This window comes from Jaculus jaculus, chromosome 5, assembly GCF_020740685.1.
Source record: "Jaculus jaculus isolate mJacJac1 chromosome 5, mJacJac1.mat.Y.cur, whole genome shotgun sequence".
NCBI classification, from domain to species: Eukaryota; Metazoa; Chordata; class Mammalia; order Rodentia; family Dipodidae; genus Jaculus; species Jaculus jaculus.
The window spans coordinates 98,842,028-98,914,116 of record NC_059106.1 but is presented as its reverse complement, the minus strand read 5'-3'; the positions used below and the strand labels follow the sequence as shown (position 1 = coordinate 98,914,116).

The 72,089-nt window shown below is 40.2% G+C and overlaps 1 protein-coding gene across 1 annotated transcript; it reads right to left on the bottom strand.

The window, feature by feature from the left end:
• Window positions 1-14,084: 14,084 nt before the first annotated feature.
• On the bottom strand, window positions 14,085-64,235 carry Ube2u (ubiquitin conjugating enzyme E2 U). The gene is made up of 10 exons (XM_045149155.1): window positions 64,170-64,235; window positions 62,149-62,230; window positions 54,697-54,789; window positions 52,002-52,099; window positions 42,094-42,214; window positions 39,313-39,342; window positions 26,911-27,000; window positions 26,511-26,556; window positions 19,383-19,471; window positions 14,085-14,170 (listed from the first exon to the last, which is right to left on the bottom strand). Exons 1-10 carry the CDS (start codon window positions 64,233-64,235, stop codon window positions 14,085-14,087), a joined length of 801 nt encoding a protein of 266 aa, XP_045005090.1.
• Between the last annotated feature and the right edge of the window lie 7,854 nt (window positions 64,236-72,089).

Sequence of the window (72,089 nt, the reverse complement as noted above, 5' to 3'; positions counted from 1 at the left end):
ATTTTGCTCACATCACTGAATTAGCACAAGTGTGAGAGTTCAGTTTATAAGCATTTTGTTTTGGCTGCTTTTTTACATTTTGAAACTTAGTCTTAAATTTTCAAATTGCATATAGCGTAATAAGCTGGAAAGTAGAAGCAATGTAACTTTAAAGCTTCAATCCCTATGACATTGATTTCCTGAATTTATTGTCACTCAGGAAATGCTGAAGCAAACTTGAAAGAAGGTCACAAAATGAAGTGTTATATTCCAACCTATTTGAACTGAAAAGTTAAATGTATTATGACAAATAATATTTTAGTTCTAAAACAATTTAAATAAAACAAGTTGAACCCAATTTACCTGGAGATAGGTGGATAGAAGTCATTCTTTGGATGTAATGATTGACTGCATGGGGCTTTCTTCTTTCTCTAGCAAGCCGAAAATTGGCAGCCACAAACCTGAAAACAGAAGAAATTATCTAAATTCCCAAATTTTGGGAAGCATATATGATGTTTAAGGAAAATAAACAACAAATGAAAGAAACAGAAAAGGATGTGCACACTGGCTTTAGACCACGGTGCCATTCCGAGTATTAAGAACAGTGAAATGATCTCACTATGTGCTTTCTGAACACATAATATAGAAGCAACTTACACTGTAAGATTAGTATTGTAAATACTATCCACTTAACAGTAATAAAAATGTGCTGTATAGCAAATTGTAGATTTCCCAATGCTACCATGACAGAATATCACAAACTTGACTTAAAATAAAGATCCCCTTATCTATAGCAAGTCTACTCCAGTGGATATCTGAAATCCCTGATAGTCCCAAGCCCTATCTGTAATGGACAGTGTTTTTCCTGCACATACGCATAAACTTGCCTTTCTGACATAACTTGGCACTTCTTACTGTGGCCATGACTTCTGCGGTATGAGGCGCAATGCCAGGGCAGGCTTCTCTGTCACCCTCCTCACAGGTTCACAGACTAAAGACTGGACCTCAGCAATCCCAGGACACACAACTTTATTCTTACAAGGAAGCAGTCTGTGGCTTCTGTGACATGACCCAGTCGCCTCATCACCACCCTTGTGTTTTGGGCCTATTATTAAGTAAAATAAGGGTTTACTGAGGTACAGTCACAGGGGCTCTGCCAACCAGAGCTGGACACTGGGCTAAGGGACAACCCACTTCCTGGGAGGTAGGAACAGGGACTGTGTCAGAACTCATCCCACTGCACAGAAAACTATGCATCTGAAAACATATGAATTGTTTCTAGAATTTACCATGTACTATGCTTGAAAACTCTAAGAGACAACTGAAACAGTAATCTTCTTAGTGTTCTAAAAGCTGGAAGTCTCGAATCAAAGTTGCAGGAGGGTCATGTTTTCTCTTCAGGTACCTGGCAGAAGCCCTCAGAATTCTTTCGTGTCTCTTCCCAGCTTTTACTGGCTCCCAGAAATCCTTGGTGTTCCTTGACTCGTGGTGGTCCTGACTTCATTTTAACCTGTGCCTCCATTCTGTCACATGACTTCCCTGTGTATCTCCGTGAGTCTTTTCTCTCACCCCACCCTTGCTCTCTCTGGTGTGTGTGTACCGCTATGTAGTCCACTGAAGCCTCAACTCCCAGTCCTCCTGCCTCAGCCACCTCAGGGCTGGGATTACAGGTGTGAATGACCTGCCCAGTTCTCTTAGAAAAGCAAAGCCATAGACTTGGGGCATTCCTCAATTCCATATAGCCTCATCTTAACTAATTACATCTGCAAAGATCATTTTTGAAACAAGTTTTGTAACTTAGTGGCAGGAAGGCCATGAATTGGGTGAGCTCTATTCAACCCACCCTCTGAGGGAGATATCTATCATAAAGGTTCATAACTTCTGGAAAAAATACCCATCAAGCTGGAGCGATGAAGGTGATTCAAGTTACTGGAGCATCTGTTTCAATATGGTAGTGAAAACATTCAGTGAAATTTCACTTGGAGATGACTGCCTCTTGGAGCAGAACCATGACAAGAAAACTTCTGATGAAAAAGTTATTTTGATGAAAACCAAGTGGCATGGGAATGTTTTTGTTCCACAGTACATTTATGCAATATTACCAAAAAGTTTGTTCAGTCAGGAGTTTTTTTTCCTGGTTTTTCGAGGTAAGGTCTCACTGTAGCTCAGGCTTACCTGGAATTTTCTCTGTATTCCAGGGTGGCCTTGAACTCACAGCGATCCTCCTACCTCTGCCTCCTGATTGCTGGGATTAAAGGCCTGGATTTTGGTCAGGACTTTCTGAATGTCTATGTCCTGATTTAAACCCTACTTGGTCATGAGAATAAAATCATTTAAAAATAATTTTTAGGGCTGGAGAGATGGCTTAGCGGTTAAGCGCTTGCCTGTGAAGCCTAAGGACCCCGGTTCGAGGCTCGGTTCCCCAGGTCCCACGTTAGCCAGATGCACAAGAGGGCACACGCGTCTGGAGTTCGTTTGCAGAGGCTGGAAGCCCTGGCGCGCCCATTCTCTCTCTCCCTCTACCTGTCTTTCTCTCTGTGTCTGTCACTCTCAAATAAATAAATAAAAAATTTAAAAAAAATAATTTTTAGAAGTCAGAATTTAAGGGCTGAGTAGATGCCTTTAACAGTTAAAGGTGCTTACTTGCCAGCCTACATTCAATTCCCCAACCACCCAGCATGTGGCATTTGCAATGGCAAGAGATCCTGGTGTACCTCTCCCAGCACAAATAATTTTAAAAGTCAATGCTTAAAATTTATGTCATAGTTGGATTTAATTTGCTGAAGTTTTGCATCTCTGTATGTGTAGAGTGTTGGCTTCCACTTTTCCTATACTGTTTTTGCTTTGCAATTAATACCTATCTTATAATGGATTTGAAAGGTTTTCTTTTATTCCACTCTCTGAAAGATCTTGTGATTATGATTTCCACAAATATGTGGGAAAACGCCTATGTAAATATTTTCCTTATGAATAATCTACCAGATATGAAATCATTCAGACCATCCAGTTGTTTTTCTTTCATTTTTTTTCCTGCTGCCTGAGACCAAAGCCTGGGCCTCACGCGTGCTGGCTAAGTGCTACGCCAGGAGCTGCACCTCCTCTCCATCTGTTTATCTGACCTGGTGGACTCTTGCAAGAAAGTTGTTCTCTGTGTGAACATCCAGTTTTCCCAGCACCTTTTATTAAAGAGACTATCTTTTTTCAATGTGTGCTTCTAATATCTATGTCAAAAGTTAGGTGTTTGTAATTGTGTGTGTTTCTTTGTGGGGGCTCCATTTGATTCTATTGATCTTTGTGCTTTGGTGCCAGTACCAGGCTGTTATTGCTATGGCTCTGTAGTATAACTTGAAATCAGGTGAGGTGATACCTCCAGCATTATTTATTATCATTATTTTATTATTATTATTGTTTGATCAGGCTTGCATTGGCTACACATGATCTTTTGTGCTTTCATACAAATTTCAAGACAGTTTTTCTAGTTCTGTGAAGAATATCATTACATTTTGATGGGGATTATGGTGAGTCTGTAGATTTCTTTTGACAGTGCAGCCATTTTCACAATGTTAATTCTGCTTCTCCATGAACACAGGTGGTATCCCATCATCTAGTGTCTTCAGTTTCTCTATTCAGGCTTGTAAAGTGTTCATTGTAGAGGTCTTTCGCCTCTTTAGGTATTTATTCCTTGGAATTATATATTTTAAAATATTTTATTAATTTATTTGAGAGAGAAAGATAAAATGTGGTATGTCAGGGCCTTTTTGCCACTGCATACTCCGGATGCATGCACCACTTTGTGCACCCAGCTGTACATGAGTACTGAGGAATGGGCCCTGGCTGCAGGCTTTGAAAGTAAGCACCTTAAACTGCCGAGTCATCTTCCCAGCCTATAATAATATTTTTAAATTTATTGTGAAAGATATTTCCCATGATTTCTTTCTCAGCAAATTCATTATTGGTACATAGAAATGCTATTGATCTTGTATCATATAACTTTGCTGAAAGTGTCAGTTCCAAGAGTTTTCTGGTGGAGTCTTTAGGGTCTTTGAAGTATAGGATCATGGCTGCAAATAGGGAACCTTTGCCTTCTCCTTCTCCTACTTGTATCCCTTTTATTTATTTTTCTTATGTGTTACTCTAACTAAAGCTTCAAAAACTGTACTTAACAGGAGTAGTGAAAGTAGGCACTCTTGCCTACGTTTTGATTTTGGATGTGATGCTTTCAATATTTCCATTTTAGAATAATGTTGGTCATGGATTTGTTGTACACAGCCTTTAACAAGTTGATATGTGTTTCCTTTATTCATGGTTTCTTCAGGGTTTTCAGGTGTTATTTTTTTTAAATCATGAATGGACACTGAGCTTCATCAAAGGCCTTTTCTGTATCCACTGGGATGACCATGCAATTGTTTTCCTTAAGTCATGTGTGTGCTGCGTTATATTTATTGATTTGTGCACACTGAACCAACCTTGCATCCGGGATGAAACTGATTTGGTCATGATGCATGACCTTCTTAGTGTGTTCTTGACTTCAATTTGTAAGTATTTTATTGAGAATTTTTTTCACCTATCTTCATTTGACTTATGGGTGTATATGTCTTTTTGTTGCATCCATATCTGGTGTTGGTGTCAGGCTAGTGGGTTCAGTAGCATTCCTTCTGTTTCCACTTTGTGGAACAGTATGAGAAATGTTGGTATTACTTCTTTAAAGGTCTGGTAGAATATGGCCATGATTCCATCAAATTCTGGGTTTTTCTTTGTGGGGAGAGTGTTTATTACTCCTTCAATCTCTTAGGTTGTTTGTATATTCTTGATTTAATTTTGGTAGGTCATATATATCTAGAAATTTATCCAATTTGTCTTGATTGTCCAGTCTTAACAATGTAAAATTTCAACTTAATCCCTAATGAGCCTCTGGATTAAACCTGTTGCAATATTCCCCCTTTCAACTCTAATTTTGTTACTTTGGGTTCTCTCTCTCTCTCTCTCTCTCTCTTTCTCTCTCTCTTTAGTTAATTAGATTAGGGGTTTGTGAATATTGTATTTTCTTCAAATAACTGGCTTTTCTTTAGTTTCTATTTCATTCATCTTTGCTCTGATCTTTATTATTTCTTGCTGTTTACTGATTTTGGCTTGGCTTATTCTTGTTTTTCTAAGACCTTAGTGTGTACCATTAGTTTACTTGGGAATCACTCTGATGTTTAAAATATAAGCACCCATGGCTGCAAACTGTCCTCTGAGCACTGCCTTAGCTCGATTCCCAAGTTTCTAGTGACTTGTCCTTTCATTTTCCTTTGATTTTAGGAAGGGTTGAAATCCTCCCTGATTTTTCCAGTGGTCTACCAGTCATTCAAAAGTTTGATCTCCAACTGTTTGTGTAGTTTCTGTAGTTTTTCTTGCTTTTGTTATCTACTTTTATTCCACTATGATCTGATAATGTACAATAATTTATTTGGGTTCTTTCATATTTGCTAAGATTAACTTTGTGAACAATATGTAATCTATTTTGTAGAAGATTCTATGACCTGCTTTTTTAGGATGTATATTTTGTTTGCATTAAATGGATTCTTCTGCAAATATCTTTTAAATCCGTTGGTTTACACATTTTCTCTCTATTGATAAGCCTTTGTCTTCAAAAACTGCTATAATTATAACTTCTCTTTTTATTTGACCATCTAGCTTTACATAGCAAAACATAAGTTATATGTTGGACATAGTGGTATATGCCTATAATGCCAGTATTTGTGAGGCAGGGGAAGGAGAATCAGGAGTTCAAGGTCAGATTGGCTACATCAGACCCTATCTCTTAAAAAAAATAAATAAATAAAGGCAGTTCACTGAGAAATCAAACAGAAGCTGAGCTAGAAGCCTCCTCCCTGTTAACTGGCTGTCAGAATTCTGGAAAGACCTATGCAGCCTTTTGGGGGAGAAAAGTCATCAGGGGTATTAACAAGCAATGGAAGCTGCAAGCTTTATAACTGGACAGCCAGGCCAAATACACCAACTGATGCAATGGTAGCATGTCTGTTATGGGGGAAACCAACTGCTCTTTGACTGGACTTGAAGCCTGCTCCATAGGAGGGAATTCCTGCCTATGGCTGGGGAGGTTATAAGTCCTAGGGAGGAAACTATGACTGTTACCTGGCAAAATGGATATGCTATGCCCACCAAACTACCCTCTAAATACTTATGTTTATGCTCACATATTAATGCTGCTATCACTTTTGATTGGAGAAGATTATTTTTTCAGATGGTGGTGACTCAGTGGCACTAAATCAGACATCTCTATTACACCGTCCAAGGCTCTGGGATCATTGTGGAAGAGATGGTGAAATATTAAAAGAGCCAAAGGAAGGGAAAGAGTGCTTTATAGTATCATCTTCAAGTCACAAAGTGGCCACGGTATTCATGGACTCACAGTGGCTGATGCTACATATACATGACCTGCATAATAGGAGAGAAAATAATGACATCAAAATAGAAGAGAGACTAGTTGAAAAGAAGAGATTCAGTGGAGGGGGGATTTGGAAGGAGGAAAAGGAACAATTGTGGGAAGGGAATATATTGTCTAAATTGATGGGAGGTGTCACTAAAAAGTTTACAAAAGTTAATATCACTAAAAAAGTGCAAATTAAATGACTATGAAGGAAATTCCATAATTATTAAGTTAAAGAGTAAGATCAATGCAGTAATGGTTATTCATTTTTATATTCGTACATAATTTTGGTGGCACTGTAAATTGCAATAAGTTCTTCATGTGAATAGCCAGGGTCATATTTTTTCCTCCCAACTCGTGGTAACTTGTTTTAGTAAAATGTCTTCCTTCCTAGCTCTGTCTGCCGGTAAAGTGTAGTTTCATATCCTCAGCAGGGGAGGTGGAAATATATCCCTCCTTCCTCTCAGCATGTCCTAAGCCAATCCCTGCACCATACTTCTCTAGCCATAGGAGGGAGATAGAGAAGACAAGAGACAGCCTTTAGAATTGTGTGAGCAGTATAAAAGAAGCAATTTTCTTAGTTAAAAAAAAGAGAGTCCCACACTCATTTCCGACTCATACCAAAACTCCTCCTTTTTGGAGCAAGGAAGAAGGGAAGCCACCTGACTATGATATTGATAAGAGGTTCCACCAAGTGCTCGCCACAAGCAGAATGCCATAGTAAAGTTCTGGGCTATACCTGAGAGAGAAATTGGCAAAAATCAATTCTATCCCTAAGAGTGACCAGCAAAGGACAGTGAATGCTTTAAAAGAAGCTGAAAAATCCAGTAGGAGAAAGGCTGGTAGTTCTCTGCAACAGAAAGGGTGATTCTATAAATCAGAAGTAGCCTGATTTGTGCGGTTTCCAAGAAAATCCCACAGTCCTATTCTGCCACAGCATTCTTTCAGTCCTCTCCCCACCTCCAAACAGCCCCCAGTCTCCAACGTCCAGCATGGCACCCGGCAGATCTAGGTTTGAATTTTAGCTGTTGATAAGAAAATAACTTTAGAAAGTTTTAGCTTTAAAAAAAAAATCTTTTCTGTATATTTTGCATATTTACAAAGTAGGGATAATTTCTCGTTTTCTGACCAGCTTTGCAGACAGATGGAAGGATCTGGAATGGTGGACTACCAAAGGTGTGAGCGGTAAACTAGAAGGAAGGAAGAGCAGAGCTATGGGAACTCTTTTTGACACATCAGTCCCCTGACTCTAAAAGTGTCCAAGGAGAAGCTATGGACTTTCTTGGAAAATATTATTTTTATTTATCATGACCCCTCATTTGTTTTTTTTCCGAGGGAGGGTCTCACTCACAGTGCAGACTAACCTTGCAGTCACTCTGCAGTTCCAGGCTGGTCTATAAGTCTCAGTGATCCTCCTACCTTTACCCCTCAAGTGCTTGGATTAAAGGTGTGCACCACCACACCCTGCTTTTATCATGCCCTTTTTGAAAATTATTTTTGTGATCCTGGAGATCAAATCTTAGACCCAACAATGCTAGACAAGTGCTCTACTACTTGATTTTTTGAGATAGAGTTTCATGTAGTTTGGGCTGGTTTTGAACTTGCTATGTGGCTGACACTAGTCTTGAATTCCTGATATTCTTGCCTCTATCTCCTGATTACAGGCATGTACTATCATGCCCAGCAGAAAACATTGTTTACAAGGGACTCTCCACTTGTTCTCCTTATTGATATTTTCCCCCTTGTATTTAAAATCTGGGTAATGTCCACTCTGATGTTAATTCTCTCTTTAAACACAAGATGGCACTCATGGTCTAATCTTTGGGGAATACAAAAATAACAATGTTTAATTAAATTCAATCAGTCTGAAAGGATAGAACAAGCATACATGAAAATAATGTGCTCAGTATAAATGCTTTCCATTTAGTTGGAGAAATGGGAGTCATTTCTGTTTTTATGTTTTATTCAAAATGTATTTGAAAAGGGGAAAGTGTGGGAGTGGGGAGGGAGGGAATTACCATGAGATGTTTTTTATAATCATGGAAAATGTTAATAAAAATTTAAAAAACAACAACAACAACAAAAATGTATTTGAACTCAGTCAGGTAAGGAAACTTGGAAATAACACAAACTACATCCTTAAGACATGGGACAACTGAGTATTTGTAAATATATGTAAGTTTTATATTGCTATCAAGAGAGCACAGTTTTTTCACATAGGGGAAAGTAACATTATTTAATAATAAAATTTTTGATGCATACACAGAAATACCTTTTAGACTTGATTTGTGATTGTACTTGTACAAGAAATATGTTTATGCTTACCTGAAATTTTTAATTTTTAAATAAGTATGTACAATTAGGAAAGTCAGAAATACTTGTCTTAATTTTCAGATGAGAGTTGGGTTTATCAATAGCCTCAGGTAAATTGGTTAAACTCTGTGCTTCACTTTTTCTTATTGGTAAATTAGTGATAATAAATTTTCTGAAGGGAAGTCTCAGGGGACCATTGTCTTGATGCTGTGTCACAGGGCAAGCCAAGTGATAAGACATGGCACTCATTAGCAGTAGCTTTGTAGGATGCTGACAGCTGGTTGGCTTTGTATGTGATGTGTACAGCCAGCCTATCAACTCCAGATTATGATTCGGAATGGAAGAAATGCCTGGTATATGAGTGGTGTTTCGCATGTCACTTCCTGTGCCCTCTACACCTTTCCATTTCTGTCACTGTGACAACATGGTTGAGATATCAAGCTATAATGAAGAATGATTTATTTTTGGAAAATAGTTCAGAGGTCTCTAGCCATAGGGCCTGTTGGGGCAAAGCTACTCACTTCATGGAAGCCAGAAAGCCAAGGGGAGGAGGGGGAGGGATCTCAATGTTCCCTTCTAAAGCATGCTCCAACGACCTTACCTGCTAAAGGTTCCACCACCTCCCAATTGCAACACAGACCAAGCTTTTAAATATGGACTTTTGCAGGGCATTAAAAGATATTTCAGACCATAATAGACCGTTGCATACGCACTACAGCAATGTTCTTTTTTTTTTCCTTTTAGTTTTTTAAGCATTTTATTTTATTTGAGAGAGAAAGAGTGGGATAGAGAGAGAAAGAGAAAGAGAATGGGCATGCCAGGGCCTCCAGCCACTGCAAACTAACTCCAGACGCATGTGCCACCTTGTGCATCTGGTCCTGAGGACTCGAACCTGGGTCATTTGGCTTTACCAGCAAGCACATTAACTGCCAAGCCATCTCTCCAGCCCAGCAATATTCTTTTAACACTATGTTGAATGTAAAACTTCACAGGAATTACTGCTAGTAAGTAACTTCTTGGCTGCCCTAGACCACTACTACAAATTTTTCTGTTGCCACTTGTAATCACAGTTATTTATTTATTTGTTTGTTTGTTTGAGAGACAGAGGGAGAATGAGGCAGATATATAAAGAGAATAGGCCACCAGGGCCTCCAGCCACTGCAAACAAACTCCAGACACATAAGCCACCTTGTGCATCTGGCTTGTGTGGGTCCTGGGGAGTTGAACCTGGGTCTTTTGGCTTTGCAGGCAAGTGCTTTAACCACTAAGCCACCTCTCCAGTTCCTCATCACAGTTTTGTATGTACACAAGCAAGAATACTACCAAAGAACAGCTTTCATTGTTTTCTGATTTTAGGTTTTCATTATTCTCTAGAGAAAATAGGAACAAAGTACTGATTAGATTCGAGATTTATATTCTTTCCTGTCTTAGTAATAAAGCAGTTATGAATATTCAAAAGATAAAGCAGTAGAAAAAGGTTTTATAAATGAATACCAAATCAAATGATTGATTGATGAATATTTATGAGCTGATTATGATGACAATGGATTTCTATTAATAGTAACTAAAACATGTGTAAAATTCAGGAATTTGCATAAAATATTCATGACAGTCATTATATTTCCAGTTTTCAATCTCTGTTTCTGACTGTACCTAAGAGCTTCCAAAATAGAAACACAGTCTCTACATTAGAATGGACCTTAATAGACATTTACAGCTGAAATTTCATTTTTTATAAAATTAATTTGCATTTAATCCTAGTATTAAATGAGAATACAAGATAAGAATGCAGTTTGGAGGCTGGAGGGATGGTTCAGTGGTTAAGGCACTTGCCTGAAAAGCCTAATGACTTGGGTTCAATTCCCCAGTGCCCACATAAAGCCAGATGCACAAAGTGGCACATGGGTCTGAAGTTCGTTTGCAGTAGCTAGAGGTGTTGGCATGCCTATTCTCTCGGTCTGTCTCTCTTCTCCCTGTCATCTCTCTGCCTGCAAATAGATATAGTTTTTAATGAATGCAGTTTTCAATAAATATTGGTTGAGTTCTTGCCATATGCTATTGTACCCTGCTAAGTATAGAGAATGCAGGGTTATTTCGGGCCCTGCCTGGTCAGTCTCGCGGATGGATGGGCTTCCATAGATTGGTGCTGAAAGAGTTGGGGGCAGTGCACTACAGGACAGATGATGGTGCAGGGGCCGCGCATCTGAGCACGTCAGGAACCATTTCACGTGGTGACCTCGAGCTGTATCTTCGTGCCATTGTTATGAGTGCTGTTGCCAGGCAAAATTGAGATGGACGTAGAGTTGAGAAGGAAAAGCCACAGGCATAATGGCAGCAAGATAAGTGTCGCCAAGCCGGCACTGCTTTTATGTGTTTTTATGTTACTGTCTGAAATTATTTCATCCTGTGAAAAGTTGGGGTGGGGATGAACTTTCATGTTTCTCACACCTCAGGAACTAACATTCACTGATGTTCAGTTGCCAATACCATATGGCTTTAAATATTTGGTGTCATTCAAGAGACTCACTGTGAAACTTCTTCAAGGAATGGACTGTTATCCCCAGTTATCATTCATTTTGCTGTGCTTACAATTGAACCCATGACCTTACACATGCTAGCTTCACACTCTATCCACACCCATAACCTGGTTCTTTTTTAGACAGGAAGTAGTGCAAAGAAAATGTCTGCAAATGTTTATTAAAAAGAGTTCCCAGGTGTGGTGGCACATGCTTGTAATCCAGAATGCAAGTGGCTGAGGCAGGAGGATTGCAGGTTTGAGTCCAGACGGGGCTACAAAGTTCACTCAAAGCCAGCCTGGGTTATGCAGCAAGACAAGTCTCATAAAGCCACAGGCCACAGACTTAGCTCAGTGATTGAGTGCTTGTCTAGTATGTGCAAGGTCTCCAACAGCAATGCAACCCCTCTGTGATGGCTGAACTGCCAACTTGACTAGAATCACCAAAGAGACACACTTCAAAGAGGTTTAACTGAGGAAGGAAGACCCCCCTAGAGTACACTCTAGGGTCAGAGACTGAATAAAAAGGAAAAAAAGGAGAAATGCAGCTGAGCGCTGACATTCATCTCTTTCTGCCTCCTCACTACAGATACAATGTGACCTTCTCACTACAGATACAATGTGAGCTCCTCATTACAGATACAATGTGACCTCCTCATTACAGATACAATGTGAGCTCCTCACTACAGATACAATGTGAGCTCCTCACTACAGATACAATGTGAGCTCCTCATTACAGATACAATGTGATCTCTTGCTCCTGCCACACGTCTTCCCCACGATAATTGGTGGTATCCCCTTAAACCATGAGCTAAAGAAAACCCTTTAGTCCTCCTTAAGTTGTTCTTATGAGCCATTTTGTTACAAGAAAAGTAACTAATACACCTCCAACAACAAAATTCCTGAGTAGTGTGCAAAGGCACTCACGGCATACACATATAATTACTCACTTGCAAAGATCCTCAGATATTAATACACTTCCAACAAAAAAACCCAGTAGTGTGCAAAGGCACGCATGGCATACACATACAGGTGCTCACTTGCAAAGATCCTCAGATGTTTGCTGCTTCAGTCTCTGAAATGACCAATTTGTCGTATCATGTATTTTGATGAACAGTAACAATTTTGGATAATTCCCTTAAAAGAAGTTGAACTTTGCCATTCTTTGGATTTTTACTATACTTCTATACATTTTCAGACTTAAATATTTGTGCCACAACAAAAGGTATATAAATATAATATCATTAAAAAACTTTAAAGTGGGGTTTTTGACTAATCAGTTCCACAATTTACAAGAAGCAAATATCCTTTGAAATATATTCTCATCAGCCACCAGATGGCACAAGGTGTGAGAGTTTGAGTCTGACAGGGTCACCATGCACATGATAACTTGACCTGTAACTTCAAAATAATGTATTTGGAAAAGTGTTCCACCACTCTGACAGCTTAGAGTGATTTTAGCCATATGTAGAAGTGGGTGAATAAGTTGAAACTGACGTGGCCCTACTTTTTCTAAACCTTTGGGTTCTGTAGGGTGTTGGCATTATACAAGGAATTGACTATCAAAGAAACAAAACAAAGCAGTTCTGTAAAAGGAAATAAAAGAGGAAGTCATGTCAGAGCAAAATTAATCTTATATTCTAAGTTGGTTTTCAACTCTTAAAAAAAAAAAAAACACCCTGAAACATGCCTTCAAGAAAAAAATTGTTTGTGCTCCTTCAAATTCTGCTTGATGAAACCTTTGTTTCCTATAATTTATCTTGGACATAAAACAGCAATACAAAACCTTTTCTTTGTTTTGGCCATAAGAAAAGTTGCAGATTTTTTAAAAAGTGGGCAGGGAAGTCTATTTTAAGGACACGAATTTATATGCCAATTCAGAATGAAACATGTTATTCCATTATTTCCATCTGAAAAGAGGTAGCATTCATTGCTGACAGGGAAATAAAAGGATAAAAAATGAAGTAAGTACAAAATACAAGATCTTGGACTGCCCTGAATAAAGCACATAAGTTCATATGCTTTCTCTTATACCTGGAACCGAGAACATACATATACACACGTGATATAAAATGGAAGGGGAGCTATTGGAGAAGAGAAAGTAGGAGAGAGCGGCGGAAGGGGCCAGGAAGGGTAAGGAGTGAATATGGTGCAAGTAGATGGTGCACTTGATTGAGAAAGCCATCATGAAACCCACCACTTTGTCCAGTGAATATACCCTAATAATAATAAAAGAAATTAGACATTATGGAGAAAGATAAAAACTTATGTGACATATAAACTTTAAAAGAGCTACACTAGGGGCTGGAGAGCTGGTTTAGTGGTTAAGTGCTTGCCTATGAAGCCTAAGGACCCCAGTTCGAGGCTCGGTTCCCCAGGACCCACGTTAGCCAGACGCACAAGGGGGCGCATGCGTCTGGAGTTCATTTGCAGTGGCTGGAGGCCCTGGCGTGTCCATTCTCTCTCTCTAATATATATCTGCTTCTTTCTCTCTCTGTCTGTCACTTTTAAACAAATAAATAAAAATAAACAACAAAATTTTTTTTAAAAAGCTACACTATATCTAAGCCATATTTTGGTAAGGACAGTGGAGACAGGTCTAACAGAAGGGTCCTTTACTGTGGCTCATGTCCTGTCTCCATGTTTGGCAGATAATGTATAGCAAAAGATGTTTCCTACCTGGGTCCCTATGAAAGGAAGAACTGCTTTCTGATTATGCTCATGCCTAGAACGAGGTACAAGTTAGTGTTTCCTAGTCCCTTCTAATGACTCAGTAGGCAGCAGGAAGTGGAATAACAGACGTTGCAGTCAGAGAGCCAGGGCAGTCAAGGGACTTGATATTTCTTACTTTATCTTCCACTCTTTAAGATTCTGTAGTTCGTGTTTCTTCAATTTATAATACTTCCCCATGAAATGTGGATCTTCAAGAACTGAAATTAGATTAAATTAGATTGAGAAAGGATCTCTCTGTACATGCTCTAATAATAGTGTAAAGCTAAAAATAAGTCACTTTTCATTAAGTCAACATGCAGCAAAAGCACACACATATAGTTCATGTTACAATGCTCAGAACCTTCCAGTTTTTTTTTCTTTTTTATTAGAACTTGGAAATGTTAAATCTTGTTTGAAATAAGTAGATTGTGACTTGGAAATTGTTTTCATTATAGTGACATTTGTTTACATATCACTTATGTCATTAAATAAAATTAACGAGAGATCATGGTTTTGGATTGAAGTCCTGCACTTGGCCTCAACAGATCAAACACAATGGAACTACTCATGGTAAGTACTGGCAACAAACAGAAATTTAAGCAAGCAGGAAAATCCGCAAGCCAACCATCGCACCCAACCCGAGGGGCCCAGCCTACATGGACAGCATGGTAAAGAAGTCTCTGCCTAAACCCTCCTAAGAGAACCAACCTGCAGCAACGAGCGTAGTCACGTCCGTGCGCCAGTGTTCGCGCTCTGTCCCAGCTGTCCACCACCCCGAAGAAGCGCTCCTCAGGTGAGATGCGATGGCACTCATGCCTCAACAAAAGCCAACTCCACTTTTAAATTTGTTGACATTTTACAATAGTAGGAAAGTAATAAAATAATTCTTATAAAAACCGTAGATGTCACAGTTTAACAAGTTTCTAATTTAGTACTTCAAGTAAAAATTAAATCTCGGGGTTCTATGTAGCATGGTTTCTACTTTTGTTTGTTTCCCTGGTTACTTTGCTTTGTTTTCAGGGCCCTGCCACTTGCCCACACCCCCATGACATGTCTGATGCTTGTCTTTTCCAAAGCAAGAAGCACAGGCTGCCGAGCCTCACCTGGAAGGACCCTTCGCCCTGACAGAAGCGCCGAGCGGTGCGCTGCTGTTGAGAGAGAGCTTCCTCACCAGCTGGCGAGAAGGAGCAGCCGCCTCGCGCTGTGAGCCCTGCAGGTTGTCCTGGCCCCAGCTGTACCCCAGTAGCTTCATTCTCCCCCCAGAGCCAAGCCCTCGGATACTGGACGGGGGCTCTCAAGAAAGCCTTGGCTCTTTCAACCTCTTCTTAGAACCTGACTTTCTAGGATAACCTTCTTCATCCTCCTGGTGGTGAACTTTGTTAATGTCTAGGTATAGGGATTTAGCTCTGTGGTAGAACTCATGTTTGTCAACCCTTGGTGCTCCATCCCCGTACCTCCAAAACCAAAATCTTGGGTCAGTGCACATGGCAAAGATGGAAGGGGAATCACTGCTTCCTCATACACTACCTCCTATCAATTCAGTTCATGTCCGCCTTCGTCGTTTGTGGAAACCACATTATTAGTTTGTGGTTAGTTGAAAGCTTTCTGCCTTCAATCAATCAAATTCATGGAAAATTGACCAATAACAACTATGCCTAAATTTCACCAAAAATATTCTTTTTTGTTCTTTCTTTTTAAGGTAGGGTTTCACCCTAGCCAAGGCTGACCTGGAATTTACTTGGATCATCCTACCTCAGCCTCTGAGCTGGGATTAAAGGCATGAGCCATCACACCTGTCCTTGAAATATTCTTAAGCCAAATCACATGCCCACATTTACTTTTGTATGTCTTTCTGCTACTTAAACCACTTGTGATGCTTTCTCTAGTCTTGCTCTTATCTGGAGGTTCCTTCTCATCAATGGTTAATTTTTCTTTCAACTTGAGATTTGCATCTGACAGAAAATAACCCTTTTTAAAAATCAAATAGTCCTTTTCTTCTGTTAGATAACATGAATTTTTAGTGGCAACTATCCTGTACGGTCTTAAGTTTTTCTTGCCTCAGATACATGCCAGCTATACATATCTATAATCTTAGAGGCCTTACTCATACCCTTTGTTTTGATATTTGAGTATTTCTCCTCCCTTCAATGAACAAATCTGAGCTCTGGAAATTACTATAGCAAACATAGTGGGACTCTTACCATATGCTGTGAATATGTATGGAAGGTATGCCCAGTGAAATTTGGCTACCAACTAAGTCTTCTCATTGAGTCTTCAATTTGCTTAGAAAAATTTAAAATGTAATCTTTTGTGAATGTTATAATTTATATCTTCCATTATGTTTAAAAAACTGCCTTTAGCTGGGCGTGGTGGCGCACGCCTTTAATCCCAGCACTCGGGAGGCAGAGGTAGGAGGATCGCCAAGAGTTCGAGGCCACCCTGAGACTACATAGTGAATTCCAGGTCAGCCTGAGCCAGAGTGAGACCCTACCTCGAAACCCCCCCCCAAAAAAAACTGCTTTTAATACATTTTATGTTTGAATTCATATTGCAGGAAGTCTCTACCTTGTATATTACCCAATCCTAAGTGACACAGTCATCTTTCTCAGTAGTTCCATTGGCCATCTGTCAGTTTCCTTACCAGTTCAGGGGTGAAAATGCCACCATTCTTTCTATAGAACTTTTATTTTAACATTCTTCATATTTTATTTCTGAGTTTTTTCACTCAGCTATCTCCTATCACTTGCTTGTAAAACCCTCAAAAATCTTACCACAATACATATCTTTTTGTCTCTAAGACATAGTCAGTCGTCCTGATATAGATGTTTAGTGAATGAAGCTGATTGGAGGAGGTGGGGGAATGAGGGCAAGGACGATGCAAAGAGGCAGAGAAGGTGTAGCAGTGAAATTCAGCCTAAGCTGTACAAGTTGAAAGTCATTCTTCATTGCCCTCCTTTACTTACTGACAGTTCTATAATGTGTGGTAGAAAAGCACCCTCCCTAATTAGCTTCCATAATATAATTTTCTTTCTCTGTTGTTTTTCTGGAGGATCATAGGATATTGCTTTCATGTTGGACTTGTTTGGGGGCACAAGAGACTGCATCTAGGACCTTGTGCATTGCTCCCTGAGTTTTTTCATGATACATCTCCTGTCCTACCTCTGCAGCAGTTGACATGAGACTCCTCATCTCCTCTGCTGGGACTGCCAAATTCCAGAATACAGTGGCACCAACCTACCTCAGCATGTTTTACTTCCATATGTCATCTCATGTAAACACAGACCAACTTAAAGTAGGCTAGAATGCTTTTTCCCATCAATAGGAATAAAAGATGAAGTTAAAAAAGGTAAGTGACTTGTCAAAAGTAGCACAGGGCGAAGGAGCTGTGTGGTGGTTTGAATTAGGTGTCCCCCATAAACTAATGTGTTCTGAATGCCTAGACCCCAGCTGGTAGCAATTTGGGAAGTAGAACCTTACGGGAGGAGGTGTGCTGCTGGGGGCAGGCTTAGGAGCTTGGCTCACTCCCTGCTGCTGTTTTCCATCTGTGGTGGCAGAGGTGATGTCCAGCCTCTGCTCACACCATGCTCGCCTCAGCCATAATGGAGCTTTACTTCAGAGACTGTGAGCCGGAATAAAAAATGTTCTTCCCACCAGCTGCTTTTGGCCTGGCGCTTTGCCCCAGCAAGGACAAGGTAACTACAAAAAGCTGCTGATTTCTCACATCATGTTCTCTCTTCCCTCCTGTGGCTACACATTGTGGTCACCAAGGGAGCTTTCAGAGCCAACACGTCTCGTCCTGCTCCCTGAGGCCCTGATAGAGCTAGTCTGGGATGTGCCCTTTATGTGGGGACTTTTACAAGCTCCTGGATGGCTCCAGTGAATGTGACAAGCTGACAAGCACTGCACTGGAGGCGGACGCACTGCCTCTTACATCTAAGTGTTTTGGGAGACACTTGTCCTCATTGCAGCAGAATGGAAATCTCCTGGGGTGAGAGCAAGCACCCCGGCACTGCAGCTGCTTGGTTTGTCCTAATGACAGCAAAGGAATGCCCTACAATAGCACAATGGCCTGGGCTCCTTCCTCTGACATAAACCTTTCCACATGGGGTTATATTCTCCCACTGGGAAGCAGTTCCTACAACCATGTGCATGGGTTTGCTGTCTGCCAAGCTTTTTATTTCACATTTTATAGTGATAGGTAGAGAACAGTGGGTTCATTGATGTATTTCTCCACATGACTTCTTATGGTTACAAATGAAAATGACACTTACTGATAAATATATTGCCACACTCAACATTTGAATGTAATTTCTCACTATGCTGAGATAATGTTACCATATTGTAAAGACAGAGAAGTACATGTGAAGGGAGTCAAAGGACGTGGCCCCAATCTCTGAGCCACAGTCTTCTAATTAAGCATCGACACCTGCACAATATGTACGCACTGCACGCTAGTCCTGCTGTAAGAGCTTCACCCCTATGGGGTATGTGCTGCGATTATTCCCACTTTAAAAATGGCATAACTGGGCCAAAGGGGGTAATAAACTTACCAATGTCCCTCAGCTAGCATATGGCAGAGCAATGACTAACTTTAGTGACTTTGGCTAGAAATGTGGCTTCTGTAACCATTGGCTGATACACCAGTGAAGAGCATGGCAGTGCAGAGGCCTGCAGAGAGCATGGGTGGGAAGGATGGGGGGAAGCTGTTGCTAAGCAAAGAGGCAGAGGACGAGTTAGGAAGGAAGGAGAAAAATCAGAGATGTAGGCTGTCATATCAATCAAGAAGAACATAACTGGTCAGGGTTAAGAAAGAAAGTAACTAAAAAGCCATCACTGAATCTGGAAGTCAGAAGTCACCCCTAACCTTAGAACGCAGGGCTTCAGTGGGTGTAGATCTGAGAGCCTACTTGAATCTAACTAATGAAACAGGCTCTTATTGATCCAGTTAAATAAAAAGAGAAAGTTATCCAGTGCTCCATTCTGTTTTCTTGGTCCCCAGTATGTGATGGTAACTGATTTTCCATAGAGGGATTCAATTGAGCAGCCCTGGGCTTAGGTTTTCTACATGAAGTTGTTCTTCATATTTCCTCAGGCTTGGAGGACAACTGTGTTTAGAAATGAAAGGTGCTTTCTGCAGCGAAGCCTTCTTGCTGGAGTGAAGTAGGTAAGTAAACCTCAGCAGATCAAAAACTTCATCTTTTCTTCCTCCAACTGCCTATCCTTCCTTTAGGTTTCTAAACCAACTTTTAGACCAGGGGTCTATACAAAGAGAAAGTGAGCTCATAGTTCTGAGTATACAGTAAAGAGCCAACAGGAAACTTACTCTCTTCCACAGCAGGTCATCAATTAAGATTTGAGATCAAGACAAGCTGAGGCTAAGGAAGAGGTAAACACACCCAAAGGTCCTAGAATAAGGCTAGATCCGCTTACGTGGAGCTCTGGATTGGTCTGTGGCTTGCGATGTAGCTATTCCAGACCATGTCTTATAGTAATCATTAAATGAGATGGTTTTAATTGCCCTGCAAACATAAACAAAATGTAGCCTATAAGTTTGTTTTCAAATATTACAATCAACTTTTCAAATAATATCTCATAACATTAAACTGACCAATTTTCTAATTCTAACAACATTTCTCTCTCTTTTTTTCCCTCTTGAGATAAAGTTTTCTTATGCATCTCAGACATTTCTCAAACTCTATGTAACCCAGGCTATCTTGGAACTTGCCTTCCTCCTGCCTCTGCTTCTGGGTACTGGGTTAACAGGTATGTGCTACTATATCTGGCCCCAATACACATTTAATAAATAAATCCAACACATTAATTTCACTATTGATAAATACATTATAGGAAAAAATCTGTCCAATTCATTTTCTAGGAATAATTAGAAACATGCACCTGTGTATATTATAAAAGCACAGGTTTAAAACATATGCTTTTCATGACACACATTTTAAAAGCATTACATATGTAAACTTTTAAATTCTACAATAAACAGTTTTCTTACACTTTATATAAAATTTTAGTAAAATTACCTTTAGTTCCTCTTTTCTTAATTATATTTTTATTTATTTAGTATTTGAGAGAGAGAGAAAGAGGCAGATAGAGAGAAAGAAATACATGGACACTCCAGGGCCTCCAGACACACCAAATGAACTCCAGGTGAATGCATCACCTTGTGTATCTGGCTTATGTGGGTACTGGGGAATCGAATCTGAGTCTTCTGGCTTTGCTGACAAGCGTCTCAACTGTTAAGCCTTTTCTCTAGCCCATCCTTTTTTTTTTTTTTTAAAGAAAAACATTTTGACTTTATTTATGTGAGAGAAAGAAAGAGGGAGAGAGAGCAAGAGAAAAGAGCATGCACCAGGGCTTCTAGCCACTGCAAACAAACTCCACACACATGCGCCACCTTGTGCATTTGGCTTTTACAGGGTCCTGGGGAATCAAATGGAGGTCTTTTGGCTTTGAAGGCAAATGCCTTAACCCCTAAGCCATATCTCCAGCCCCCATCCTCTTTGTAAAAATATTTTTATTGACTTATTTGCAAGAGAGACAGATAGAGATAAGAGAGACAGACAAGGACAATGGGTGCCAGGGCTCCAGGCCCTGCAAATTAACTCCAGACAAATGTGCCTCTTTGTGCACCTGGCTTACATGGGTACTGGAGAATCAAACAGGGTCCTTGGGCTTTGCAGGCAAGCACCTTAACCACTGATGCATCTCTCCATCTCTTTTCTCCTCTTAATATGAGAAAAGAATAAAAACATTAGAATGGAGATTAGTTTCATTTTCACATTGAATCTGGCCATTATTGAAATGGGGAAAAATCCAACTCTTTTCTATTCTACCTGCTTGTGCTTTTCCCTCCATGTACTATGATTATATTGTAACAGAACAAAGAAGATTATTATAAAGCACTCAATGGACACAGAATATGCCCTTCAAAAACTGTAAACTGTGTCTGCAAGTATTTGCAGTATGAACTTTTTGAACATGGAGATTCTCAGCTCTATAAACAAAATATTTCTTAGAGATAATTTTGAGATGTGTTACAATTAACTGTTTTAGATACTTCAACATCACATGTAATATAGTTTTCAGTTAAAAAAGTACATTAGTTTTATTTTTATAGGTGAATTATAAGTACCTTAAGGTAAATATTTGACTAAATTCTGAAATTAATGGGGCAATATTTAAATTAAGTAACAATTTCAGGCACCTAATTTAATACTCCTATTTTCCAAATGTGCTGTAACTTTTCTAGTGACACTTCAATAGAATCTGACACTCAGTGAAATCACTACCATCACTGCTTTCCGAGCTGCGTGCCGTGTTCGCACTACCAAATAATATACGAAAACTAGCATAACTTTGCCATTGACATGTTTTGGGACTTGGCAGCAGGAGCAACACAATGAAAGGCTGTGCTACATCTCTTTCATGGAAAAGCTCAGGATCGGATTTGCTGTCACAGATCATTCAGCAGAGAACAATGACCCGAGAGGAAGGAAACTGTCAACATACTGTCTTCTGGGGAAAAAAAGACACCACCTTTAGGCACAACAGTCTGTTGTTTTTTGTCTGTTTGATGATGACCCATGACCCTCTCTCCTCCCCAGGGTGTCCTGTTCAATTTCAAACTGTTAGCCCTCAGGGGCTTTCCTCTAGAACAATTATAATATTGCCCTAAGAGGTATAACTTCAGTTATACACAAAGCAGAATACCTTAAATACTTGAGAATATTTGTAATTTTGATTCTATAAAGGCAGAGATGAATGTGAGTCCTAACTGGTCAGTTACCTGACAAGGTGTAAAAGGTGAAGGAATGCTGGGGTCAAATACTCTTCTAAAGCCCAGAAGATGAGCTTTCCTACTAGTTTAACAATTAGTCATGACCTGAAGTGGTGATATGACAGAGAAGTCAGAATGTCCTTTAGGAATCTGACTGAGAACTAGGGAATGAAAAACAGGGATCTGGAATCACATCAACATAGAGGTTGATAGATGAAGCTATGAGAAACCTCCCAGACAGTAAGCATTTTGGAAAGAAAGACCAGACACTAACTTAAAAGCAGCCCGTGAAAGAAAAAGTGAGCCATTAAAGAGAAGAAGCAAATAATGATAGTGCTATTTTAAATAAGCAACATCCATCCCAAAGTCTAATGGTTGAGTGCCTAGCTGCATCTAGTTGGAAACACCCTTTCTGCTAACTAGCTCTTAGCATCACATGTAAGTGTGCAAGGTCCAAAATCAGCTGGCCTGTGTTCAAACTGTCTGGCTCCAGCGCTTATTGACTGTATGACTGAGAATGGTGACTGACATCTCCTCACTTGTTTCTGCATCTCTGAAAGAGGCAGAAACTTCTCAAGCAGCTCCCATGAACACACAGTGACGTGATGCATGATGAGCGCCAAGCGCACAGCTTCTTCCGCACTTGGTGTCATAGGTCTGCGAAAACTGCTTTATAAAGTACCTTACCATTTCTGCTAGACCAACCCCTGGTTACTTTCATACCTTTAAGCTCTTTCCATTGCAGGCTATGATGCTTCTGATCAAATAACATTTCTAAAGCTAATTCTAGAGGATGCAGTGTAAACACATTTGAATGACACATGGGACTGTCCACCACCTGGCCATTTCCAGCCTTTCCTCTCCTAGCCTCTTTCCTACATCCAGTGCTCTTGTCATGTGGGATTCCCACAGAGCCAGAGCTACATTGGTTTTTGTGCAAATGTTTCTACCTGGAGATCTTAGTTCCCCTCTTTGCTTCCATACTCTTACTCATCAGAGTTTGGGGCCAGTTAAAAACAGTCTTATGAAGGTTGCCTTGGGTCTCATAGATTGCTTCCTTAAGAGCTATTGTATTCTTCCACTGCATGTGAAAGCTACAAAGATTGATGCCACATGCCAGCCCTGGCTCTAAATGAGAGTCTGATGGCCTAGAGCTGTCTGGCAGGAACTGAGGTAAAAAGATTGAATCAGAACGAAGCTTCATACAGTTTTTTTAACACAGCACATCCTGGTCTCTGGGAGGGTCAATCCTAACGTTCACCTTCTTGACTGCCTTATTGCTCCAGCTCCTTTAAGCGTCTATATACATTTCAGAGCCAGCCTATAACTTTCTAGAAAAAATATCCTGACAGTATTTTTAGTTGTATTGAATAATTTCAGATGAATTGACATTATAATAAAATGGTGTCTTTCCCACCCACAAATGATGAATGTTTCTTCTTGTTTAGGACTTTACATTTTTCTCTCAGAAATACTTTGTGGATTTCAGTGTAGATATCTTACAGATTTTTTGCACATTTTTGCTTGAGTATGTGTAGTGTGGTGTGTGGTGTGGCATTTGTGGTGTCTGCACATCTATGTGTCCTTGCAGCGCTACAGGAACATGCCTGCAGCAGACTGTGCTCACATCTGGTGGACTGGAGCAGAGCGTCATCTGCTATTCCTCTCCATCACTCTTCTGCCTAATCTTTTTTTGCTTGCCATATTTTCATGAGCTCCAATTATTCTCCCATACCAGACTAGAGTTACAGACATTCATGGTCATGCCCAGCTATTTATGTGGGTCCTAGGGATTGAACTTGAAAGGTTCTCAGGCCTCCTCAGGACCTCATGCTTGCACAGGAAGTGTTCTTAATCCCCAAGCCATCTTTCCAGTCCTACATTTTGGTCAGACTTTGATACTGTTATACTTGACACTTAAAAATTCCATTTTGGTACTGGGCATGGTGGTGTGCATGCCTTTAAGCACTTGGGAGGCAGTAGTAAGAGGATTGCTGTGAGTTTGAGGCCAGCCTGGGACTACAGAATGAGTTACCTGGGTTAGAGTGAGACCCTGCCTTGGAAAAACAAACAAACAAACAAATTTTATTTGGGTTGGTCTTGCCAGCTCTCAGCAAGCAAGATTGGGTTACACAGATGCTATCTTAAATGTTCTTCTTATTTTCTATTTCTTAATTTTGCATATATAGAAATATAGCTAGTTTTAAAATATGTCTGTGGTCATAGTTGTTCAATTTATTATTATTTATTATTTAGCTAATCTCTACTGCACATCATTTATAAATTAAACTTTACCATGTACATGTTTAGGAAACACACACACACATATAGGGCTTGGCAGTGACTGTAATTTTAGCATCTATTGGAGGTCTGGCAACATACTGTCCATGGATCAGCAGGGTCTACTGTGCTTAGTAGGCTGTGGGAAATATTGTTTCTCACATTACCATATTTTTGTGTGTGAACTCCCTTTGCCTAGAAAGCCCTGCTCCCCTAGTCTATAGGAGAGTTCCTATTCCAATTTTAGAAATCACTTCCAGCCTCAGCTCCTAGGATGGGCTGGTCTCTCCATGTTTCCTGGCACCCACTGGCAAGCTTGAGTAAGCTACTTCTCCTCTACAGTCTCTCAGAATCCTCCTTTTACATCTGCTGTAACACTTGTTCTACTGTATTTCCACAACACAGCAACAAATAGACACAGCCCAATAAACATTTGATAGCACCTAAAAGAAAGAGGTGGCTCCAAAGACAGATGGCTTGATAAAAACATAAACATTTCTAAAGGGAGATTAGAAGACAAAATTGAAACAAGCCATAGTCTCTGCTCAATATGACTTATTTTTGTATGATTCAATCTTATCTTGGCACTCTGCAAATCCCTCGTGAGCCCTGCTACTGATATGTGTCCCATGACCCTCTGGCATGTGGTGGAAGATGCTTCCTACATTGATGCTGTGGGTCCAACAGTAGCCCTACTTCCTGCTGTGTTTCTCATTGAGAAGATATCTCCCACCTAGGACATAAGTTTTATGAGGTTAGGATCACACATTACTCCGGGGTGTACCTCCAATACTGGCCAAAGGAACATACTCAATGAATGTATTTTAAAGACATGAATAAACTTCCTGTTCTCCAAGGGGCTAAAACCTGTCCCATCACTGGTGAATGGTTCCATATAAGCCACATGCAAACATAGCATCTGGTCAATGCAAAAAAAATTGACTGATTTTCCCTGCTTATGCTTTGCCCATTGTTCACACCCCACCTGAGTGTTGTTAGGTTGCAGATTCATGAGCTCTGCATCTGAATACATTTCTACAGCCGGGTATGTTGTTCCAGCTTATGAAGCAATGCAAAGCCTAAGCCTATAGTAGGAGGCTATCACAGTGCTAAGTGCAGCATGTGTCTGAATAATCTCTACAAGATATCACTGTGAGCATACTGTTTATGGGCTGGAGATATGGCTTAGCAGTTAAAGCATTACCTGCAAAGCCAAAGGACCCAGATTCAATTCCCTAGGACCCATGCAAGCCAGATGCACAAAGTGGTGTATGTGTCTGGAGTTTGTTTACAGCAGCTAGAGGCCTTGGCCCACCCATATTCTCTCTATGTCCCTCTCCCTCTTTCTCGCTTTCAAATAAATAAATAAAAATGAAAACAAAAAATTGAAAGCTAGACATAGTTGAACTCTACATCAGAATACCTAGGGAAACATTAGAATCCACAGGAGCATGGCAAGTTGTAGGCTAATACCTATCAGAAACATCACACACGACTGTGGCTCCAGTGGAATTCCACCTGCTGGCTTCTCTAGAGAATTCAGGATGGGCAGAGTGAACTAGAGAGGGCAGACCTGATTCTGTCATCTGCTCTTGGTTCGCTGATGCTGGAACCACAGATGGGCTTTTGGTCAGTCACACTGCATGTTAACTCTTGCTGGTGCTGTGTCTTTATGATTGCTGTGGAAAGAACTTTTGATATTCCAGGCGAGGTAATGCTTTACAGGTGATAAAACATCACCTATGTATTAGCCAGTCATTTATTATGGCACAGTTTATGCCAGGATGCTACAGTGCTTTGCAGCACACTGACATTTTGAACAGCCAGCAATGCTTTTACCTCACCCCAGTCAAGCGGGCTATTCACTATATTGTAATTATCTTCCTGCAATTTCTCAGCAGTTTCACAAAAAAAAAAAAGCCACTGAAGTTGTCTAATTTTGCTCATGTTTCATACAAGGCCAGTCAAGGACAGCTGAGCTAGGTTGAGCACTATTTCTATGCTAGACAACTGGTTAAAACTGATGGAAAAGTTAAGAGTGAGTGATATAGAACAGCACCTGAGACTATAGAACTAACCCTGTGTGGGTGCTCAAAGCCCAACAGATGCTGCATTGTCGGGTCTCTTAAATGGGAAAATGGATTCAGCCCTAAGTCCATTCATTTCCTGCCTGACATTCTCTTTTCCCAAAATACTTGGTCTTTTGTGGTCCACACTGGTTTGGTCATTCTACTTAAAATACATATTTTTCTTTTTTCAAAAATAAAAATAAAAGAATAGGCCAGTTCATTTTATATGCATTCGAATTTAATAGAAAGAATTTAATAATTTTATATATCCTTTTAAAAACATTTAGTGTTAGAGAAATATCTACTTTCCTTTTTTAAATTTAAATATAAAAATTTAATTACTATAAAAATATAAACAGTATTAGTCAATATTTGGTTTGGTACATAAATTTACAGAGAAGTCTATAAAGAATGACTTACCTGGTAAGTTTATGTGGCTTTTCATATAACTTTGGCATGGCACTCACTGTAAACAGAAAATATGAAAGAATTCTGGTTTACTTGGTTTAGCTTGAATATATGGCATTACATACACTCTTTCCAAAGACTCAATAAAATGGTAATAAAGGAATAAAAGAATGGTATAAAACCTCAATGAAGCAAAATAAAGACAACAAGAAAAAATTTTCAAGATGGAAAGCAGATGTCAAGTGAAAACTATCTGAACAGACCCAGGAAACCCTAAACCTAAGCAGAGATTAGGGAGGTCAGTGTAAGGAAAGCAGCCATGAGCTCCAGAACCCGAGAAGCAGTGCAGGACCCAATAGTGCCAGTCAACCCTGAAAGGAGGGCCAAGCATCAGAGCACAGTCCACACTTACTACCACCTCCTGTGGGACACGTGAGTCCCCTGCCCAGGTGGAAGGGATAATGCTCAATCTCCAGAGGAACTGAGGCAGGAAGACTCAGGACTAAAGGACACAGAAAAGGAATATGGTAAGGGACAGAAAATGGAATAAATCACATGGAGCAGCAAGATTCCTGACCCCTCTTCCCAGTGTCCATCTATGAGTCCCTCCCTCCTCCTTCCCTTCTTTTTGTTTTTTTCATAAGAAGGGAAGATTTCTCTCAGGGAAAATAATCAAGACTAACTAAATGGCTAGGTTTCCACTAAATAATTCAATAATGAAACTACTGAGATCTCAAACATACCTTCAAGTTTCAGGGTACTCTCCTCATTTGATTTCTTCTATAATTTTTTTCCTTTCCATATTCTTTGCTGCCCATTCTAGTTCTCCTATGATTTTTGATTCCACTGACCTGATCCCCTAGTTTAAAAATGAATTCTTGCTCCTCCATGAGTCAACATCATTACAGTTTTATATGTTCTAGGAGATAGTTTTTAGGAAAATGTGTTTCTGTTTCCTATTTTCTCCTCATGTATTTGTTTAGAATGTTGGTTTTTATTAAAGTGCCTTTGTTGAGCTTTTTAGTCATCTTTGTTTCTTTATATGATGGAAATGTAATGATTAGTCTTACTGAAGAGACGGGAAGTTCTGAGTACAGAAATGTGAAGACTAAGAGTCTGAGATTTCAATAGTTTAATAAATTCACGGTGCAAGGGGTGAGGGAAACAGCAGGATACAATAAGAAGCATTATCAAGAAATTTTGGGTATCTGAGAATGATGAGATGATTTTAAAAGTTTCTGGAAGGAAAGCACAAGTTCTGTGTGAGGAACTGGACATGTGAATCACTAGGAGGAAGGTGAGCCTGCTTTTACATTTCTGAAAGAAGATAATTTCCAAACTAAGACCTAGCCAAACCTTGAGCACTTGAGAGTAGAATAATTGCCTTTTACACATGTAAAGTCATGAAGATTCAGCTTCTCTGTCCTAGGAAGACCTTGGGATATGCTGTCCAATAAACAGAAAGCATGAAACAGCCATGAGGAAGAGGAGAGATCTAGATCTGGCCAGGCTCTTGGCCAGCAGCAGGAAAAAGCATCCTCATGCCTGTGGCCGAGATGCCCATGTAGGAGCAAAGGAAGAGGGCACATGTCACAGGGTGGAAGTGTCTAGAATAATAGCAATCACTTCCGGGTAAGATAGCAGACTGGAGACTGCTTCTCTGAGAGTTGGTTAAGATGAGAATCATAATAAGGAAAGATGGGCTTTGTCAAGAAGGAAACAATCTTTGGAAAGCCATGAAAGGAGTGAAAAGACAATGGAAGAGAGAGGTAGGCAAGACAAATACAGTGAGGGGCCATCGACGCTGCTTCCGAAGGTCAGCCAGAAGAAAACTGGGAACTCCTGGCCTCAGGTCAAGTCCCAGCACCCATGAGCTCAACGCCTGCCACAGGTGTTGGAACGACAATGAATGACTGGGTTAGCAGAGGAGAGAGATACTATATTGTCATGATACACAAGTGGAGGCAAAGATCAGGTACCATTTTGAGGATCTACCATTAAATACTGAGCTAAGAACATTTCTGTCACCCCTCCAAAGCTCAGGGAGCACTGAGCAAGATGGGGTAGAAAGAATGTCAGAGCTGAGGCATGGAGAGGAGTGTTGTGGAAGGCTGTCTTTACGGACTTCTGTGGCGGTGGCACTCATGAACTCACAGCAGCTGCGCTTCTCTGCACAAGACTAGGCCTAGCATTCCATCATGGATGGTGGAAGCATTCTTGGTGAGGTGAGGCCACTGCTGCCAGAAAGCTCTTAGAAATGATAGACACTCAAGCTGGGTGTGGTGGTGCCCCAGCACTTGGGAGGCAGAGGTAGGAGGATTGCCATGAGTTCGAGGCCACCCTGAGACTCCATAGTGCATCCCAGGTCAGCCTGGGCTAGAGTGAGACCCTAGCTCAAAAAAAAAAAAAAAAAACATGAAAAGAAAAGAAATGATAGACACTTTCAGAAATGTAGCAGTACACAAAATTGCCATACAAAAATCAGTAGATTTTCTACATTTCAGTAATCGACTCACTGAATAAAAAAGAATACAGGGAAAACATCTCATTCACAATTGCTTTTGAAATGTCTAGAAATACCCAGATGTGGTGGTGCATGGCTTTAATCCCAGCCTTGGGAGACAGAGGTAGGAGGATTGCCAGATCACCATGAGTTCAAGGCCTCCCTGAGACTACAGAGTGAATTCCAGGTCAGCTTGGACTACAACAAGACCCTACCTTGAAAAAAGAAACCAATGAAGACACTAGTGGATTGAAAGACCTCCCATCTTGTGGGTGGGCAGAATCAGTATGATAAAAATGGCAATATCAGCTGGGCATGGTGGTGCTCGCCTTTAATCCCAGCACTAGGGAGGCAGAGGTAAAAGGATCACTGTTTGAGGCCACCCTGAGACTACCTAGTGAATTACAGGTCAGCTTGGTCTAGGGTGAGACCCTACTTTGAAAAAAAAAAAAAAAAAAAGGCAATATCATCAAAGGCTATGTCCAGATTCATTGCAGTTCCCATCAAAATTCTAACATTCTTCACAAAACTAAAAAAAAAAAACCCTAAAGCTAAAAGTTATTGCACAAAATATCCTGAGTCTAAAACAATCTTTTGCAGAAAGAGAATGTTGGAGATATCATAATGTTTGATCTCAAATTATATTACAGAACTATAGTAATAAAATCAGCTTGGTCCTGGTACAAAAAGAGACATATAGGCCAATGGAGTAGAATATGGGAATCAGAAGTATGTTACACCTACATAATTTTGACAAAGCTATGAAAAACATGCATTGGGAAAAGTAACAGCCTCTTCAACAAATTGTGCTGGGAAACCTGGATTTCTACATGTGCTAGATTCTACATGAAGCTAGATTCATATCCCTTAACCTACTCATGAATCAGTTCAAGAAGGATAAGAGACTTTAATATAAGACTTGAACTGATACAGAAAAACATATGAAAAACACTTCCAGATATGGGAATAGGCAAAGATTTTCTGAATAGAGCCCCAAAATATAGGAACTCATCCCAAGAATTGACAAATAGGACTGACTGCATGAAAACAAAGAGCATCTTCACAGAAATGGACATGATCCCCAGAGGAAGAGAGGCCTGCAGGATAGGAAAAGTTTGCCAATTACGCATTAGACAGGGACTAATACTGGGGTATAAAAAGCTGCAAAAATTAAACATCACAGCATCAAATCCCTGAATCAATAAACAGGCTTCTGAACCAAATAGATGTTCTCAAAAGAATAAATACAAATAGCCAGTAAATACTTGAACAAATTTTCAACATCTTTAGTCATCAGGGAAATTAAAATTTAAACTGCTTTTAAATTTGATCCCACTCCATTCAGAATGGCTACCATACAGAAAAAATGACGACAACTGGTAGTGTGAATGTGAGGGAAGAAGAAACTTAGGGGAAGGATAGATGATAGATTTACAGAGACAAGGAATTAAGCCATTTATAGAAGAAAAAAAGATATTCATGTCTCAACTGTGATGCACAGGATGAGCTAAGAGAAATGTGGGTGTGAATAGAAGCAGGAGACCTATTTTTGTAGTTTATAAGATGGAATCTACAAATAACATTTAACACTGAAAAATCTCAGAAACACCAGCGCAGAGAAAGCTCAGCCCCCTGTCAAAAGAAATGCTGAGTGTTATGAGCTGTTGCTGCCGCCAGGTGGCAGTACACACAGATTGAAAAGATTAGTCTTCTAAGGTTGCTGCATTCCATTAAAAACCTCACCCAGTCCATCATGGATAAGAGAGTCATGTGGGGGAGGGATAGTGTGTAAAATGGTCAAAGACAAAATAAGAATTTTTTAAAAAAACAAGTCCTTCAAACTTTGTCCTTCAAAGTTATAATAAACTCATTCTTTTTTAAAAAATATTTTTATTAGCTATGGACATAATTAGTATGTAAACAACACATGTTGGTACCATCCTTTCCCTCATCCCTGCCCCTTTTCCGAAGAGGACCTCTTCCTTGGGGATGCAGGTCAACCCCAAAGGGATTGTAGGTCATATATTGTGGAGACAGCAGTCAGTTATGGGGGAGAGGCAATGTCTCTATGCATAATATCCCAACTTGGGGCACTAACAATCTTTCCACACCTCTTCTGCAAAATTCCCTGAGCCATGATGGGTGCATTTTAAGTCTGCTTAAGTGATGGGCTTTTTGGAGCCTCTGGATCTCTGCTTTGGTAGGTGTTGAGTGTCTTCAGTATCTATTTCCTTCACCCTTCTGCAGGTTCACTGAGAAAGCAGCACTCTTGCTCATTTTTCCAGTTCCTCTGTGGGTTCAGCTGAGACTGGGGTGTGGTGCACTGGGCCGTTTATTGCCTGCGGTCCTGCTCCCATCTGAAAAAATGAAGCAGAATCTCCAACAACGAGTGAAGTCAGCACCAGTTAAATGGGATAATCATTATTAATTTAGAGAGAATTTAAAGGGTGTAGATTCTCTTATAGCCCAAGATTAGTGGGAGCTTGACATTGGAAAGCAAAATTGTTATCTGGATATGATTCTGACTTGTTTCCCATTTCCAGATATGGTTTCCTTTCCACTGAGCAGATCCAATCCAAGAGCAGTTGGTTTCCCACCATGGCTGTGTGCCACTATTGCACTTGTGTGAGCATCACATTAGGTTGTTTGCTTCTAAATCACTTAGACTTTGAGTTGCTGAGACAAATGTTGTCCACTTTCCCCTGGTAGCTCAGGTAGAGCCTTCCAGCATGAAATGGGTTAATTGTCTGGGGACTGTCTCTCTGCCAGATTCCAAGCAGGTCTCTCCAAGGTCTGAGCAGGCAGCATATGGTGTCTTCAGCAGTAGGGTCTTCCCATTAGCATCTGGTGGGTAATCAAGTGCACTGACAGAAGTCTGTCTTGTTTGTTTTGGGAGACCTTGTAGGTCTCTCTGATCAATAGCTCATTGTGGATGTTAACCATGTCTTTGTGCAGGGAATTACAGGCCAGTGCCAAGGAAAAGACAAAAGAAAAGGACAAAAAGAGAGAGAGGGAGAGAAACAGGAGAAATTTCAGGATTTAAGCTTCATCTCATCCTCTCCAGGGCATTTCAATTCAAGTGCTACCCGTAAGGTCCTCTTGAAGGTTCAACCTCTTAGTCTAACTTCCAGGATATAGGATTCTATGGTATGAGTTCAATTTGGGTTCAGTTTTCTGTCCTCCCCCACACTTTTCCTTTCCCCAAGCTCTACACTCTCTATTGTCAAGATGCCATTCAGATATGTCAGCAACTCAGGCTGGTCTAGGTTAGGAACTGCAGATGAGTGAGACCATGTGACAATTGTCATTTTGTGATTGCGTGAGTTCACTTAGTATGATGTGTTCCAAGTCTGACCATTTTTCTACAAATGTCATTGTGTCATTTTTCTCTTAGTGCTGAGTAGAATTGCATCATGTAGATATACCTACTACATCCTGGTTATCCATTCATCCACTGATGGGCACCTGGGCTGATTCCAGTTCTTAGCTACTATCAATTGAACAGCTACAAACATGTTTGAGCAAATATCTCTGAACTGAGATGTGGAGCTTTTAGGGTAAATTCCCAGTAAGGGAATTTTGTAACTTTGTATTCATCCTTTTCAGGAGTCTCCATATTGATTTCCATACTGATTGTACCAGCTTACATTCCCACCAACAGTGAATGAGTGTCTTATTTCTCTACATCTTTGCCAACATTTGTTTTCATTTACTTATTTTATTTATTTGAGAGAGAGAGGCAGATAGACAGAGAGAATGGGTGCACCAGGGCTTTCATCCTCTGCAAACAAACTCCAGACACATGTGCCACCTTGTGCAACTGGCTTACACGGGCCCTGGGGAATCGAATGCAGGTCATTTGGCTTTGTAGGCAAGTGCCTTAACCACTAAGCCATCTCTCCAGCCCCTCATTTGATTTTTTTAATCTTTGTTATCTTTACTGGGGTAAGGTGAAATCTTATAGTTGTTTTAATTTGAATTTCCCTAATGGTTTGCGATGTTGAACATTTTCTTTTTTTTTTAATTTTTTTAAAAATTTTTATTTATTTATTTATTTGAAAGCGACAGACTCAGAGAGAAAGACAGATAGAGGGAGAGAGAGAATGGGCGCGCCAGGGCTTCCAGCCTCTGCAAACGAACTCCAGACGCGTGCGCCCCCTTGTGCATCTGGCTAACGTGGGACCTGGGGAACCGAGCCTTGAACCGGGGTCCTTAGGCTTCACAGGCCAGTGCTTAACCGCTAAGCCATCTCTCCAACCCTGAACATTTTCTTAAGTGTACGTTAGCCATTTGTAATTCTTCCTCTGTGAACTCCCTATTTAGTTCTCTGCCCCACTTTTGGAGTGGTCTGTTTGATTTTTTTTTATTGTTTAGCTTTTTTAGTTCTTTGTAGATTCCAAATATTAGGCTTCTGTCAGTGGTATAGCTGGCGAAGATTTTCTCCTATTCAGTGGGTAATCTATTGGCTCTGCTTATGGTATGTTTCTTTGTGCAAAAGCTTTTTAGCTTCATGAGATCCCATTAGTTGAGTGCTTGTTTAATTTCCTTGGCTACTGTGGTTTTGTTCAGGAAGTCTTTTCCCAGTCTATATTGTAGAGAGTGACTCCTATTTTTTTTTTCTTGCAGTAGTTGAAGAGTTCCAGGGATTATATTGAGGTATTTAATCCATCTGTACTTGATTTTTGTGCATGGCTAAATAAGTGGATCTAATTTCATTTTTCTACATATGGTCATCCAATTTGTCCAATACCATTTGTTGAAGATGGTGTCTTTTCTCAAGTCTACATTGCTGGCAACTTTGTCAAAGATCAAGTAGCTGTAGTTACTTGACCTAAGGTCTGGGTCTTCAATTCTGTTCTATTGGTCTATGTTTTTATTCCAGCACCATGCTGTTTTTGACACTATGGCTTTGTAGTATACCTTTATATCAGGTGTGGTAATATCTCTAGAGGTGTTTTTTTCTTTCTTTTTTTTTTTGCTGAGGATATGTTTGGATATCTGAAGCCTGCTGTCATTCCATATGAATTTTGAGATCAGTTTTCAATCTCTGTGAAGAATGATGCTGGTATTTTTATTGGTATTGTGTTAAAACTGTATATTGCTTTTGGTAGAATTGTCATTTTCATAATATTAATTATACCTATGCAAGAGCATGTGATGTCTTTCCATCTTCTCAAATCCTCCTTGATTTCTTTCTGGAGGCTTTTTTTTTTTTTTTTTTGAGGTAGGGTCTCTCTCTAGCCTAGGCTGACCTGGAATTCACTATGGAGTGTGGCCTTGGACTCACCACACTCCTCCTACCTCTGCCTCCCAAGTGCTGGGATTATAGGCGTGTGCCACCATGCCCAGCTTCTTTCTGGAGTTTTTTAATGTTTTCATTATATGGGTTTTTCATATCCTTGGTTAGTGTTATTCTAAAGTATTTAATTTTTTGTTGTTATTGAAAATGGGACAGCTTCACTGTTTTTTTTTTCCTCTGTACATTTGTCCTTTGCATATAGAAAAGCTATTGGGTTTTGTGAATTGATCTTGTATCCTGCTACTTTACTGAAGGAATTAATCACCTTTAAGAAGTTTTGGGATGGAGACTTTAGGGTCACTTACATATAGGATCATGTCATCTGAAAATAGGGCTTACTTGATTTCTTCCTTTCCAATTTGAATTCCTTTGATTTCTTTTTCCTGTCTTGTTGCTTGGGCTTGTACTTCCAGTACTATGTTGAAGAGCAATAGTGAGAGTAGCCACTTCTGTCTTGTTTCCCATCTCAGTGGGAACTCCTTGAGCCTTTCCCCATTAAGTATTATTTAGGCTTTAGGAGCTTTATATATAGTCATTATTGTGTTGAGAAGTAAACCCTCCACACCTGTTCTTTCCAGTGTTTTGATCATGAAATAGTATCGTATTTTGTCAGAGGTCTTCTCTGCATCAATTGAGATGATCATATGGTCCTTATGGTTAAGTTTATTTATGTGGTGTATTACACTGACCAATTTTCATATATTGAACCATCCCTGGGATGAAGCCTACTTGGTCAAAGTGGATAATGCTTTTGATGTGTTGTTGAATTTGGTTTGCAAGGAATTTTTTCAGGATCTTTGCATCTAAGTTCATCAGGGATATAGGTCTATAGTTTTCTCTTCTTGTTGTATCTCTGTCTGGTTTTGGTATTACAGTGATTCTAGCTTCATGAAAAGAGTTGGGGAGGACTCCCTGGTCTCTCATTACATGAAACAGTTTGAGAAAAATTGGTTTCAGTTCTTCAATGAAAGTCTGATAGAATTTGGCTAATAAGCTATCCATTCCTGGATGTTTCTTTTGGGGGAGGTTTTTGATTACCTTCTCAATCTGCAGGGATGTGATAGGTTTGTAGAGGAGATCAATCTGCTCTGGGTTTAGTTTTGGTAGTTGGTATGTGTCTAGGAATTCATCTATTTCTTCCAGATTCAATTTTGTGGTGTAGAGGTTTTGAAAGTGTGCCCTGATGATTCTTTCAAATTCATTGATGTCTGTAGTGATTTTTCCTTTTTCATATCTGATTTTATTAATTTGAAGCATCTCTTTTTTTGGCTTGACCAAATTGGCCAAGGGCTTATCAATCTTGTTTATTTTTTCAAGAATCAGCTCTTCATCAAATTTTTAAATTGTTTCCTTAGTTTCCAATTCACTAATTTCTGCTCTAATCTTGATTATTTCCATCTGGAGCTCTTTGAGTTGGATTTTTCTTGATTTTCTAGTGCCTTTGGGTGGGCAGCTAGATTATTAATTTTGGATCTCTCTGTCTTTGTAATGAAGGCATTTAGGGATATGAATTTTCTCCTTATGACTGCCTTCATTGTGTCCCATAAGTTTTGGTAGGTTGTATTTTCAATACTATTTGATTCTAGAAATTTTACAATTTCTTTTTTAATTTCTTCCATGACCCATTTTTTTCCAGCCCAATATTATCTTTATTTATATATTTTTAAATTTTTATTAGCATTTTCCATGATTATAAAAAAATATTTCATGGAAATTCCCTCCCCCGCCACACTTTCCCCTTTGAAATTCCATTCTCCATCATATTACCTCCCCATCTCAATCATTGTACTTACATATATACAATATCAACCTATTAAGTACCCTCCTCCCTTCCTTTCTCTTCCCTTTATGTCAACTTTTTAACTTACTGGCCTCTGCTACTAAGTATTTTCATTCTCATGCAGAAGCCCAATCATCTGTAGCTAGGATCCACATATGAGAGAGAACATGTGGTGCTTGGCTTTCTGGGCCTGGGTTACCTCACTTAGTATAATCCTTTCCAGGTCCATCCATTTTTCTGCAAATTTCATAACTTCATTTTTCTTTACTGCTGAGTAGAACTCCATTGTATAAATGTGCCACATCTTCATTATCCACTCATCAGTTGAGGGACATCTAGGCTGGTTCCATTTCCCAGCTATTATAAATTGAGCAGCAATAAACATGGTTGAGCACGTACTTCTAAGGAAATGAGATGATTCCTTCAGATATATGCCTAGGAGTGCTATAGCTGGCATGACCCATTTTTTAAAAGTGTGTTGTTTAGTCTCCAGGAGTTGGTGGTGTTCTTGATGTGTCTCTTATTGTTACTGTGTAGCTTTAAAGCATTGTGATATGACATGATGCAGAAAATTACTATAATTTTCCTGACTTTATGGAGGCATTGTTTATGGCCTAATATATGGTCAATTTTGGAGAATGTTCCATGGGCTGCTGAAAAGAATGTGTATTCTGTAGAGCTGGAGTGGAAAGTTCTACAGATGTCCACTAGGTCTAATTGATCTATGGTGCTGTTGAGCTCTATTATTTCCCTATTGATTTTCTTCTTGGATGATCTCTCTGTTGATGATATTGTATATTGAAGTATTGAAGTCTCCAACTATGATGGTGTTGGTATTTATTTCTGTTTTATTGTTGAGTAGATTTTGTTTTATAAACTATGGTGCACCTATGTTTGGTGCATATAGATATTTGGTTGTGATGTGCTTGTGTTGGATCATAGAGTTGACATTTTTCATGGAAAGTTTTCCTTTCACCATCTATTATGAGGGATACTTTTGCTGGGTAGAGTAGCTTCGGTTGGGAGCCATAAGTTTTTAGACTTTGAAGTGTTCCATTGCAGGTTCTTCTGGCTTTCAGGGTTTCCACTGAGAAATCTGTTATAATTCTGATGGGATGCCTTTGTATGTTTTGAGTTGTTTCTCTCTTGCTGCTTTTAACACTCTCCTTTTGTTTTCATTGTTAAGAGTTTTAACTGTGATGTGCCTTGTAGAGTTTCTTCTTTGGTCCTGTCTGCTTGGTGTCCTGTGGGCTTCTTATATCTGGATGGGCCTCTCTTTTGAGAGATTTGGAAAATTTTCTTCAATAATTTTGTTGAATATTTTCTCTATGCTTCTGGCCTGAATTTCCTCTCTTTCTGATATACCTATGATCTGGATGCTTGGTCATTTTAGGGTATCCCACAGTTCCCTCATATTCTTTTTATTTGATTTTTGGAAGTTAGCAACCTTTGAACTCCCATTGAATTTCTTCTGTCTTGTTTTCCAGGTCACAGGTTCTGTATTCCACATGAATAACTCTATTCTAGAGAGCTTTTTATAGTTTCTATTTGATTTTCATTTTCTGTGGTATTATTTTGCATCGTGTCCATCTCTTTTTTTTTAAATTTTTATTTATTTATTTATTTGAGAGCGACAGACACAGAGAGAAAGACAGATAGAGGAGAGAGAGAGAATGGGCGCGCCAGGGCTTCCAGCCTCTGCAAACGAACTCCAGACACGTGCGCCCCCTTGTGCATCTGGCTAACGTGGGACCTGGGGAACCGAGCCTCGAACCGGGGTCCTTAGGCTTCACAGGCAAGCACTTAACCGCTACGCCATCTCTCCAGCCCCATCTCTTTTTTTGAGGTATGATTTTAGTTCTAGTTCTGATTTTCTTGATTCTTCTTGGAATTCATTCTTGCATTTGATCAAGTGTTCATTAAGCTTAATCAACTGGTCATTGAGCTCTTCTTTTTGTTGACTCACCTTCAATTTGTTCATATCTCTTTTGAGGGTTCTACTTTTTCTTCAATCAAGTTATACCTACAGTCAAAAGTTGAACATTCTAGGAGATGATTCTGTTCAATTTCATGGATATGATTGTTGGTTCTTTGATGGTTTCCTTCCAGTTCAGTGATTATTTTGATCAGGGTCTCACTGGCTGTTGTATTTTCATTTTATGAATGAATTTCTGTTGGCTATGATTTCATTGGAGCCTCCATTGTAGGACTAGGCATTCTTGGTAGAGATCTCTCAGTTTTCCGACTTTTTTGTTGGCTTTTTTGCTTTGTTGTCTACCCATATTAGAGAGACTCTGTTTTATTGAGGAGAAAGCAAGTTTTGTCCTTTGGCCCTTGCACTCTATGACTCAGGTGAACAGGGATGTTGGTACCCAGTAGCCAGACAGGATACAAGAGCAAAAGGTCTGAGTCCACAGCCCTAACCACTAAGCAATCCCTCTAGCCCATAAAAGTAAATTTTAACAAAAGGTTACTTGTCCAATTCCTGACATGAGGCAAGAAGCTTCTCTGACAGCATCCCTGGAAAATGGACATTTCTCCTCTGTTAAATCAATGGCAGTGGTTATAAAGAATGTCATTAGGACAGGGAGTTTACCACCTGTCTAGAGGTAGTCCATCCTTTCAAACAGCTTGCACTGTCAGAGAATTCCTCCTTTGAATGGCCAGCTGGGACCTATTGACAGCACCATTAAGAGTGCTGTAACTATACGCTTCTAGACAAAGGCAGTTAGGTTTCCACATGACAATTAGTTTGCTTGACAAACTGGAGCACTGAAATACACTAAACACAATTCCACTAGGATGGCTCCAGGCCACTGGGGTACGTGAGCACTCTCAGTAAGGGAAACTGGGGTCCATCACAGGGAGCAGAGCCTGTCAGGACATGACAGAGTCATTGGGCCACTACGCTTGAGCTGAGCTTAGATCTTGGTATCTACCCACTCACCAAGGCAGGCCAGGTAGCGGTGGCAGACATCATAGGAGTTTCTGGGAAATGCAAGGCACTCACATTACTGCATAGCAATACTGGGCCATGGTTTAGGAGAAACAAATTAATTCCATAAAACTGATCATGGCAAAGCATACCTGATGTATTCAAGATATGTTCTGGCATAAGGTAGGACCAAGTTTGCAAACTCTAGACTTCAGTGGCTATTATCTGGAAGATGAAACCATGGTTTAGTGACTTCAAGGTGATATCATCCAGAAGAAATCTCCCTTCTAAAGAAACCTCTTCCAATGTCTGAAGGCAGCCTCACCACTGCTTGGATCATTTCACATGACTTCTTCAGTGACTGGACCATGCAATGTCCCCACTGAGCATAATGGTATCCCAATGACACTCCCCACCCCAGAGTGAGGCAAAATTATGTTGTAGAGCTTAGCACAAGTCTCTTTTCTATTATTGATTTATAATGCACATTAAGCAAATAGTTCCCTCAGAATCTTTTCATTGAGTTAAATTTTAGCTATTAAGTTAGGCTTCCATTTTATACTTACAAATTCATATTTTTGACCCTAAAAGGAGGAATTACATTCATTATTAAACTTGGGAGGCACAGGGAAAGTGGGAAAGCCTTGCTCTTCTGCTGTTCTCCATGGCCTTCAGCTCAGTACCTCATCCTTGGACTCATCCCTGGGGAAGAGGCCGTGATGACAAGATGATTAAATGCCTTTGAAAACACTAGTCAACTCTATGAGGTAGAACTGAATCTAGGATGGTTTTACATTCACTCATTCTACAGATTTTTACTCAGTGCCTCCTGTCAGATACAACACTAGACACTGAAGACACAGTTCTAATTTGTGATTCATGCCTCCACAGACCTTACAAATTGTTGTCTTGTTTCTCATTTACACAGCTAACCATTTGGTCCAGTTTTGCATTGTTTAAAACTATGATAATAATTCATCCTATGCTTTTGTAGATCTCTTTATTTATGTTCTAAATGTATATCTAATAAAAGAGACAATTATTAAAGTCTTCTTGTACAGACCCTTTCTATAAGTGCTTATGAGTAATTTCTTCCCCTGGAGAAAGTTTGTCACACAATTCCACACAGCAGTACTGTCATCTAGTCTAGAGTGAGCAAGCTTCCTGCCACTTCCTCCCACCTAGTGTACAGCCATTATTGCTAAATCTGTGAACTCTCCCACCCTTAAGCCTCAGGTCATTATGACTGTCTTGGATTTCCACACATTTCACCAACACATGTGAAACAGTGTAGGGGAAACTGCTAATGATTTATTTGCCTTTTGTTCATTTCATTTACTGGGTAGTTTGGTGACTTGGGCAGCTTTTGGACATGGTTTGATGCAAAACTGGGAATACTGAAAGGAATGAAGGGTGATGTCTCCTATGGGGAAAAATAAAGAAGGTAGGCTTCAGGGTTAATTTTCCTGTTTGTTTATTTGGTCAGGGTCTTGCTGTGTAGCCCAGACTTCCCTCCTGCCTCCCAAATACTGAGATTACAGGTGTGTGCCACCATGCTCAGCAGAGAGTGCATAGTAGAACAAAATTAGAATCTATTATATGAATCATATGATGTGGAAATTCTTTAGACACAGTTACAAAATTACCATTTACCCATTTGCCTGCATATGACCATCACTTTGTTGTATAGACTATTTCTTTGTAATGGCAGTATTGTAGGCTCAAAATAAAGATTATGTGATATTTACCATTCTTTCATTCATCCCACAAACACTTCCTGAAAATGAGTACTCCAATACAGCAAGAAATGATGCAAACTACTGCTAGGTACAGAGTATTGCTCCTCTGCATGCCAACCAGCCTCAAAATGTCACAGAATGCTTAAGAAACTCTCACAAAAGGAATACATTTGGAGATACTGGGAAACATGTCTATCAATACTGCCTGATTTGCATCAGATGCAAAAGCCTGTGGAGGAGAAGAAATTGGACTTGGCCATAATTATACAAGACCTCACTAATGGACTTGGGTGTGGGGTCCTGGACGATGACTGAGGAAAAGCTAATAGAAATCTGAGAGGAGAAGCATTTAAAGAGATCACAGAGGAGCTGAAGAGGTTGCTCATTGGTTAAAGGCACTTGCTTGCAGGCCTGCTGGCCTGAGTTTGATTCCCCAGCACCTTTGTGAAACCAGACGCAAAGTGGGCCATGAGGGTGATTCCAGTGTGCACCTGTGTCAATGGGCGGGATAGCCAGAAGTCTCCAGAAATTCCTGTCTCGCAAAGAAGGTAGAAGGGGAGGACAAACACCCTGAGGTGGTTCTCTGACTTCCACATGTGAGCTATGACATGTGGGTATACCCATACATATCCACACATACATAAACATACAAAACAAACAAAAAGTTCAAAGAGATAAAAGCCAGATGTTTGGGAAAGCAATGGGGCCAGCTACTTTGCTGTGTACTTCAAGGAGGGCCAAGATATACAGAAAAGAGCTGTGCTTCTATGCTATCTGTGGGAACCCTCTCTGGGCTCTATTTCTGGACACAAAGCTCAGAGACCATGGAAGAATGGAGCTAGGAGTCAGCTCACGTGAGAGCGAGGAGACTGCTGGCAGGGTCCAGTGGATATCAACAGCAAAGCAGGTGCCATCTCTATAAGGACTATTCGAAAGAATATCTGGAAAGCAAATGTTTCAGAAGAAAATGCTGGATATCTTGTTAATGAAGAGGAAAGTAGGCCCAGATCAGTAATATCTGGGGTACTCAAGGCCTGGGAAATATCTATTCTAGGCATAAGAATTAAAATTAGATGTCATAATAATATGATGGGAAAATGAGTTTCAATTGCTACTATCCATATGACCATACCATGTAAAGACATGAACTGAATATTCTTTAAAAGGAGCACCCTGATTGATTTGACAGCTGTGGTATGGAGAGCTGAGTGTCATTTCATGACTTCAAATAGAGAAAATGTGCACATATTCCCTTACATATCAGTTATGTGCTCAATCATTTATTTGCCTTAATTTTTTCATGCATAAATGCTAATAAAAACATGCATGCATGTCTTACTTTTTAAGTGCTCCTTGAAAAGTTTTTCAATTATCATTCTGTATGTAGGTTCATCTTTCATCAGTATTTGGGCTGCCTCTAAATTCACTGGCTTTTCTAGGCTTGGGTTAGAAAGTAGTACCTAAAAGTAAACACATACAATACACAGGTTTTTAAGAGGACATTTTTTTTCTTAGAGAAAAATGACAAACAAATATATGTGGACTCTCAAGAAGCATTTATTAAATTCCTACTATGTACAGCCTGGATTTGGGTACAAGAATGACATGAGACACAGATCTTCCCAGGAAGTTAGCCATATATCTTGGCTTTACACTGTATATTCATGATCCAAACACTAGATCAAAGCAAAAGTCTTCTGCTATAACATTTGTTCCTATCAAATAAATTTAAATTGGATTTTTATGTAAAATGAACTAAACATTAGGGAACAATGAAAGTTTTCCATTACAGAGGTTAAGAAATAAAACTGTGCATCTGAGCATGAGACCACAATTAGATCATGGATAAACAAACAGGCTTGCACTTGCTTCAGTGTTGCTCCAGAACATCACATGATTGATTTCATATCTGTAATAATTTTCTATAATTGCTGCACCCAACTGACACATGCTGGCATCATAGAATGATGTGCATTTAATTTAACTTAAAAGCTAAGATGTTTGGACCACTTTCCCTTTTAAGCATTACCAAGATCCAAATCATGGTATCAACTGGCTGGTTGTTATCAGAAGACCTGGCATGAGTCTGTTTCCAAGCTCATGCAATGGGGTTGGCTGAATTCAATTTCGTGCTATTGTAGGACTGTGATCCCCATTTCTTTCTGGGCTGTTAGCTGAGCATCACCTTCTCCTTCCACATATCTACCTATCTCCAGTCCTCACACTTGACATTTTAGATCCCAGGGCCAGCTGCACTAGGACCAATCTTTCTGACATCCCCTCTGCTGCATCCCTTCTTCCAGTGTCAGCTCTGTCTCTTGCACCTTTTATTGTTATGGTCTCATGAATATTTTGCACCATCCAGAGCCTTTCTAGTTTAAGGTCAGCTGATAAACAACTATGATTATACATGCAATCAATGCACACTACCTCCTATGTTAGTACCTGCTTGATGTTAGCATGCAAGTCTTGGGAGACATCTTTAAAATTCCACATGCTACAGTGTCTATGCCGCTAGGCCAAACAGAAGACTAGTGGTAACCAGAACTGATCTGCTAGACTATGATCTACCTGTCACTTCAAAGTTGTCTTATCCCAAACTGTAAATCTTTATTATTTAATAATTCAGTATTTTGAACATTATATGTTAAAACATGCAATCTACATAATAGCATATCATTAAAACAACTACTGTATGCATTACAATTATAATACCTATAGCATAGATGCAAGTAAAGGTGAGCAATTCTGACTTAAAGGTCATGAAAAGGCCTAAATGTTGATACCAAAGAGAAAGTCCTAAAAGCAGTTAGGGAGAAACAGCACAATACATATATAGGTAACCCCATCAGAATTACTTCAGACTTCTCAATGGAAACTCTGAAAGCCAGAAGGGCCTGGAATGTAGCACTGCAAAGTCTAAGAACTTATGGCTTCCAACCCCAAACTACTCTATCCGGCAAAAGGAACCCTCATATTAGATGGTGTAACAAAAACTTTCCATAAAAGTCAGCTTTACACCTATATGAATACAAAGCCAAGCCTACAGAGAGTACTTAAGAAAATTCTTCATACAGAAGAGTCAAATAACCATCTTCAAGTGCCTACAAGAAGCAGATCACAATAACCAGACTCAGAGAAGGCACAAAAAAACTATAAAGTCCAAGAAAACAATAAACCACATAAACCACCACAATATGGCAGGGATTAAATCAAACCTTACAGTTATTACCCTAAACATTAATGACCTTAATTCACCCATCAAGAGACATAAACTAACAGGGTGGATCAGAAAGTAATATCCCTCAATCTGCTATCTTCAAGAAACCCATCTCACCACTAGAGACAGACACCTCCTCAGGGTCAAAGGGTAGAAAATGATATTCCAAGCAAATGAAAATAAGAAACAAGCAGGCATAGCTATACTAATATGGGATAAAATGGACTTCAAACCAAAAGTAATCAAAAAAGACCAAGAAGGCCACTTCTTACTTATCAAGGTCATGATCCCAGCAAGAGGATATCACAATCATCAATCTTTATGAACCAAATAGAGGTGTACCACAATTCATAAAACAAAACCTACTTGACAATGAAATAAAAATAACCACCAACACCATCACAGTTGGGGACTTCAGTGCTCCACTATCAGCAATAGGTAGATCATCCAAACAGAAAATTAACAGGGAAGTAAGAGAACTCAATAACACCATAGATCAGTTAGACCTAATGGACATTTTCATGACATTCTACCCCAAATCCATAGATTACACATTTTTCTCAGCAGCCCATGACCTTTTCTGAAATAGATCATATACTGGGCCATCAAGCCTGCCTCCATATTTAGGAAGATCAACATAATTTCCTGCATGATATCAGATCACAGTGCTATATTGCTAGAAATTAACAACAAAAGATGTGCCAGGAATCCCATCAGCTCCTGGAAACTGAACAACACACTTTTCAACAATAAATGGGTAGCAGATGAAATTGCAAATTTTCTAGAATTGAATGACAATGAGAACACATTGTACCAAAAGTTATGTGACACTATGAAGGCAGTTGTTAGGGGAAAATTCATTGCACTAAATGCCTTCATAATAAAGACATAGAGATCCCAAATCAATAACCTAACCATCCACCTAAAGGCACTGGAAAACCAAAAAGAATCCAACCCCAAAATCTCCATATGGAAAGAAATAATTAAGATCAGGGCAGAAATTAATGAATTGGAAACTAAGAAAACAATTACGAAAACTGATGAAACAAAGAGATAGTTCTTTGAAAAAATAAACAAATTGATAAACCCTGGCCAATTTGATCAAACAAAAAAAAAAAAGATGCTTCAAATTAACAAAATTAGAAAAGAAAAAGGAGATATCACAACACACATAAGAAAAATTGGGAGACTCATCAGGACTTATTTCAAAAACCTATACTACACAAAACTGGATAATATGGAGGAAATGGATGAATTCCTGGACACATACCACCTACCAAGGCTAAAATCTGAAGAGATTAATCTCCTAAATAAACCTATCACACCCATTGAGATTGAAAGGGTAACCAAAAACCTCCCCAAAAAGAAGAGTCCAGGACCAGATGGCTTCTCAGCTGACTTTATCAAACCTTCATGGAAGAACTCAAACCAATCTTCCTGTGCCACACAATTGGAGAACAGGGAAATCTCCCTAACTCCTTCTATGAAGCTAGTATCACCCTAATTCCAAAACCAGGCAGAGATGCCACAAGAAAAGCAAACTACTGGCCTATTTCCCTGATGAAATTCAATGATCCTGAACAAAATCCTTGCAAACTAAAGTCAACAACATGTCAAAAGCATTATCCACCTTGATCAAGTAGGCTTTATCCCAGGGATGCAAGGTTGGCTCAATATATGGAAATCTATCAATGTAATACACCACATAAATTAGCTTAAACACAAAAACCACATGATCATTTCAATAGATGCAGAAAAGTCCTTTGACAAAATACAACATCACTTCTTGATAAAACATTGGAGAGAATAGGCATGGATGGTTTATATCTCAACATAATATAAAGGCTGTATATAAAGCTCCTAAAGCCAAAATATTTAATGGAGAGAGACTGGAGGAATTCCCATTGAGATCAGGAACAAGACAGGGGTGTCCACTCTCACCTCTGCTCTTCAACATAGTACTAAAAGTCCTAGCTCAAGCAATAGGATAGGAGAAAGAAATAAAAGGGATACAAATTAGAAAGAAGTTAAGTTAGCCCTATTCACATATGAGAAGATTCTATGCATAAGTGACCTGAAAACCTCCATGTCAAAACTCTTAAAGGTGGTGATTAACTCCTTCAGCAAAGTATCAGGATACAAAATCAATAGCCTTTTTTTATATGCAACAGACAAAGATACAGATAAAGAAATTATCAACATTGTCCCATTTTCAATACCAACCAAAAAAAAAAAAAAAGAATGAAATACCTTGGAATAACATTAACCAAGGATGTGACAGGCTTATATAATGAAAAAATTAAAAACACTCAAGAAAGAAATTGAGGAGGATTTGAAAATGGAAAGACTGGATAGGCAGAATTAATATTGTGAAAATGGCAATCTTACCAAAAGCAATATACAGATTTAATGCAATACCAATAAAAATCCCAACATTTTTCTTCACAGAGATAGGAAAAAAAAAATCTCAAAATTCACATGGAATAGCAGAAGGCCTCAGATATCCAAGCACATCCTCAGCAAAAGAAACACTTCTGGAGGCATCACCATACCTGATCTAAAGCTATAATACAAAGCCATAGTAACAAAAGCAACATGGTGCTGGCATAAAAATAGGATCATAGACCAATGGAACAGAATTGAGGACTCAGACTTTGGGTCAAGTAACTACAGCTACTTGTTATTCAACAAAGGCCCTAACAATGTGAAAAAAAGACAGCATCTTCAACAAATGGTACTGGATAAACCAGATAACCATATGCAGGAAAATGAAACTAGGTCCACACATCTTGCCATGCACAAAAATCAAGTCCAAATGGATCAAAGACCTCAACATAAGACTTGAAACTCTGCTACTACTAGAATTAAAAATAGGAGGATCTTTCCATGATACAGGATTGGGAAAAGACTTCCTGAACAAAACACCAGTAGCTCAGGAAATTAAACAATCACTCAGGGGTCTCATGAAGCTGAAAAGTTTTTTCACAAACATACCCTAAGCAGAGCCAATAGATTATCCACAGAATGGGAGAAAATATTTGCCAGTTATACAACTGACAGAAGCCTAATTTCTAGAAAGAACTCAAAATTCTAAACAGAAAAATGTCAAACAACCCACTCACAAAATGGGGCAGAGAACTGAGCAGGAAGTTCTCAGAGGAAGAAATACAAATGACAAACACACATTTAAGAATATGTTCAACATCCCTAATCATCAGGGAAATGAAAATTAAAACAACTATGAGAGTCCACCTTACCACAGTAAGGAGAGCAAACATTAAAAAATCAAATGAAAACAAATGCTAGTGAGGATGTGGAGAAATAGGAACACTCGTTCACTGTTGGTGGGAATGTAAGATGGTACAAACACTATGGAAAGCAATACGGAGTCTCCTATAAAGGTTTACTATCAAGTTAACAGACCCAGTTATTAGCTTACTCAGTTCCGAGAGATTTGCTCAACTACATTTATAGCTGCTCAATTCATAACAGCTAAGACTGGAATCAACTCAGATGTCTATCATTAGATGAATGGATAACTAAGATGTGGTATATCTACACAATGTAATTGTACACAGCAGTAAGGAAAAATGACACATGAAATTTGAAGAAAAATGGTCACACCTGGTACAGATCATTCTCAGCAAACTCACCCAATCACAGAAAGACAATTGTCGCACGGTCTCACTCATCTGTGGTTCCTAACATTGATCTGCCCGAGATGCTGACATACCTAATAGGCATCTTGAGGACTGGACAACAGGGAGGGTGCGGTGGGAGCAGAGGGTAAGGGTGTGGAGGGACACAAAACCAGACCCAATTAGAACTGGTACAATAAAATCCTGTATCTTGAAAGACTGACTAAAAGGTTCAACTTTCATCAGGTCCTTAGAGGGAACACCTGAATCGAAGGGCCCTGGAGAGGATATGATGAAGACTATCCTTACTCTTCTCCTGTTTCCCTCTCTCTCTCTTTCTCTCTCTCCTCTCTTTGTCTTTTATATTACCTATATTTTTCTAATTTTCCCTTGGCACTGGCCTGTAACTCCTAGTACCAGGATGCAGTTAACATCCACAATGAGCTGTTGATCAGAGAGATCTATAATGTTTCCCTAAAGAAGACAGACTTCTGTCAGAGCATTTGTTTACCCACCAAAGGTTAATGGTAAGACCCTACTGCTGAAGACATCATATGCTGTTGGTATGGAACATATAGAGACCTGGCTGGAATCTGGAAGAGAGACAGTCCCCAGATAGTTAGCTTGTCTAGTGCCAGAAGGTGCTACATGAGCAACTGGGGGAAAATGGCCAACATCTGTCCAAGCAACTCATGGTCTAAGCTACTCAGCAGCAAACAACCTGATGTGATGCTTACCCACGTGCAATAGTGGTATACAGCCATAATGGGTAACCAACTGCTCTTGAACTGGCTAACAGATCTGCTCAGTGGAATGGAACCCATAGCTGGAACTGGGAAACAAGTCAGAATCATATCCAAAAAGTGAGTTCACTCTCCAATATCATGCTCCCACCAACTTGGGCTACAAGAGGGCCTACACTTATTAAATTCTCTTTAAAATAATAATGGTTATCCCATTGATCTGGTGCTGACTTCACTCTCCATTGGAGATTCTGCTTCTCTTTTTCAGATGGACACAGAACCTGAGGAGAGAATCAGCCCATTGCACCTCACTAGGCCCCAGATGAACCCATAGAGTAATTGGGGAAATAAGCAAGACTGCTGCTTTCTTGGTGAACCTGGTATCAGCACAAGGGTGAAGGAGATAGACACAGAGAACACTCAACTCCTAGCATACCAGCTACCTGTAGACACAGATGCTCCCAAGACCTCATCACTGAAGTAGATCTAAAATGAACCCAATATGGCTCAGGGAAATTTGTGGAAGAGGGGGTGTAAAAAATGTTAGAGCCACAAGTTGGGACATTATGCACAGAGACATTGCCTCTTCCCCATAACTGATGGCTACCACCACAATGCAACACCCACAATCCCCAATGAGGAGGGAACCTTCAGGGAGGGGAGGACAAGGAGGAGGCTAACAATGGTACCAACATGTGCTGTTTACACACTGAGTATGTCCATAACTAAAAAGAAAAAATAAAAATGAACAAAACACTAAAAAATATTTAAACAATATTGAAAGAACCATCCCCTTGAACAATAATATGATAATTACAGATATATCTCATTTTTTAGTCAAAAGAAAAAACTCAATAATTATTGTTTTATTTGTATTGTCTATTACCAGCAGACACTTAGTCACAGGTAATACTTTCAATATACCTTATTTAAATTTAAATGAAAACTCCATCTCTCAGTAATAGTGACCACATTTCAGTGTTCAGTGGACACAGGCAGCTTCTACACTGAATGTTTTCACACATACATGAAATTCCAATGGGTGGCCTTGACTACCACAAGAACACTGAGTAGCCATCAGAATATTGATTGCAGTCAAATAGCTGTTGAAATAAAATGTTATGTGAAGCCAGGCATGGTGGCATGCACCTTTAATCCCTGCACTCTGGAGGCAGAGGTAGGAATACTGCTATGGGTTTCAGGCCATCCTGGGACTACAGAGTGAATTCCAGGTCAGCCTGGCCTAGAGAGAGACTGTAGCTTGAAAAACCAAAAAAAAAAAAAAAAAAAGTTAGGTTGAGAAAAACATACATTATACTGTTACACACACACACACACACACACACACACACACACAATTGCAACAAGGTAAAAATTCATTCATTTTTGTCAGTCTTACCCTGGGTAAGTACTGGGGAATGGATGGCTCACTGCCTGTGTGCACAGTCTATGAAGGCAGACAGGAAAGGGTGTGTGCATTGTCACACTGCAGTGCTCAAATAGACATCTGCTTAGAGGCAGATGGGTATGTGGCAGAGGAGGTGCCCTACCCACAGCCACAAGTCTCACTCTAGGACAAGAAATCCAAAAAGATTGTCCTGTAGGAAGGCGCACTTAATCTGTGACATTATCAAGAGCCACTTGGCAGACACTCTGAGGACAGGAAGGAGAAAATGGGTGGCCAGTGGATGGAGAACTGTCTGGGCATGATGTAAGGCCCAGGACTAGTTGGGTTTGTAGTGTTAAGAGTTTACAACTCTATAAATTCTTTTTGATCTGAATTATACCAGGCAATGTGAGTTCAGAGAAGCATGAAGATGTAAATGGAAGCAGGTTTCATGGTGTGTTAGGGATAGTCTAAGTCTAACTATGAGAAGCAAGTTCCCTGCTGTATGATAAAACTGGGTAGGACTTACCTTGCAGAGAATGTGAGAACCAGTGGAAGAGCAGAAGGAAATACAAATACAGTAGTTAAGAGGTTTGTTTTTTTTTCTGGATGAATATTAGTGACTTTCTTTTTCCTTTATAGTATGTTAATATTTGCCTAATTTATATATTTGGAAAATAAAAAATCAACCATGCTATCTATTGGCTACTTAAGACACACTTGTCAGCACTTGTGGACACTTTGCATTCCTGGTTAATATAAAAAGCCATCATGCACTAAATCAACCATTATCTGTTGCACTCTGTGCTTCTTAGTGCTTTACATGCATTAGCTAACTTCATTTTAATGAGTTATAGGAGGTAGCTCTTAATAACTGCCCATGTGTTGCTAAAGAAATCAGGCATTGAGAAGTGAAGAAACTTGTCCAGTGGTTCATGGAATGAGAGAAATAAGACAGGAAGCAAGCAATCTAATCTCAGAGCCTCTTATTTTCCTTTTATTAAGTAATTCTGCAGTTCAAATTTTTCACCTGTACATTCCAGCTTTCTCCAGTTATTACACTTCAGAACATTCGTGTTTACTATTCTTAAGGTAGCTTCTACTTTGGGTGAAACAGAGACATGCCTCAGTTTGAAGTTCAAAAGATCAGTCCCAGATATCTGAACATCACTTCTTAAAAGGTTTAACTAAAATATTACTGGAATACAGCTTCACATAGGGGGATACTCAATCCAGATTTGTTGAGTGAATAAACAGAACACTGAATCTTTCCAAAAGACAGCACACATTTTACTATTAAGATGACTACTCAAAAAACATTTTATTTTCAACAATAACAGAGAAATATTGTATTATCATTTTGTGTTGAAAAATCTAATTAAGTCAAAATATGTTATTCTCTAAATATTCTAGATAGAATTTAATAGTATAAAGCTAGGTATTATTGGTGATGGGTAGCTCCCTGGAGAATTTACTGCTAAGAAATATCAGTCAAAACAATACCTCTAAAATGATAATTCTAGCATCAGATAAGAGGTAAGAAATAACATAGATGGAGGACTGCATGAACAGACATAAGCCCAGGAGTAAAGGTGGCATTTGGGAAACTAGCATTCTGAGGAGAGGAAATAATATTTGATTTCACTATTAACTGAGTTTGATATGAACACTTATATGAGAAAGTCATTGTCAGAACACAGGATGAAGCCAAATATTTTATGGATTCAGCTGTCTGAGGGAGGCAGGGTTTAAGATGAGAAAGCACCTAAAAGACTTATTCAGTGTTGGGAAATCACATTAGGAGCCAAAATAAAGCCTGGTAACAGTTGTTGAAACCATCCAAGCACTTGTTTTCTCCTTTTATAAAATATATATTCTTTGATTATTAAAAATAAGTGACTAAAGTTCCATTTTATAGTCTTGATATAGAAATCTTGATTTATATTAGTTTGCTTAAATTCTTTAATCATTTAAATATGCATTATTCATTTTAATATCATGTGTTGAATAATTAAAAAATTAAAGAAAGTGTTCAGTTAGGTGTGGTGGTACATACCTGTATGAATTCAAGGTCAGCTTGGGCTACACAGACCTTGCAGAGATGAGAGTATCTCCATGAGTTTGAGGCCATCCTGGGGCTACACAGTGAGTTCCAGGTAAGCCTGTGTTAGAGTGAGACCCTGCCTCAAAAAAAAAAAAAAAAAAAAACTCAGAAAGAGAGAGAGCGAGAGCAAGAGAGAGAGATTGTGATAGTCTTACCTGTAGGCTAAGTAAGATACTGCTCAGGGTATAACTTGTATTCCACTTATCACGGTTTTCCAAAAAATCAATACTGGGCAGTCCAGAATGTGGGTCCACTGTATAAACAATAATATATTTTTATTTAAAACTTATACACATCCAAATGATAAGCCAGAAAAACATCTAGCCTTCTTTTTTAATTTCTTTTCTATGATGAGAAGGAATGTGGGTGTCCAGTGTCCACTACTTTTGTAATGTCTTAGCAGATATGATAGGTGCTTTATTGTACTTTATAAGCTTCAAAATCAGATTTTAACTATAAAATAAGATATGATTGCTCCCCTGCCTATCAAATACACTCATAAGTTATTACCCACTATACAAACATTCACACATATGCACAAATGTAATTATCATATAGGATGATATTTTTCATTTAATTTCAGTAAACTTTCAACATACTTCCAGGCATATTTATTCAAAAGAGATGTGAGCACCTTTTATGTGCTAAACAATGACAATTCTAGGAATTCAGTAGTGACTCAGAAAATCTAGCTTTCACAGATCTTCTTGATCTATTAAGAGGCAATACACAATGTGTGGGAAGTTCCACTTTAAGATTCCCATGTAAAAAAATTCTGAGGCTAGGGAGTTGGCTCAGTGGGCAAGGCTTGCTGTTCAAGTATGAGGACCTTAGTTTGGGTCCTTGGAACCCATGTAAAGGCTGATGCAGTTGTGCACGTCTGTAATCCTGCAGTGAGAAGGGAAGGCAGAGTCAGGAGAAGCCCTGGAAACTTGAAGGCCAGCTAGGCTAGCATATGCAGCAGAGAGCAGCAAAGAAACCCTGCCCCAAACAACTTGGGAGAGGACTGACACCAGAGGTTGTCCTCTGGCCTCATGTGTACACTGTGGAAATGTGTACTGTGGCATATATGCACCTGCACACTCACACACTCTTAGAGATTAAAATTTTCCATGTTCATGGATATTGTGATTAAAGCGGACATTTCACATCTGTGTGTTCAAACAGCCAAGGATTTTTTTCAGAAGAAAAAAGGTATCTGTAACATATGCAGATTTTTTGTCATGATATTCTAAACAATACTGTGTGACAACTGCTTATAAGCATTTGCATTATATTCAGGATTATAAGTGCTCCAGAGGTGACTAAAAGTATGTGGGAAAGCTGGAGATATAGGTATGTGGCAGAAGCTTGCCTAAAAGGCACAAGGCCCTGGATTGAATCCCAGTACTACTAAACATATAGATGATAGATAGATAGGTAGGTAGGTAGGTAGGTAGATAGATGGATAGATAGATAGATAGGCAGACAGATGAATTAGTAAACTAAATAAAAGCATATGGGAGAATTGTTGTCTGGGCTATATGTACATGCTACTCCATTTCATGTGAGTTTGAACCAACTTTTGTTTTTTGGTATCTGAGGGGCAAATGGACCACTTCCCATGGACCCTAAAAAACAATTATGTTTTCTGTTGCCTATCTCCTCCACTGCTATTGGGAATGAGCGTTTTACATATAACATACACCCATGCTTGTATGTCTATGGAATAATTATAAGTATGATATTTTAGGGACTTAAGGAGATATACATTTTTGTATCTTATTAGCAACTATAAAATTACTACCCCAAATTGTCAGAGGAATAATGCCTGTCCAAGTCTACTAAAATTGAGTGTTACATCCTTAGCTATAGTGGTTTTTAAAAGTCTATGCATCTTAAAATGTCACAGGTTCTCAAACATTTTTGTGTTTTATCATATTTAGAAAGACTTTCCTCACCAAGCCCATAAAAAGTGATATTAGGGGCTGGGGAGATGTCTCAGTGTATAAGAGCAATTACTACATAAGCATAATGACCTGAGTTCAATCCCCAGAACCAACATAAAAACCTGGGCATGTTACATACATGCCTGTAACCACAATTCTGAGGGGGACAGAGACTAAAGAATCACTGGACTCACTGCTCAGCCAGACTGATAAATAATAGCTCTGGGTTTAATGAGTGACTCTATCTCACGAAAATACATGGATGAGCAATAGAAAAAGATATCAGGCATTATCCTCTGGCCTCTAGAGACACACATATGCACAGAGAGCACACAAATGCCCAGATATACACATATGTACATACATACACACATATGTACACAATACACAAATAAAAACTAAATAGAATTTTTATAATATTAAATAGTTTTCTCTCTTAGCATTTAAATCTTTTCAGTTATGATCCTTCAGGAAATGACTTATGTATAACATGGTACAGCAATCTAACTTTCTAAGAAAATGTTAATTTGTCTAGTGTATTATCTTTTATAAAATGAAAACTTTAGAGATAAATTATTGAATTATACAGTAACAATCACAAACATTATTCAGCCATTTAAAGGATTTTTTGAAGAATGTATAATAATGCAGAATAAAGACTTGCATAATTTAGGGTAATAAAAGCTAGATGTAGAAAAGCATATACATATAATGAAAATAAATTTTACAAAGTTGAAAATGGTATCTTTGCATTAACATTCAAGGTGACTGCCAATTTTTATGCCTCTTAATGTTTCCCCAGTGAATATTCTTACTTTTATAATCATAGAATCTTAAAAAGAAACATGATTATTAAATACTGAAAAGAATAAGGATTACAGAGACAGAGCTCTGCTGATAATGAGTCTCATTTAGTGCTTACCATTTGGATGAAAAGGAATTGTTGTAAATTTCACAACTGGAGGGGCAAGGTTGTATTCTGGTGTAAAATCTATTGTCAGTTGGAAAGTAACTCCTGCAACATAGAAATAAAGAGTTTTACTAAATTGTTATATATAGGTCGAGTCTGATTAATACAAGAGGTTTCAACATGGTCAATCTCCCAGTGAGTTTCTTAAGTTGCTATACAGTACCTGGACCCCTCTGCATTGGAACCACACCCTTTTCAACCCAAATTCACTAGTTTTCAGCCTCTTCACCCTCAGTTCTGTCCCTTCACTTATCTTGGTTACCCTCACATTGGCTTCTCTGATGTAGATTTCATGGTAACTGAACTCACCCTTTCCAGAATCTGCAACATCCTTTCTTGCCTATAAGGCTGAGTGTCTCTTTCTGTACTTGGTAGGTGTGAGCATGTTTTTTAGGACTCAACTCAAATGTGAGTTCCTCAGAAACCTTTCTGACTCCTGTAAGATAATTTACTAATTCCTCTCTGTCATTTCGTTCAAAACCAATAATCGTAGATGTAAGATTTTATTGCCATCATCTGCGTACATGTCTCCCTACTAAATTCACTGAAGTAGTCTGATGTCTTCTTTTTTTTTTTTTTCCGGTTTTTTGAGGTAGAGTCTTGATCTAGCCAAGACTGACCTGGGATTCATTAATTCATTATGTAGTCTCAAGGTGGTCTCAAACTCACTACAATTCTCCTACCTCTGCCTCCCTAGAGCTAGGAATAAAGGCATGCACCACAATGCCTGGCCTAGTCTATCTTCTTAACAAATGATAGAAACAACTCAGAATTATTAAAGTTTAGAGTGGGTCAATTTTCTTGAGCATTTGACTAATGAAATTTGGGAGAAAACCACACAGAAAAAACTGAACATTAATGGTGGGGGGCTGACACCAATAGTAATTTTGACAGGTAGTCTCTGAGATCATGGTGATAGAAGGTATTTTGATTAATCTTCTATTGTGTTTATTTCTAATGTGTGAGGCTCTAGCAACGTGTACACACACATAGATAATATAAACATTCAGCATAAAGGAAAGAAACCATCAAATTTTAATGTATATTGACAAATGACAAAATAGAGCCTAGAGTAAATCAGCACATGTGAATATAGTACATTAGCACATGAACATAGAGGAGATCAGCACATGAACATAGAGTAGATCAGCACATGAACATAGAGCAGATCAGCACATGAACATAGAGTAGATCAGCATATGAACATAGAGTAGATCAGCACATGAATATAGAGCAGATCAGCACATGAACATAGAGTAGATCAGCACATGAACATAGAGCAGATCAGCAAATGAACATAGAGTAGATCAACACATGAACATAGAGTAGATCAGCACATGAACATAGAGCAGATCAGCACATGAACATAGAGTAGATCAGCACATGAACATAGAGGAGATCAGCACATGAGCATAGAGTAGATCAGCACATGAACATAGAGCAGATCAGCACATGAACATAGAGTAGATCAGCACATGAACATAGAGCAGATCAGCACATGAACATAGAGCAGATCAGCACATGAGCATAGAGTAGATCAGCACATGAACATAGAGCAGATCAGCACATGAACATAGAGTAGATCAGCACATGAACATAGAGTAGATCAGCAAATGAGCATAGAGTAGATCAGCACATGAACATAGAGTAGATCAGCACATGAGCATAGAGTAGATCAGCACATGAGCATAGAGGAGATCAGCACATGAACATAGAGTAGATCAGCACATGAACATAGAGCAGATCAGCAAATGAACATAGAGTAGATCAGCACATGAACATAGAGTAGATCAGCACATGAGCATAGAGTAGATCAGCGCATGAGCATAGAGGAGATCAGCACATGAACATAGAGGAGATCAGCACATGAGCATAGAGTAGATCAGCACATGAGCATAGAGTACATCAGCACATGAACATAGAGTAGATCAGCAAATGAGCATAGAGTAGATCAGCACATGAGCATAGAGTAGATCAGCACATGAACATAGAGTAGATCAGCACATGAGCATAGAGTAGATCAGCACATGAGCATAGAGTACATCAGCACATGAACAAAGAGTAGATCAGCACATGAACATAGAGTAGATCAGCACATGAGCATAGAGTAGATCAGCACATGAGCATAGAGGAGATCAGCACATGAACATAGAGTAGATCAGCACATGAACATAGAGCAGATCAGCAAATGAACATAGAGTAGATCAGCACATGAACATAGAGTAGATCAGCACATGAGCATAGAGTAGATCAGCGCATGAGCATAGAGGAGATCAGCACATGAACATAGAGGAGATCAGCACATGAGCATAGAGTAGATCAGCACATGAGCATAGAGTACATCAGCACATGAACATAGAGTAGATCAGCAAATGAGCATAGAGTAGATCAGCACATGAGCATAGAGTACATCAGCACATGAACATAGAGTAGATCAGCAAATGAGCATAGAGTAGATCAGCACATGAACATAGAGTACATCAGCACATGAACAAAGAGTAGATCAGCACATGAACATAGAGTAGATCAGCACATGAGCATAGAGTAGATCAGCACATGAGCATAGAGGAGATCAGCACATGAACATAGAGTAGATCAGCACATGAACATAGAGTAGATCAGCACATGAGCATAGAGTAGATCAGCGCATGAGCATAGAGGAGATCAGCACATGAACATAGAGGAGATCAGCACATGAGCATAGAGTAGATCAGCACATGAGCATAGAGTACATCAGCACATGAACATAGAGTAGATCAGCAAATGAGCATAGAGTAGATCAGCACATGAGCATAGAGTACATCAGCACATGAACATAGAGTAGATCAGCAAATGAGCATAGAGTAGATCAGCACATGAACATAGAGTAGATCAGCACATGAGCATAGAGTAGATCAGCACATGAGCATAGAGGAGATCAGCACATGAACATAGAGTAGATCAGCACATGAACATAGAGCAGATCAGCAAATGAACATAGAGTAGATCAGCACATGAACATAGAGTAGATCAGCACATGAGCATAGAGTAGATCAGCGCATGAGCATAGAGGAGATCAGCACATGAACATAGAGGAGATCAGCACATGAGCATAGAGTAGATCAGCACATGAGCATAGAGTACATCAGCACATGAACATAGAGTAGATCAGCAAATGAGCATAGAGTAGATCAGCACATGAGCATAGAGTAGATCAGCACATGAACATAGAGTAGATCAGCACATGAGCATAGAGTAGATCAGCACATGAGCATAGAGTACATCAGCACATGAACAAAGAGTAGATCAGCACATGAACATAGAGTAGATCAGCACATGAGCATAGAGTAGATCAGCACATGAGCATAGAGGAGATCAGCACATGAGCATAGAGTAGATCAGCGCATGAGCATAGAGTAGATCAGCACATGAACATAGAGTAGATCAGCACATGAGCATAGAGTAGATCAGCACATGAGCATAGAGTACATCAGCACATGAACATAGAGTAGATCAGCACATGAACATAGAGTAGATCAGCGCATGAACATAGAGTAGATCAGCACATGAGCATGGAGTAGATCAGCACATGAGCATAGAGTACATCAGCGCATGAACATAGAGTAGATCAGCACATGAGCATAGAGCAGATCAGCAAATGAACATAGAGTAGATCAGCACATGAACATAGAGTAGATCAGCACATGAGCATAGAGTAGATCAGCGCATGAGCATAGAGTAGATCAGCACATGAGCATAGAGCAGATCAGCACATGAGCATAGAGTAGATCAGCACATGAGCATGGAGTAGATCAGCACATGAACACAGAGTACATCAGCACATGAGCATAGAGTAGATCAGCACATGAGCATGGAGTAGATCAGCACATGAACATAGAGTACATCAGCACATGAGCATAGAGTAGATCAGCACATGAACATAGAGTAGATCAGCACATGAGCATAGAGCAGATCAGCACATGAGCATAGAGTAGATCAGCACATGAGCATGGAGTAGATCAGCACATGAACATAGAGTAGATCAGCACATGAGCATAGAGTAGATCAGCACATGAGCATGGAGTAGATCAGCACATGAGCATAGAGTAGATCAGCGCATGAGCATAGAGGAGATCAGCACATGAACATAGAGGAGATCAGCACATGAGCATAGAGTAGATCAGCACATGAGCATAGAGTACATCAGCACATGAACATAGAGTAGATCAGCAAATGAGCATAGAGTAGATCAGCACATGAGCATAGAGTACATCAGCACATGAACATAGAGTAGATCAGCAAATGAGCATAGAGTAGATCAGCACATGAACATAGAGTAGATCAGCACATGAGCATAGAGTAGATCAGCACATGAGCATAGAGGAGATCAGCACATGAACATAGAGTAGATCAGCACATGAACATAGAGCAGATCAGCAAATGAACATAGAGTAGATCAGCACATGAACATAGAGTAGATCAGCACATGAACATAGAGCAGATCAGCAAATGAACATAGAGTAGATCAGCACATGAACATAGAGTAGATCAGCACATGAGCATAGAGTAGATCAGCGCATGAGCATAGAGGAGATCAGCACATGAACATAGAGGAGATCAGCACATGAGCATAGAGTAGATCAGCACATGAGCATAGAGTACATCAGCACATGAACATAGAGTAGATCAGCAAATGAGCATAGAGTAGATCAGCACATGAGCATAGAGCAGATCAGCACATGAGCATAGAGTAGATCAGCACATGAGCATGGAGTAGATCAGCACATGAACACAGAGTACATCAGCACATGAGCATAGAGTAGATCAGCACATGAGCATGGAGTAGATCAGCACATGAACATAGAGTACATCAGCACATGAGCATAGAGTAGATCAGCACATGAACATAGAGTAGATCAGCACATGAGCATAGAGCAGATCAGCACATGAGCATAGAGTAGATCAGCACATGAGCATGGAGTAGATCAGCACATGAACATAGAGTAGATCAGCACATGAGCATAGAGTAGATCAGCACATGAGCATGGAGTAGATCAGCACATGAACATAGAGTAGATCAGCACATGAGCATAGAGTAGATCAGCACATGAGCATAGAGGAGATCAGCACATGAACATAGAGTAGATCAGCACATGAACATAGAGCAGATCAGCAAATGAACATAGAGTAGATCAGCACATGAACATAGAGTAGATCAGCACATGAGCATAGAGTAGATCAGCGCATGAGCATAGAGTAGATCAGCACATGAACATAGAGGAGATCAGCACATGAGCATAGAGTAGATCAGCACATGAGCATAGAGTACATCAGCACATGAACATAGAGTAGATCAGCACATGAGCATAGAGTAGATCAGCGCATGAGCATAGAGTAGATCAGCACATGAGCATAGAGTAGATCAGCACATGAGCATAGAGGAGATCAGCGCATGAACATAGAGTAGATCAGCACATGAGCATGGAGTAGATCAGCACATGAGCATAGAGTAGATCAGCGCATGAGCATAGAGTAGATCAGCACATGAGCATAGAGGAGATCAGCACATGAGCATAGAGTAGATCAGCACATGAGCATAGAGGAGATCAGCACATGAGCATAGAGGAGATCAGCACATGAACATAGAGTAGATCAGCACATGAACATAGAGTAGATCAGCACATGAGCATAGAGTAGATCAGCACATGAGCATAGAGGAGATCAGCACATGAGCATAGAGGAGATCAGCACATGAGCATAGAGGAGATCAGCACATGAACATAGAGGAGATCAGCACATGAACATAGAGCAGATCAGCACATGAACATAGAGTAGATCAGCACATGAGCATAGAGTAGATCAGCACATGAGCATAGAGTAGATCAGCACATGAGCATAGAGTAGATCAGCACATGAACATAGAGTAGATCAGCACATGAGCATAGAGCAGATCAGCACATGAGCATAGAGTAGATCAGCACATGAGCATGGAGTAGATCAGCACATGAACATAGAGTAGATCAGCACATGAGCATAGAGTAGATCAGCACATGAGCATGGAGTAGATCAGCACATGAACATAGAGTAGATCAGCACATGAGCATAGAGTAGATCAGCACATGAGCATGGAGTAGATCAGCACATGAACATAGAGTAGATCAGCACATGAGCATAGAGTAGATCTGCGCATGAGCATAGAGTAGATCAGCACATGAACATAGAGGAGATCAGCACATGAGCATAGAGTAGATCAGCGCATGAGCATAGAGTAGATCAGCACATGAACATAGAGTAGATCAGCACATGAGCATAGAGTAGATCAGCACATGAGCATAGAGTAGATCAGCACATGAGCATAGAGGAGATCAGCACATGAACATAGAGCAGATCAGCACATGAACATAGAGTAGATCAGCACATGAACATAGAGTAGATCAGCATATGAACATAGAGTAGATCAGCACATGAACATAGAGTAGATCAGCACATGAACATAGAGCAGATCAGCACATGAGCATAGAGGAGATCAGCACATGAGCATAGAGTAGATCAGCACATGAGCATAGAGGAGATCAGCGCATGAACATAGAGTAGATCAGCACATGAGCATGGAGTAGATCAGCACATGAGCATAGAGTACATCAGCGCATGAACATAGAGTAGATCAGCACATGAACATAGAGTAGATCAGCACATGAACATAGAGTAGATCAGCACATGAGCATAGAGTAGATCAGCACATGAACATAGAGTAGATCAGCACATGAACATAGAGTAGATCAGCACATGAACATAGAGCAGATCAGCACATGAGCATAGAGGAGATCAGCACATGAGCATAGAGTAGATCAGCACATGAGCATAGAGTAGATCAGCGCATGAGCATAGAGTAGATCAGCACATGAGCATGGAGTAGATCAGCACATGAGCATAGAGTACATCAGCGCATGAACATAGAGTAGATCAGCACATGAACATAGAGTAGATCAGCACATGAACATAGAGTAGATCAGCGCATGAGCATAGAGTAGATCAGCACATGAACATAGAGTAGATCAGCACATGAGCATGGAGTAGATCAGCACATGAGCATGGAGTAGATCAGCACATGAGCATAGAGTAGATCAGCACATGAACATAGAGTAGATCAGCACATGAGCATGGAGTAGATCAGCACATGAGCATAGAGTAGATCAGCACATGAGCATAGAGTAGATCCACACATGAACATAGAGTAAATCAACACATGAACATAGAGTAAATCAGCACTTGAATATAGAGTTAATCAACACATGAGCACTTTCAGAGTTCCAGAAAATTGAAATAATGCAGCTTTGTGTATGTTAAGGATTTCCAGAAAGTTATATGTTTATAAAAGTCAGTTGTTAAAATATTTAAAAATAGACTGCTTTTCAAAACACAAACCATTCCAAATTGAATCCTGTAGCCCTTCAATTTCAGCTTCCCATTTCATCATGTCTTCGCTTACAGGCTTGGCAGTAATGCCCTTTAATTAGAAAGAAAAATAAAAGCAGATAAATGTTTATTGATTATAGTTTTGAAAGTCAGGAACAAGGTCACACTGGATATCAGAACCTGTTTTTTTTTTTTTTTTTTTGCTTTGTTTTGTTTTGTTTTCCACACCCCACCTCCAGGCAGGATCACACTCTTGCCTTGGCTGACCTGGAACTCTCTCTGTGGCTCTAGGCTGCCCTCACTGTGATTCTCCTACTTTAGCCTCCCTAGTGCTAGGATGATAGGCATGTGCCCTATCATCATGCCCAGCAGAATCTGTTTATTTTTTCCTCGATAAACTTATTTGTTGATGTGGGGAGGTGCTGTCTGTCCTACAGAAGTTAAGATATAGTCTAGGAAGCATGCAAAATAGTAAACTAAGAGCAAATTATAAATGTGAAAATCACAAGTGAGACTAAAACATCAAGACTGAGGTATGTGTCTGTCAGTGTCTGTGTGAGTGATTAGCTATTTAAGATTCAAATTAGAAAAGAAGGAAATATTTGGAAAGCACGTGCTTCTTGAATACTTTTTAAGGCAATGTGGACACCATGCAGAAGGCAAGAAGTAGAAATATTTTCATTAAGTTCCAAGATTACACTTCGGATAGACAACAGTTTTCTTATACTTAAGTATAGCTCCAATGGAGAGACAAGAATGTATTTCATATAAAATCTTATCAATTATGCTGGGCTTCCTTCAGTACATGCAATAAATTATTTCTGAGCAAGAAGTGAGGAGGCATAACTTGTCTAGATGAACATTTTATCTGTTGTATCTACATTACCTGTATTTATATATCCCATCATCTTGTCAGAGAACTACAGAGTTCAGACTGGACAGAAATATTATCACATGTCTGGACCTATACCTTGTTGATATCATTGTTTCTAAAATCTCCAATGAGGGCTTTAAAAAAAATGCTCAGGAGCCGGGCGTGGTGGCGCACGCCTTTAATCCCAGCACTCGGGAGGCAGAGGTAGGAGGATCGCCGTGAGTTCAAGGCCACCCTGAGACTACAGAGTTAATTCCAGGTCAGCCTGGACCAGAGTGAGACCCTACCTCGAAAAACCAAAAAAAAAAAAAAAAAAAAAAAAATGCTCAGGGCTGGCTGGAGAGATGGCTCAGTGGTTAAAGGTGCTTGCTGCAAAGGCTCCCAGCTCAGGATTTTATTCCCAAGTACCCATGAAAAGCCAGATACACAAAGAGGTGCATGTGTCTGGAGTTCATTTGCAGTGGCAAGAACTCATTCTCTCAAATAAATAAAAAATGAATAAAATGAAAGTGTCCACAGCAAGGATGAAAACAGAACAGGGTGTTCTGAACTACAGCTCACAGGGTAGCTCTTGGGAGTGCTCACACTCTACTCCATGGATGGCTTGATTTCTATATATTTTTCTTAAGGGTTCCCTCTTTCCTCCTCTCACCCATTTCTTATTCTCCATAAATTACCTTATGTACATTAATTTCACTGGTGGCAGTTGGAACAAAGGAGTCTTCCTCCGCATTTAAATAAGCAAAACACTTATCCACTATGCTGGTGAAAACTGTAGTAGAACACAGTGAGCAACAAGCCAGAAAACCTTAGAATGGCTTCCATACTTAACCTTTCCGAGCCTTTCTTCACTAATGGGAGAAAATAAAATACTCTTGTTTATGATATTATAATTAGTTGGCATAACCTGCTCCAAGTAGTCACTTACTACTCTACACACCCTGATATTTGGGATCTGATATTGGGTCACAATAAATGACCCAGCACAATGTACTTAAAATTATCCATTATTACTTTGAAATAGTTATTATTATGGAATTGATTAGTTCAATGACACTTCTGTAGTGAAGTGTGATTTATAGACTGAACACGGACTAAAGTGCTTCTTAGGATGGTCACCTAACAATAAGCAAGTTCCTCAGTCCCCAGCGCTCACCTTGCAGGTACTGTGGTACAACTCCTTGAGGTCTCTTTGCAGCAAGCTGTGAGCTCTGCAATGCATGACTAGACAGCAGTGCCTGTCACTTGTCCCCAAACTCCTCAGGCAGAGTCACCCTCCTACACCCCGCTAACTGACAGCTTCCCTGAATCCGGGAATGCTCCAAGGGAATGATGTCTAAGTCTTAGGACGCAGCAGCGACTTTCCCACTTCTGGGTCCTCTAGACGAGGATTCCCGAAGGAGAGCTGGGTGTGTCTCCTCTCGGGCATGTCACCCCAGTGCCAGCTCGCAGTTCCCCACACAGCCTTGGCAGTGAAACGTAGGCCCAAGGTTGTGCTGGAAGTTTCAACTTTACAGGTGCAAAGTGCTGGCACCTTAGCAGGACGCAGCAAAATGGGTCGCCCAGCAACCGGCTTCCTCGTGGGGAAGTAGGATACGGGCGGTTGGCCGCCCCTCAACCAATCAGCGAACAGTTTCACCTTGAAAGGCCAAGAAAGATGACACCGTTTCAGTCCACCAACTAGGAGGTCGCAGGACCTAGAGGAGGAGTCGCAGAAGTGCCTCTGGCTTTGTGACTGTCCCTGGTAAAAGATTAGCAGATCCTGCAGGCCTATTACCCACCCACCCTGTTCCAAACACATTCTAAACTCAAGTTTCTAAAACTGAAATCAATTCTGTCTTCCAAGCTAGCTTTCTATTCCAGTTTGTTCACCTCTTTTCCAGGGTGGAAACCTGAAATTACTCTTAACTCCTCTTCTTCAGGGTTCGCACTGACTCACCAAAAGTTTTGGTTGCTGATAAGTCTCAACCTTGTGGTCGCTTGCCTGGATACAGAACATCCTGGTACATCCAGACTGCCCTGTCATGGTCAAATGTTTAAACGTATGTGTCCATACAATTCTTTGCTCATGGGGGCCGCAGTCACCTCCCCAGTTCACCCTGTCTCCACCATCGCTTTTAAGTGTGGATCAATTTCTACAACATTGCTCTTCTCTACTCCCCCTTAATTGAGGTCCACCCTGCTCCAGCTCCAAGCTACCCATGGCAGCGTGTTAAACAGCATTGTTCTTTTGAAAATGTACTCAATGCTGTACCCATTGGCTGGCCAGCACTTTGCGATTTTGCAATTAGCTTATCTCCTGGCTCCTGGGAGGTGTGTTTTGGTTATGGAAGCTTCTAAGCTGAGAAGGAACTGGGGTTGCAGTGAAGTGAGGGAGCAAGAGGAAGAATATGTATATGCATGCATGCATGTACACATGTGTGTGTGTTTATCATCCGGCATGTGTGTAGTAACTGAAGTTGCGTTCTACAATTAACAGCAGCAGCTGTTCAGTACCTGAGCCACTTAAAAACCTATATGCAGAGGCCTTTCTGAAAATAGTTTCATCTTCATGGAATCACCTTTTGTTTTAGCAAATATTGGCTTGAATATACTTTTCATATATAACACTGATGTCATCATCTTTCCACATCTCCTATGCCATGTCCTTCTCTGGCATATTAATAGATTTGTCATCATGTATGCATGTTTGGGTAACAACCATCTCAGGGCCTTTCTTCATGATCTTGATTTAATATCTAGTGGTAAAAAGCAGGTGCTCTCAAGACAGAGCTGGTAGCCTGTGATACCCATGTCTTATTAGCCTATTTAAAAAGCCTTTAAGGGCTGGAGAGATGGCTTAGCGGTTAAGCGCTTGCCTGTGAAGCCTAAGAACCCCGGTTCGAGGCTCGGTTCCCCAGGACCCACGTTAGCCAGATGCACAGGGGGGCGCACGCGTCTGGAGTTCGTTTGCAGAGGCTGGAAGCCCTGGCGCACCCATTCTCTCTCTCTCCTTCTATCGGTCTTTCTCTCTGTGCCTGTCACTCTCAAATAAATAAAAAAAAAATTAAAAAAAAAATAAATAAAAAGCCTTTAAGAAGTTAGTTTCCCTAGACCTAAATATATGAGCCAATGATACCACCTTGCATGGTCACTATGAGAAATAAGGGAAAGAATACCATCAAAGGCTCCATCACAAGTTGCTGTAGAGTGGGTGACAGCCAACACTTTCCATAAAACAAGCAGCACTGTGTTAAATGCTTTATGGAGATTTCATCCACACCCCCATGAACTTGTAAGAGGACCTGAATTCCTGATCCAAGCAGCCGACGCCCTGTGAAATCCTGAGAAAAGCGTTCAGTAAAGCCACCCCTGCATCACACGCGAGACCTGTAGACTCATCCATGGATGCTGTTTTATGTTCTGTACAGCACATCCCTTACCTAACATGCTTTAGGACCAGAAATGTGTCAGGATTTTTTTGACTTTGGAATGTTTGTACAAACTATGATAGGTGAATATCCCTAAAAATTCAGGAGTCTGAAACTGTCTGAACTTCATGTTGGCACTCAAAACAATTCAAATAATGAAGCCCTTCACATTTCAGACATTTGGGTTGGGGTTGCTCAAGCTGTATTTTGTAATGCAGAGAACTAATACAAATTCTTATATGAGAGAAAGAGGCAGATAGAGAATAGGCACATTAGGGCCTTCAGAGGGTGCAAACGAACTCCAGACACATACACCACTGTATTAGTCAGGGTTCTCTAGAGGAACAGAACTGCTAGAATGAATTATTTTTAAAAGGGGATTTATTGGATCAGCTTACAGTAGTCCAATAGACAAACCTTAGTCTCTAATATAATGGGTCTAATATAAATTCAACAGTTAGCTAATGATATAATTGTAATATTGGTTTAGATACATACAAACACTCTGTTACCAAGGCAGGACAGAAACATTAGCTTGTGCTTTTCTCTCTCTCTGCTTGGTCCTGTGAAGGCAGTCCAGCTTCTTCTGCCACTTATGGAACTTCCCCTGGATCTGTAAGCTTCAATAAAAATCCTTTCCTCCATAACTGTGCCTGGTCTGGAAGTGCACCTCAGTGAACCTGAATCTGTCTGCTACAGGGGGCCTGTCAAAGGCTCCAAACAGCATCCCTGTCTGCCAGTGAAACCTCAAGAAGCATCCTATCTGCTGGATCATATGGTCCAAGGGGCAGAGCAGCCTTCACAGCCTGGACCTGTTGAAGAGCCGTCTCTTGTTCTGGAACACACTGAAAACTAGTAGCTTTCTGAGTCACTTGGTATATGGGACAGTGTAAGACACCCAAGTGAGGAATGCGCTGTCTCCAAAATCCAAATAGGCCCACTAGATGTTGTGCTTCTTTCTTAGTGGTAGGAGGGGCCAAATGCAACAACTTGTCCTTCACCTTAGAAGGAATATCCCTGCATGCCCCACACCACTGAACTCCTAGAAATTTCACTAAGGTGGAAGGTCCTTGAATTTTGGATGGATTTATATCCCATCCCCTGATGCACATATGCTGTGCCAGCAACTCCAGGGTGGTTGCCACCTCCTGCTCATTTGACCCAATTAGCATTATGTCATCAATATAATGGACCAATGTGACACCCTGGGGAAGGGACAGGTGATCAAAGTCCCTGCAAACTAAGCTATGACACAGGGCTGGAGAGTTAATAGAACCTTGAGGTAAAACAGTAAATGTGTACTGCCGACCTTGCCAGCTGAAGGCAAATTGCTTCTGGTGGTCCTTATGGACAGGTATGGAGAAGAAAGCATTTGCAAGATCAATAGCTGCATACCAGGTACCAGGAGATGTGTTAATCTGCTCAAGTAAAGAAACCACATCTGGTACAGCAGCTGCAATTTGAGTCACCACCTGATTAAATTTCTGATAATCCACTGTCATTCTCCAGGATCCATCTGTCTTCTGAACAGGCCAAATAGGCGAGTTAAAGGGAGATGTGGTGGGAACCACCACGCATGCATCCTTCAAGGCCTTTATAGTGGCACTAATTTCTGAAATCCCTCCAGGGATGTGATACTGTTTTTGATTCAGTATTTTCCCTGGTGGTGGGAGCCTCAGTGGCTTCCATTTGGCCTTTCCAACCATAATAGCCCTCACTCCACAAGTCAGGGAACCAATGTGGGGGTTCTGCCAACTCCTAAGTATATCTATCCCAATTATGCATTCTGGGACTGGGGAAATAACCACAGGGTGAGTTTGGGGACCCACTGTCAGTCTAATGTTTGCCAAAACTCTGTTGATCACCTGACCTCCGTAAGCAAGCACCTACTTTAATTGGAGGACCATGTGCTTTTTGGGGTCTCCTGGAATCAATGTCAATTCAGAGCCAGTGTCCAGTAGGCCCCAAAAGATCTGATTATTTCCTTTCCCCCAGTGTGCAGTTACCCTAGCAAAAGGCTGCAGGTCCCTCTGAGGAAGGATTGGTGTAAGTTTAATATTGAAACTTTTGGTGGTTGCAGGAGGGTTTTTCCTCGAGGTTGACCTGGCCACCCCTTCATACGAGGGGCTCGGGATCTTTAAACTGGCTCAAGTCTGGAAACTGATTAAGAGGTCTTGATTTTCTGTTGCTATAATTCAAAGTGGCTTTATGTTCCCTTGCTCTGGAACTTTTCTGTTTATACAGATCAAGAAGAAACTCAGTAGGCTTCTTATCTATTTGACTTCTGGGAACACCATGATTAATCATCCAATTCCAAAGGTCCATATGAGTCATACCTTTATGTGCATAATTTTTCCTACACTATCTATTACAAAAAACACGTTCACCCCACCTTTGGCGATTCAGTGCTGCCACTTGGCCCTTGTTACCCTGAGATCCAGTTATGCCCATTGCATCTAAATCACCTAATGCAGCAACTGCAGCTCCCACTGTGTGGTCTTCTTTACATAAAAGAACAATGATGGGAGACTTTAAGTATGCTGGGCTCCCCTCACAAATCTGTTTCTTATGGTCTTAGTGAAGGGCACATCTTCTGGACGCTCCCATTGTGGGGGCAAAGATGAGTTTACATGGCAAATCCAATTCAGCATTCCAAGTTCTCTGAGCTTTTTAATCCTTTCATCAACATTAAGCCAAGGGATATCAGGTAGCTCATGCTCATTCACAGTAGGCCATCTTTGGAGCCATACTTTGGCCAACCAATCAAATAAACTCTTGGCACCCCTTCCAATTGCACAAGCGGCATTGCTAAATCTAAAATCTCTGCTCAATGGGCCCATTTCAGTAAATTCAGCCTGATCTAATCTTATGTTCCTTCCTCCATCATCCCACACCCTTAAAATCCATTCCCACATATATTCCCCATGCTTCTGCCTGTACAAGTTAGAAAACTCCTGAAGTTCTTTAGGGGTGTACCTCACCTCCTCCTGTGTCACACTTTCTCTCTCACCTTTAGGGGCTTGCCCAGCCTTCCATCTGATTATAGGCCTAGAGGCAAAGATGGGTGGGAACTGAGAAGCACTGGCACTTCTTGCTGATTCCTCAGTCAAAGAGGGATGAATTCCCTCAGGCAAGGGTGGGGATGTTGTGCCAAGACCCTTGACCAGAAGCCAAGACACCCCATCACCCAGGAGTCACCTAGAGGACTGCCACAGAAGCTGAGACACTCGAATGAAAAGCAACAGGTTTCTTTTAAAGTCAAGCTTAAGCAGGGACTTAATCCACACAGACCAACACAGAGGGAGTGGAAGAGAGCCCAGACCTTCTAAAAGTAGGGATTTATAAAGGAAAAGAGTGGGAAGGGGAAAAAGGGGTTACATCACATTGCATTTTTTAAAATGATTGGTTCCAAGAAGGTGCACACGGGAACATGTCTAGTTGCTCATCTCTGGTCAGCAGACTACTTGTAGATCAATATTTTGCAAGGAGCCAGAGGCCCCCACAGCTAAGTATTTCTGGAATGTCCTGTTGAGCAAGTGAGCATGAGTTACAGAAGCAAAGGTCGGCACTTTAATCAGTTAGTTACTTATCTGAGTCGAGCCCGGACTCCTCCTTTGTTCACAATGGTGTGTCCTACAATGGCAGTGTCATTGTTTAATTATCTACGCGTTATTTCTTTTTGGTCTCTCATTTCCCCCTCTCTATGTGTCTTGGGGAGCCTATCTAGGGTCCCTATTGGAGTGTTTAAATATTTCCTGTATCTATGTTGGTTGTCACTGGTTGGTAGGAGTAATTTCTTTGTACCATCAATTGGATGGTGCCTAGCCGTTGTTTCATAAACTGTACCAGCTTATTTAAAATACAGGGGCCAAAAGTAAGCAACAGTAGTAGGATGAGTAGGGATCCTAGGAGGGTGGATATCAAGGTAGTGAACCAGAGGGAGCGATTGAACCATGATTCAAACCATCTTTCTTGATGTATGCGTTCACGTTGCCACTTCTCTAATCCCTCCCTTATTTTAGTCATTGATTTTTTAATTACTCCAGAATGATCAACATAGAAGCAACATTCTTCTCCTAAAGCTTGACATAGTCCCCCTTGTTGTAGAAGGAGTAAATCTAAACCTCTTCTATTTTGAAGAACTACCTCTGCTAGGGAAGTAAGTGACTCTTGTAAATGGGAGATTGACTTTTCTAATTCTTGGATGTCTGAGTCTATTGCTATTCTGAGGTCAGTGTACTGTTGGTTCTGAGTCACGATGGAAGCAATTCCCGTTCCTGCTCCTGCAAGACCCAAACCTAGTAGTAAACTAACAGTTAGGGTGGTAATAGGCTCTCTCTTTGTTCTGACCAAGTCTACACCCAGATAGCAGTTCATCTCTTTAGCTGAGTAGTAGGTTATTTTAGGGATTAATCGTATCTGAACACAAAAATCCTCAGCAGTGGTTAGCAAGGCTGCATTAATGCAGGGTGTGAGTGAGAGACCAAAAAGAAATAACATGAAACTAATTAAACAATGACACTGCCATTGTAGGACACACCATTGTGAACAAAGGAGGATCCCAGGCTTGGCTCAGATAAGGAACTAACTGATTAAAGTGCCGACCTTTGCTTCTGTAACTCATGCTCACTTGCTCAACACGACATTCCAGAAATACTTAGCTGTGGGGGCCTCCGGCCCCTTGCAAAAGATAGGATCTACAAGCAGTCTGCTGACCAGAGATGAGCAACTAGAAATGTTCCCGTGCGTGCCTTCTTGGAACCAATCATTTTAAAAGATGCTATGTGATGTAACCCCTTTTCCCCCTTCCCACTCTTTTCCTTTATAAACCCCTACTTTTAGAAGGTCGGGGCTCTCTCCCACTCCCGCTGGGTCGGTCTGTGTGGATTGAGTCCCTGCTTAAGCTTGACATTAAAAGAAACCTGTTGCTTTTACATTCGAGTGTCTCGGCTTCTGTGGCGGTCCACTAGGTGACTCCTGGGTGACCAGGAGTCTTGGCTCTTGGTCAGGGGTCTTGGCACAACATCTTGGGGGCTCATCCAGGATCCCTGGAGACCCCCAAAGAACCCGAGACCCCGAAGGTTTCTTCTCTGACTGGCCAGATGAGTAACTGAGAGCTCCTTTTCCTTTTCTTTTTCTTCCCTTTTACTTTCAGTTTGCTGGCAAGCCACATTCATGGCATTCGTAATCCTGTAATTTTGAACAGGTCTTATGTCCCTGGTGGATGCACCGTAAGGGCAGACCTGGAGGAGGTTTGAGACGTCTTGCCCCCTCATTTGAGTGGGGACCCTGTCCTGGAGGACAGAGCCAACCTACTGGGGTGACCAGCTCCTATTCATATCGTGTTTGGTATTGTTGAGCCGTCCCTTAAGGACACAGACTCGTTTGGCCATCACGGATTTGAATTTAGCTCTGAAGTGCGCATAGTTCTCTATTGGGCCCTCTGTGTTTGTGTTGTACTTGTATGTCTGTGTGTTACGTTCACCCTGATCCTACAGACGCTTTTCCCTGGACGTTTATAACATGGGACAGACACTCTCTTCTCCTCTAGGACTCTGTCTGGTACACTGGAAGGATGTCAAAAGTGTTGCCCAAGAGAACAGAATAGCTGTTAAGAAAGGCAAATGGATCATGCTCTGTACCTCTGAGTGGCCCACCTTTAATGT

Coding starts and splice junctions, on each gene's coding strand:
- Ube2u (XM_045149155.1), bottom strand. CDS start 64,235: ATGCATTGCAGAGCTCACAGCTTGCTGCAAAGAGACCTCAAGGAGTTG. Junction 39,343..42,093: donor TTTCAAGGAGCACTTAAAAA/GTAAGACATGCA, acceptor TGATCCAAGCAG/TGGTGAGGCTGCCTTCAGAC. Junction 19,472..26,510: donor AAGCCACATAAACTTACCAG/GTAAGTCATTCT, acceptor TTATGTTTGCAG/GGCAATTAAAACCATCTCAT.